This window comes from Nycticebus coucang, chromosome 2 (genome assembly GCF_027406575.1).
Source record: "Nycticebus coucang isolate mNycCou1 chromosome 2, mNycCou1.pri, whole genome shotgun sequence".
NCBI classification, from domain to species: domain Eukaryota; kingdom Metazoa; phylum Chordata; class Mammalia; order Primates; family Lorisidae; genus Nycticebus; species Nycticebus coucang.
This window is the reverse complement of record NC_069781.1, coordinates 126590721-126662809: the sequence shown is the minus strand read 5'-3', so window position 1 is coordinate 126662809 and position 72089 is coordinate 126590721. Positions and strand designations below refer to the sequence as shown.

Genomic DNA, 72089 nt, shown 5'->3' with positions numbered 1-72089 from the left:
ATAGAAAATATATATTTATATTATATTATATTATATATAATACATCATTTCATAGATAATATGTAATATATTATATGATATAATGTATATTATATATAAATAATATATACTTGAAATATTATATTATATATAATACATCATTTCATACATAATATATAATGTATCATATGATGTAATATATATTGCATTTATAAAATAATATATTAACTATATTATATTATATATAAATAATATACATAAAAAAATTCTTTTTTAAAATTAAAATTTTTAAATTTTTCTAAATTACAAGCAAGAGAATTCTGAATTGTTCATCAGAATCCTCTTGACCGAACTCTCACTGCAGTGGGGAAAAAGCACACACACGTCATCTCTTTCTCTTGATTTGTGAAACAGTTCTAGAAGTGGAAATGTGGAGGAAGAATGTGTACGTGTGTGTTGAATGGAGCCAGTATTGCTCTCACTTTCTCTCCTGGACAGTGTCCCATTACACAGCCTCAGTGGTATCATGTTCTCACTCTTCTTTATTCCATCCTGGTTGGTGAGACTTCCCTGTCCTTCCTTGAGTCCCTTCTCTCTGTGGTTCCCAGAGAGGACCATGAGTTGTGAAAGTGTCAGAACAGTGTAAATGCTGATGTATAGACCACAGTTGTTTCTCTCAAAGGGCCTTTGGAGCCCTCCCCTTTCCTCTGTTCCCTTCAAGTTGGGAATGATTCATCAGTTGGCCTTTAGCAAGAAAAGAGGCTGGCCTGAGGTCTCAGGCCTTTGACCTCTGCGAAGAGAAAGGTCACACTGGGAGCAACTGTGCAAGCCCTGGAGAAGGAGCCACAGGCATAGAAACCCGAGGCGGAGGCACCGGGGCAGAGCAGAGGGGGCTGGTGGGAAAGAGTGGGAGTTGAGAAAAGTTAAGAGTATATTTCTAAGAGACTCAGTGATCAGCTGACAACCTGGGTCAAGGGTCCTATTTATGCTTGATTCCCTGAGCATGTTACAGTAACATCTGCTTGTTAAGGGTCTTTAGGGAGCAGGCCTGGGGACCAAGTGCTCCTGACCTCCTTCCACAAAAGGGGACAGGCTAAGAGATTAGGGGTTCCTATTAACATTGTGTTTGACTTAACAATCTCCCCTCCACCCCTGCCACCTTCTCCTGGGCATGATTTGTCAGCTTCACCCCATTTCTTTTTATAATCTTGCTAAATATTTAAATGAGCCCCATGGTTGTCAGTAGAACAGCATATAAAACTGCAGAAAAGAAAGTTGGATTTTGTTTGGGAATAATGTGCCTGCAAAGTATAGAATGGAGAAGATTAAGAGGGGGGAAAAAAACCCAAGAAATTCTCTGTGTGCTAGAATTGAATCATTTCACAGACTTCTCAACTTTTGACATCATAACCAGAATATGAAGTACCTTGTAATTGTGCAATAAGCTTCCTAACAGGAGACTCAATTTCATCATTGAATTGTTAGGAAATTATTACTGTATGTGATATCCTGAGACATTTATGTCCTAAACTCACATGAGGACAGAACGCACCATGGGGAGGAGGCTGAGTGAGCTCTGAACATTGATTACGGTCTTCTATTAACCTTTTTTGTTTAAGTCATTTTTATCTTCTTTACACATACTTTCCTTGAAAAATCTCAGTTTTTTTTCCTCCCGTCCTCAAAGAAGTAGAGTTCTATGTATAAACAGGCCCCCTCTCCAATTTCTTTGGCCAAATTAAAAATCAATAGAGGCTTAAAGTAATTTTTGAAAAACGGGCAAAAGGAAAAAGAACACGCATCAAACTGCTAAATTCTTTTCTCTTTATTTATTGAATGAACACTGGCTGTGCGTTTGCTGGCTTCTGAAGCACACTTTTTGCATTGTTTACATTTACCCCGATGTTCATGTTCCTCTTTCCCATGATTTTTAAATGGAAGTTTCTGGAAGGACTTAGCTCAGTTTTATAAAATCTGCTGGTGTCGCTTCAGGCCTTTATTTCATGAGTGTACATACTTGAGGCTTTAACCACTCACATGACATTTTGCTCTACTTGAAAGCTGCCCATGGAGGAATAAAACGCAGGAGTGGGGGAAGGAGATTAGAGATAGAGGATGTTATTTTTAGCTGGAAAAAAAAAGTTAAAATAAGCAAGTGAGCAGTATCACGTAATACAACCTCCTCTGGGTTCCACACGTAGCAAAGTTCACACAGTCCAACCTTCCATGTAGCTATATGGAAACAACTTGTTTGGTATTTATAGGGAATTGCCTTAGGGAGACTAGCCCCAAGGAGGAGAATAGCTTGTTCCAAGACAAACTGGATGTGAGTGGATGGGCCTCTTCAAAGGTAAGGGCCGTGTATACATGTGTGTGGGAAGGGGGTGCATGGTCGTGCATGGGTGTGTGTGTGCGTGCATGTGCACCCACACCCTAGCACGTGCACATTTGGGGTCAGGGTAGTTGGTGGTGGGTGGGTGATGGAAGCTGTTCCAAACTACTTTGTGATTATAAATAATAAAAAAAATTCAATTGGAAGTGCGTCCTGCCAAACTTACAATAAACCTCCTAGCAGGACATTGAGATTTCCTAAATCAGGGTCAGACCCACAAGCATAAGGGCCAACAAGTTCAGTGGGAAAAAAACGACTCTTCTTCCCAGTTCTTTTTTTTTTTTCTGTCTCTTTTTTCTTTCATTTGGAAGGGACCTCCTCATATACATGCAGAGCAATTTTCCAGTACATTAACCCAGGAGGGTTCCTCTCTCCGTGGACTCAAGAGACAGAAAAGTTGAGAAACAGGGTGAAGGGAAGATGGATGAGCCTGGGATATAAGAGAGGGAAGTTTTTCCACTGTCCTGCCCTGTACACCTAGGACAAAGACTTCATTGACTGCAATGCTTGACATCAGCCTCATAAACTAGTAGTCGGCACAAAAGGTTGACACTTGAAAGTACCCGTCCCTGCCTTCTTCCTATTGCAGCTGTGCACGGGGGTTGGGCCTAACAGTTGTGTCCCTTTGTTAGCCCATAGGAAAGGGGTGAAGATAAATAGTATTGACTTTAATGTAGTCACACAATTTTGCTATTTCCAAAAAGACAACATTTCCTGCCAGGCCTCACCTCAGGGCCCCAGGAGGTAGGACTCTGTTCCTTTTGGGCAGGGAGAGAGGATAGGGTTGGAATGGTGTCCCTGTGAGGGTGCAGACTGGATAAGTGGCTTGAAGGAAGGAGACAGATGAGGGCCAAGTGTGTGAAGTCATTCGTGGGTTTTGGTCCTCGTCCTCTGTGAGGAGGTGGGATGGTTTTCATGCATTCCCGCTTGGTCACAGTGGTTTCTTTCATTCTCTTGAGATCCCTGGAAAATGGCCCCAGAGGGGGAAGAAATGGACACAGGAAGCAAATCTGAAAACATGTGTAATGGTATGAGTTAAAAGATTTTTGTAAACCACCATATCTCTCTGATTATCCCAAGTTCAGGAAGTAAAATGCTTCTTTGAGGACTTTTCAGTAATAAGACTTTTGAAACAAGCATTCCGTACAAGGCAAGAATTCAAGGATCCTATGTGCTCAAGGCAGGGTGGTCTATTGTATTTGGTTGTTATTATAATGAGTTGTTATTTGACTGGGCTTCAGCATAGGTAAATTATTTTGTGTTATTCCCTTTTGCTTCTGGGAAAGAAGAATTTGAACTAGGAAACACAGAACCCAGTGGGTGGTCATAGCCAAGTCAGTTGGGCAGGAGAGGATCAGGTGCCCGTAGGTCATCCCAAGTCCTCTGACTTCAGAGGACCATTTCATATCTGTCTCTACAGTCTCTAGGCTGACTCATTGGAAGATAATGTTTGAGCCATCAGCAGTCATGAGCATCTGTCTCCAGTTAGACTTCTTCCTATTCAGAGCGGAGTCTCAGAGCTGAGAGCGTTCAGGTTCTAAGGAGCCATCCAAATGCATTCTACCTGTAGAGCAAAGTGAGGGAAGTGTGGGGGCTCAAATATCTAAAGGCTCCCTCTCCACGCTGCAGAAAATAAATGCCAGAGGAGAGTTCTATTTAAACACCAACCGTGGAACTCAGATCAATTCACACATTAGCTGGTTTTAACCTTTGGCTGCATCTTTCTTCCCTCATCAAGTTTCCACATTTTGAGCTCCATTCTTCTTATGGCACCTCATTGCACTATCTGAGAAGAACTTTGAAAATTTACAAATCCAGGGTATTTCAGAAACTCCATTCTCTACCACTCTCACAATTTCATTCTAGAGAACTGCTTGAGGCTGAGGCTTAAAGATCCCTCCTTTGATGAGAATGTATTTGAGATTGGATCTTTTCCATGAATCTTTTAAGTAAACTTATCTATTCTAACAATTAATAGTTGCAAGTTAGGAAACAAATTCCTTGAAAATAGAGAAAGTACTGACCAGCTTCTCATTCACAGAGGTTTAACCTTCTCTTTAGGAAAACACCGTAACAGATGCATTTCCTCATGAACTTAGGTATTTTTTTCCTAATTTACTATGGTTTGCTTTTAAATGGTTATGTGGTAGTAATTTTGACTTGCTGGTAAGTGCTTCATGTCAGGAGTTGTCTTTTGTCTTACCTTTGGAATTCCAGAATTTATTATTTGAAGGCTATACTTATGTTTAGTTAGACACAAGGAGAGCCTTGATTATTCCAGAAACCTACTAGTTATCTCAGAATGCCCCACCCTCTACCATTTTCATAGCCCAGGTCTGGTTTCTGGGGAAACAGTGGTGTGAAGCCCATCGTGCCCATTTGCCTCTGCCTGTGTCCACGGCCCCCTTCCTAGTCTCGAGGCCATTGGCTTTTTAGCTCCACTATTCTCTGGACTCTGGAACATAAAGTGTCATTTGAAGCTCTCAGACATGAGAGGAAAAAAGTAGCTGAATATGAACAGACAGAAACCCCAGTCTGGATGGTAGGAAAGAGAAAAGTTAAAGCTTCATCCAACAGATGTTCATGTGATGGGGAGACACCAGCTTGAGAAAATTCTTTGTGCTTCTCTGTGTCCACATATTTCTCTCTGGCCCACTCTCCTCCAGAAGGCACCTGGATCCACAGGCTATTAGTGACAATGAATGTCCAATGTAGAGAGGAGCATTCTGAGCCCCTTTCCTCACAAACTGGAGGTGACTGGAATTGTCTCTCCTCCTTCCCTTTCCCACGCCCTTTACTTCCTGTGCCTTGACTGAAAACATAGGAGGAACTCCCCACTCGGTTTATCCTGCAGGCTCTGGATTTGAATAAGTCTCTTGTTGTTTTCTACAGAGGATCTTGCACCTGAGAAGTAACAAGGTATTGGGAAAATCATGGACTGGGTTTTGGGAAGACTTCGATTCTCGTCTTTGCCTTCTTAATTGAACTGAGGCAAGAATTTCATCTCCCTTATTTTCCTATCTGTAGAATGGGCAAACTGGACTTAAATCTGAATTTTCTCTTTCTCTCTTGCTCCCTAAGTTCTAACAATGACCTGCATTAAGTGGATCACTATGAAAGTTTTGAGACAGAATCTGTTATGATCCACTATTTCACTTCCAAGAAACACAGTCAACAGCATCCTTTCTGATTCACACATGCACGTTTCAACTTGCTCGACTTATTGGTTGTTGCTGTGAGGGCTTTGTTTGGTTCTGTCCATGCAGATTTTACATTTCTTAATTACTATGTATCTCAATACTTTTGTAATGACCCACGATTACAAGTAATCATCGCAAGTAAATGAGACTGAGTTTAAGAAAACAATTGGACATTGAAGAGTATGATCTCATTTTGAATATGAGAAAGGTCAGTGCATTTGTTGTGTGTCCATGAGCAAGCATTTCCTCCACTCTCTATATAGCTCTGTGTCATGGAATTGGAATTGAGTCTTTGGAGTTTTCTTAGTTCTACTTGAGGACACATAGTTTTGTAACCACACCATTAAAAACTGACTTTGCAGGCAGTGGCTTTAGCATGTAGAGGACCCCATGGGATTCAGCAATTGGCCTGATGTCCCTAATCTGAACCAGAGTGTTAAAATTCTTTTAAATAAACATTGGCATGTGGCTAATTTGAACATATTACATTTTGACAAAACTCTAGTTCTAGTTGGATGATATAAAACCTTCACTTCAGATAAAATGTGTATTTCCATCATTTTATGTTTATGTGGATACAGGCTGTGGGCACCATTCTGACTATTCTGAATCCTGGGAGCTGAGTGGACAAGGTCTTCTTTTGTTCCCCACTCACTTTGTCTCTGGGACCTAGACTATTGCTGCAGATAAAAAGAAAAAGTATATTTTTTGACCCAAAGACAGAAGAATTTCCTCTATACCAGGACACTGAGTAGAATCAAGGCTGTGGGTGTGTAATTAGAAAAAGAAAGGCTGGGTTTATTTCATTGCTGTCCTCACTGATGTTGGCACCAAGGAACGTCTGTTACAGGCTCATGATTACTTATGCACCTTGATGTCAACTTTACACAGACAAAGATCCGTTGAATTAGGGAGCTAATTGTTGGTTCCAGGTCTCCAGCTTTGTTTTCTCAGGGTACAACCTCACATGATAATCATTTAGTAAACACGCAAATCTCAAAATCTGATACACCTCAACCTCAATTCCTGTCTCTGCTTAGAGCCCAGTGGCTCTGCTTTTCTTTTCGTTTTCCCTTTTTTTAGTATAATTCTTATTGTCATTGGTGTCCAAGCCCTGCTTCTGAATTTTTCCTGGTCTTTTTCTCTTGTTTCCTACATGCTGACAGTGATCTAATCCTATTGATTCTTTCTTCCTTCTGTGACCTGATTTTATCCTTTCTATTTCTGCTGTCCCATTTAGTAAAGGTTCTCAGATTTTTATTCCTAACATGCTGCAATAGCTGCTGAGTTCCTTTTTATGCACTTACCTAATACAACTCTCTGCTGCGGCAGCCTCTCTTCTTATGCTTCCGTGATTTATCAATTTTGTTTGTCCACCCCAAATGAGATACTTTTTATTCTCTTGTATATTTCAACTCACATTCCTCCGCAAGCCTACCTTGACCCCAGTAAGAACTCTGTGAACATATTTTTTCCTGAATGCTAACACACCATTAGTATTTACTATATATGTCACTATTCCCACTTGAGAAAACATTAAAATAACCAATGCAGTTTTCTAGCAGCTCTTAGAATTACGAATACAATCACATGAAAATTACATATAGGGTCATAAGGTAGGGCTAGACATAGGCATTATTCATAGTAACTTATCGATTATCATTGGTTGAGTGTTTCGTATGTGCCAAGAAATATTTTAAGCATTTTATTGTCATTATCTCATTTAATTCTACAATATCCTTCTAAGGTCGGTACTGAGTATCCCATGTCAGAGATGTGAAAACAGAAGTTCAGATAAGCCTAGTACAATGAGGCACATATTTTAATTAAGCAGAGAAATGCAGATCAAAACCACTTTGAGATATCATCTAACTCCAGTAAGATTAGCCCACATCACAAAGTCCCAAAACTGCAGGTGCTGAGGTGGATATAGAGAGAAGAGAACCCTTCTACACTGCTGGTGGGGTTGCAAACTAATACAACTTTTATGGAAAGAAGTAGGGAGAATCCTCGAAGAACTAAAAGTTGCCCTTCCATTTGATCCTGCAATTCCATTGTGAGATATCTGCACAGAAGAACAAAATCATTTTACCACTTGCACCAAAATGTTTATTGCAGCCTAGTTCATAATTGCCAAGTTGTGGAAGCAACCTAAATGCCCATCAACCCATGAATGGATTAACAAACTGTGGCAGGTGTATACCATGGAATACTATTCAGCCATAAAAAGATGGAGACTTTACATCTTTTATGTTTACCTGGATGGAGTTGGAACACATTCTTCTCAGTAAAGTATCTCAAGAATAGAAAAAAAGGTATCCAATGTACTCAATACTATTACGAAACCAATATATAAACACTTACACACTGATACAAATAATAAAACACAAATATAGTCTAGCTGGAGGGAGTGGGGATGATTGGTGGGAGAAGGGATCTCACCATAAAACACAAATATAGTCTAGCTGGAGGGAGTGGGGATGATTGGTGGGAGAAGGGATCTCACCTAATGTGCACAATACAAGGGTGTATTTCAAAATAACTAAGAGTAAATTTTAAACATCTTACCACAAAAAAACAAGTAAGTGAGGTGATGGCTATCTTAATCAGTTTTATTTAATTATTCCATGTTGTATATCAGATCATCACACTGTACCCCATAAATGTGTACAGTTATGATTTTAATTAAAAATTAATAAAAAAAAATAAAGCTCCAATAGATTATGAAAGGCCAGCAGGAGGGTGACTTCTATCCAATTAGGAGAGGGATTATAAAAGAGGTTATAAAGGTAGAGGAAAGTTATTTGGCATTTTTCATTTGATTAATTAGTATATTAAAATGCTACTTTTAAAGTCCTACTATAGTTCAGTGAGTTCATGTTGTGATTCTAACTGGATGGTAAGCTCTGTGAAGACAGATGGGTTATTTTTTATTTGTTTCTGCTACGTCATCTAATCCAATGCTTTACAAGTGTATATTGATTGAATATTGATTGAGCAAACGTATATTGATTAAATATTAATTAGCTTTTGTCGTCTTCAGTACAGACATGGTTCACTTAAACTTACTGTTATTATTTGATTCTTGTTACTATTCCAGTCATATACTTTGAGTTAGTCTGCTACTTCATTTGTTGGGACTGAGGTTACTTAGGCTAACTATATATACTATGTACATGCCAACATAATTACCATGATTGTATTTTCAGGTTTCAATTTATTGTGAAGTATTTGGGGCCTGTTTTTCTCCTCTGAGTCTGTTCAGAAGTATTTGCTAAGCAGGATTTTATTTGTAGTAGAAAGGATTATGGCTGGTGTAGATGAGCTGATGTGAAATGCTGAAGATTTTCACAGAACCGTTATTGTTCTCTAGAGTTTCTCATCCTGGTACTGTGTTCTTCCTAGGGCATAAAGGACTTTCTCACAGGATTTTTGAGAGTATTAAATAGAGTAATAATAAAAAGTATAGCAATCATTGTCATCTTCCTCACCATCATTTTCATGGTCACCACCACCATCATCACCATCACTATCATCATCACGGTCCACCTCGTCATCCTCACCATCAGGAACATCATCTTGTCACCCTATCCGTTTTTACCATCAGCACCATCCTCACCATCACTGCCATCATCAATATCACCATCAACATCCTCACCATCAGGAACATCATCTTATCACCCTATATGTTTTCACCATCACCACCATCCTCACCATCACTGTCATCATCAATATCACCGTCAACATCCTCACCATCAGGAACATCATCTTATCACCCTATCCATTTTCACCATCACCACCATCACCATCATCACTCCTGACATATATCTATAAATTTCATTGGCTATCAGTAAACAAAATTATAACATGGTTCCCATACTAATATCAATTGGGTGGTCTTAGAGAGGATACAGAATACTAGAACTGGCTAGTCCTCTCAGAACAAGGGCAGATATACTTCATTAATGTACAACTGGCTATCATCCCTTCTTATGCATTATACACGATGTTCTTCAAGGTGAGGAGGGTATGGTGTTTTCTGCTTGGAGAAAGTATCTATGATTACCTGGAAACATCTCCCTCATCTTTGATTTGACCTTCCCTCAGAATCCTTGATACAAAAATGGTTTCCATTTACGTTCAATTCCATAAAAAGTTATTTTAAAGTTAATTTTAAAGCCACTAACAAGTAAAAGCTCTGAAATGCCTGAGAAAAAATTGGAGTTATGGTTGACCAGAAACTTTTTTACAAATCATTTTGTGCCTTCCATTAAATGTAATTAACAACGGAATTATAAGAGAGGCTATTTGTGATTTAAATGCAAAACAAAGTTAGGGTCAACATATTTTGTTGGCAAGTCATTTGTTCTTTCCAAGGATAAGTTACACATATTTAAATAAGGAAAACGAATCATTTGAATAACAACTATTGAGACATTCTTGTTCAGAGAGCTGCATGTTCAGAAATATTGATTTGATACTTTTTCCTCTGAATTCTCCTGAAGTAAAAATAATGTAGAATTTTGGGTACAGGTGCAATTATCAAGTACATGGTTCCTTTCAGTTCAATGTAGAGGGTGGTGCTTGTGGCTCAGGGAGTAGGGCACCAGCTCCACATGCCAAGGGTGGTGGGTTCAAGCCCGGCCCTGGCCAAACTGCAACAACAACGACCACAAATAAATAGAAAAAAAAAAAGAACCTAAACATGATGTTAACAGGTTTTCTTTTTTATTTTCCAAAACTTTCTCCCCAAACCCATTTTAAAGGTATTGTTTAAACATTCTTAAACATACTTTAAAGTTAACAAATAAGTTAACTAAAAATGTAAAGGAAACCACCTGAGTTTTACTAGTTCATCATTTATTTTTTAATTCAAAATCAGAAAGAGGTAGAAGAAATATGTTCTCAAAATAAAGTCTAAAATGATTAAATATACTTTATTTTTTAATTCATTATCTTTCTGTTCTATTGTTGGTAACTGAGCTTTGGGACGACCTGGAGTAAAGAAGCAACCTTCTAGTACAGGGGGTGGCCAAACTTTTGGCATCTCTGTGCCACATTGGGAAAAAAAGCATTCTCTTGGGCTACACATCAAATACACAAACCCTAATGAATGTTGATGAGGTCTGTGCATAATTTTCATGACATCCACCAGCACAGATAGGCAAAAAAGTCCTCATTTAATAATCCTAATTATGCAGCAGCCTGTTGAGAGAGTTTTCTAAAATCATTGAGCAGGTCCCCAAGTTTTCAATCACTAATGTAGGAAATGCACATATCTATGTAATTAAACATCTTTTTAGGGATAGTTTTTATTATGAAGTAAAAGAAACGTGGGCAACATAAAACTAGTGGGATATTTGACATTGTATTTGAGAAAGTAATGCATCAATATCTGGCTTGATGGAAATAGTTGCAATTCTCAGTGAGTTCTCAAGGTGCTCATCAGATATTTAGCTTCTACTTTTCTCTCAATGTGTTTCACTCTTGAAAATAGTTGCTTCCAGATGGAGGTGCTGCCATTCAACTGACGATATGAATAAGGCATGATTGTGAAGTGAGGGATATTTGTCTCTGGGAACATAGGAGATATAAAAGTTCAGTAAAGACACATGATCAAATTTTTCTTCAAGTTGAAAGTCAGATTGGAGCTCTACACATTCCATTTGAAAATTGGCAGGTAACATATTTATGTTGACTGAAAATGGAGTTGCGAATGCACCAAAATAATGATTATTTTCCTGGAAATCTTTTCAAATACTTGTATCAAATCAAAAAGCAAGGTGGCATATTTTTCACTCTATTTAACCCACGTGTTGAAATGCATAAAATTGTTTGCCTTAATTTGAGTTTGCCATAATTTTAGATTCATTTGGAATGAAAACTATTGTGACAGTTTGAAACATTGTATTGTTAAGTTAGTTTTCACCTTGAAGAGGCGTTTATTATTCATTTAAATGAGTGGTTAAATCCTATAAAAATGCAAAATCTGGCAAGCCAGTTTTCATTATCAAGTTCTGGCACAAATTTGGTTTTTGATACCAGAAACGACTTGGTAACATGTCACGAATCATAAAATCTTTTCAGCATTCTGCCTCAACTAAGCCATCTCACTTCTGAAAAGTAAATGATGTCACCATCAATACTTTTAAAGGAATTCTTGAAATAAGTGATAATTCGATCCTTGACCCTCATGAAATTTACAATCTTGATGACAACGTGCATGACATTATCCATTGTTAAAGCTTTTGTGCATAATTTTTTTGATGTACTAAGCAATGATACTTCATCAAACGTGAATTTGGGGCAGCAATTTCATCCTCTTCTATTAATTTTATAACTCCTCTTTTACCTACCATTGCTAGGGCCCATCAGTAACTATACCAGATGGACAAAGAAAATATCTTTGACAATGGACAAAGAAAATATCTTTAATATCTGTGAAAATATCTTTAACATATTTTTTCCTGCATTCTACAAATGTCTTTATTTAGTTGTGTCTTTTAATGTCACTAAAGAAGCCATTTCTTCAGGGACATTATATTTGTCATCAACACATCTTATAAAAATGGCAAGTTGATCCATATTTGTAGCGTCAGTGCTATCATCCCTTGCCAAAACATAAAATGTAAAACTAGCACCTTTACTCTCCAAACTTCTTTTGATAGATTTTCTAATTTTTTCAGTTTTCCTGGCTATAATCTTGTGAGACCATCTGACTTTAAAAACATCCCTTCCCTTTTCTTCAGGGCAAATAATATTTGCCATGGCTTACATACATTGCTTAATGAACACACCACCAGCAAATGGTGTTTATTTATTTATTTATTTTTGCTATTTAAATAATTAGCTTTTACCATGGAACTGAGTTGTAACTTAAAAAAAATTATGTTGAGAAAACAGACTTTTTCTCATTTCTCTATTTACAAAATAGTTTTTGTCTTCATGACATCATCCTTCATGTGCGTCAAATTTGGTAGCATGTTTTTGCATGTAATGCCTTTTCAAATTATAGTCTTTAAAAATTTGCACAAATTCCTTACCAAGTAATCAGAGTACTTTGCTATTTGTCTTGATAAAAAAAAGTAGTCATTTGTCTACTTTTCACTGAACAATCTTCCTTCATTGGTAATTTTTCTTTCTGGGGGAAAGGGGGTTCTGTTTTCTTTTGGGACATTTTAGAAGCCACATTGTGCGCCTGTGGCTTAAGGAGTAGGGCGCCGGTCCCATATGCCGGAGGTGGCAGGTTCAAAGCCAGCCCTGGCCAAAAACCACAAAAAAAAAAAAAAGATTACCTAGAAGCCACGTTGGGATTAAAAAATAATAATAGCTAATGGAGTATGTTTATTTCATTATGAAAATTAATTTGCAGGAAAATAGAGAGGAAGGATTGGGACTTCCCACACCTGTGTCTATGCAGGACTAGGTGGAGGCCAATTTTAAAGCATGGGAGTCCATGTGTGAGATACCACTGCGATGTGGAACTACATTAATGATCAGATAAGGATGTTTTACCCGATTTCTAAAAAACGTAAAACTCCTAACGTTGCAATGGTAGGTTAAAATATTATTGATAATCTCTGCCTCACCAAGTCCCCATGAACACATGTAAGGTCCCATGTGTCAAGTTGACCGTCTAAGCTGGGAAGATGACACCCTGAAGCTACACACTGGGTAAAACTAAAGCCATGGACAGCATACGGACGGTTGTTTTACATGACATTGTGACACAATCTTGCCGTCTACAAGGCTCATGCTTGAGAATCCTGCAATTGAGGTCCACCAAAAAGTCACACAAAAATCAGATAATGTTTTAAGTAAGTTAATAATTTTGTGTTGGCTGACATTCATGGCCATCTGGGCCACATGTGTCCCAAGAGCCATAGGTTGGACACCCCTGCTTCAAGAGTGCCTTTGAAACATGTAACAATGTTCCAGAGATTTTGAGGAGAATTTCTGATTGTATGCTTTCTTCCTTAAAAAAGTGATAATTTGTATAAATTTGAATAACCAATGAATTTGAATCAATCTGTGACCAAGAAAAACCATAAACATTTATTATATGTCCATAAACAATGTATACATTTATAAGGTTATATATTATCTATAATGCATATAAAACTTTATACATTTTGAATATAATAGTTATAGTTTTTGTATTTAGACTATTCCAACTATTCTTTATTTCTGATTAATCTGTGGAAAGAAAATTTTTGCTAGAGAGTAACTTTGTAAACTACTTAATAAAGCACCTTCTACGGCAGCACCTGTGGCTCAGAGGAGTAGGGCACCGGCCCCATATACCAGAGGTGGTGGGTTCAAAGCCGGCCCTGGCCAAAAACTATAAAAAAAATAAAAAAATAAAGCACCTTCTATACCACCTAGAACCAAGTATCATAAAAACACAAACTACTTAATAGCACCTTAAAAAATCCTGTTTATTACCATTGTCTATGTGAAGTACAAATAGTTCCTAGCAAGACCACAGGGAAGCTGAGAGAAGAACTTTTGCAAGACAATATTTCCTTATCATCAAAGGGTGACAGCATGGCTATTTTAGGTATTTGTTGGCTCTCTTCGCCAATCAATTTAGCACTACGCCTAAGCAGTTCACCTTAAGAAGTAAATATTTTACTTAATTAAAATTTTATTTTGCAATCTAACTTCATTGCTCAAAAGCAAACTGAGTGTACACAGGATGAATTTAACAAACTTTTTCTTTATGAGGCAAAACTGCATTCTGGAAACATTACGATTTTGTCAGTACTAAATGACAGTGGCCATTTTATAGATTCCCAGTGAAGTGTTAGGTTCACTTTGAAGCTTGCAAATGAAGATATTCACCCCCACATGTGTCTGGAAATCCTCAAAGGAAGCTTGAAGTCTTATTTAGAAATTAGGAAAAAAGGAAGTAATTTCACTTTTTTGCTTGTATTTTCCTAAAGAGTTAGTCTTGAGAAATTAGAATACGTGCCTATAAGAAATAATGGTTCATGCCATGAGTTGCCGCTTTAATATTGCAGTGATCAGTGTGCTCACCTTATTCTGAAGGAGGATTTCTTTGTTATAGCTTATCTATTTACACTGCCTGGTTATTAGAAAGGTACACTTATGTGAGCCATCATTGAAATTCCTAAACTTAATTTAAAAAAAAATCAACTGATTAGGTTTCAACACACACATGCATTTTATCACACGTGGTTAGCAGATCACAGAGTACAATACAGAATAGCTTTGCCTCTCCTTTGATGGGAAGGTGTTATGAGATCACACACTTTTACTTTTATTTATACCCCAAAACGTCCTATAACAGGAAATTCACTCCATCAAAGAAGAGCGATTTCTACCCTCATTTGTGTTTGAAACATGAAAACAACATAACAGCTGCATGCTGCATTGAAAAAAGAAGATACACATGCATTTAAATCACTTATATCTTACTTTTTTATGATGCAATTGTGAATTATGTTCTTTTTGCATCTGTAATTAGAGGGCAGAACAGATGGCGAAGGCTTCGTTTAAAGTGATGTGTCCATTAGAATAACCTATGCTGCCAAATGATTGTTCACTATAACAGGGTATTCATTCACTATGGCAGGCACTTTGCTGTGCTGAAATATGTTGCGAAGAACCCTGGACTATACATGACGCTTATTATTTTTAAGGGCTTTCCAATAAAAGGGTTCACTGTAGCACAGCTAGCTTTGTACCTCATTTATCTTCTGAGCATATGTTTTACTATATTGTTCTAATTAAAAAGTGACCTTGTGTATAATGATCAGAATTCAGTGCTGAATATGATTCATACAGGAGCTGGGGACATGAGAAGCCGTATTAAACTGGGCAGTGAGAAGGAATGAGAGCGGTGGGTAGTGGGGAAGAAAATCTTTTCCTAAAACCCTAAGTTCAAAGAGTTCAGAAAAATCAGCTCATCACTGGGATGTGCTGGCCCTTACTGTACATTGTTTGGACAAGGGTTTTTCAGAAACATAAAACCACAAACAACAAATACAGAAGGGTAAAGGTCACCATAAGATTTGGTTCAAAGAAGCTCACATAAATTTAGTTATTTTATATTTGGCCAAACCATATTGACTTCTATGTTGTTAGAAGCTATTATAGGTGTGTTTTGCTTTGCTTTGCTTGGTTTTGGAACCAAGCTTTGCTTGGAATTATTTTTGGCCTGTCACATTTTGTTGGCTATAATTTATTGTTGAACTTCCATTTTTATCACCTTCCAAGGACAAAGAGCTTCCAGTTGTCATTTCATAGAATGCTCAGAAGTCTGCAGAATAGTTCTAATTTCCCTAGTACGAAGGAGAAAATAGCTTGTGAGAAATTATGAGGGTGGTCTACTTATCTAGTTGTTAAAGGCACTTAAGAAAATCACAGAAGTGGTAGAAGAAAACATAAATGACTTCCTTCTTTGTGTAATTTCTGGGAAAAGATTTTCTAAGTCAAAACTGAGGGGAAAAAAATCAAAATCACATGTTAAAAATTCCACAAACAAAATTAAAAGGAAAACATATAAGAAGAAGAAAATATTTGTAACTGATAAGAAAGAAAATCTATTATCCTCAGTATGTGAAGAACTGATACAAATCAATAAGAAAAGTACTGATTTGGGCTGGGCGGTGCCTGTGACTCAGTGAGTCGGGCGCTGGCCCCATATACTGAGGATGGCGGGTTTGAACTTGGCCCCAGCCAAACTGCAACAACAACAACAAAAATAACTGGGCATTTTAGTGGGTGCCTGTAGTCTCAGCTACTTGGGAGACTGAGGCAAGAAAATCACCCAAGCCCAGGAGCTGGAGGTTGCTGTGAGCTGTGTGACACCCTGGCACTCTATCAAGGGACAAAAAAAAAAGAAAAAAGAAAAAGAAAAAGAAAAGAAAGGTACTGAGAACACCAACAAAAAAGTGAGGGCATAATAATTAAAATAACGACATATTTAATTTTATTTGTAATTAGATCAATCACAAGAAGTAAATATTCAAGTAAAACTTCAACAATAATTTTCAAAATGATCATACTCACTTCAGGTGAAGACTCAGTAAGAAGATCTTGTGGTAAAGAGATTGTATGTTGGGACTCTGAAAAACATTTGATCAATTTATATCAAGAATATTAAAAAATCATATGGCTTTTATGATAAGTTCTACTGTTACTAGTTCCTCCTACAGAATTAAACAGAAATGGAGACAAAACTGTGCATAAGGATGTTAATAATAGTGTTATTTATTAAATAAAAAAAAAAAACTTAGAAACTACCTAAATTTCAACACTTGGGTAATAGTTTGGCAAATTTTAATGTTAATATTTGCATATAATGCCCAAATATTTCAGCATTAAAAATAATGTTGTTAAAATTTGTGTTCTATATGCCTGCAAGGAAAAAAAATCTTATGGAAGGATGATTTGTGTACAATTTTGCAGTTCAAAATTCATTATGATAATTTATTTCTGGCAAACTGAATTCCATCTCTTGGGCATTCTTCTCTTAAATTTTGGTTAATCAAGGGGAGATTCTCGTACTTTGCCAGTTTTTCTGCACCAGCCTTTTTGTGAGTAGTTAATGATCTGTAAACAACCATTTAAAGGCACCAGGGGAATTCACCATTTAGTAGAATTCTGTAGGGAACTCTTTTGTAGGAGGAAAAGTCTTTGGATAATACAAATATTCATCCCTAAACAATTTTTTATTTGCTTTAAATTTTGTTTTAAAGTCCTCTAGGTAGAGCTACCAGTCATAAGAGTACTTTTATTTCTGGATAAAATAAAAACAAAAACAAAAAAATACTCCCATGTTACCAAGTAAAATGCTTTCCTACCTCTTTCAGTAAACTTGCATTTAGCATTGTAATGAAAGGGTGACTGCAGATGGGAGAAATTCTGAATGACAGTGACTTGGACATCAGGTGCTTTGAATTTCTATTTTTGAAAGTCCATAAATATTCTTCCATCCTTTTAATGGGCACTGCTGACCTGCGGCGGAGCTTAGAGGCGAAGTAGCAAGCACAGTTAAATTAAGGAGGCTTGCCTGTGCCTTGCAATCTTTGGGGAGGAATTTACAAATAACCTACGGGCCTTACATTCTTGTTCTGACATTGTGGAAAATCACTACTCTCCCTGATGTTGGATTCTAGGACTAGAGATACTGGAATTCCATATGTAGGCTTCTTGCCCAACTCCCTGATAATCTCCCAATGTCCCAAAATGTCCCACTGGGGACTGAGATTATAAATAACTCCAGGTTCAAAGGAAAATCACAAGGAGTAGGAGATAGTAGCATCAAAATAATTTTTATGTCTGTGCAGGATAATTAAATACTCACTATCTTATGTATTTTGACTGTTTTCTTTTTGACGCCATCATAGCTCGCAAAATTCTAAAGAGCAGGTGCAAGGCCATGACCAGGCACTTTTTCTTTTCAGTGTCTGGGATTTCTTCAGACACTGGCTAAGAGTCTACATTTTCTTGTTTTCTAAACAGGCATTTTCTTCTCTTTCACTGGACTGCACATAAAGTATCTGCCTATAGTTTCCGAGTGGAGTGTTATTAAATTTTAAGCTCTTTGGAGGATGCCCATATATTCCAAGAATCAATAGTTCTGCCAGTGTTTATGTTATTTTTATTTATCAGCATCCCTCCATCATCATTAACTACCTCACACAAGGCCCTGGACAGAACTTAAAGATGCTTCACCTGTCCATGAGGATCTTAGCAGCTAGGTCCTCCATGACACAATGTGATTAATCAGTAATGAAGAAATTAAATTAAGTATTTGACATTCAAGGTTCAGTCTTTTTGCAAACGTCAAATTATTCTAGACATATTCTTTATCGATTTAAAATAGAACCAGCACATAAAAAGAGTACAGGACTCATGCGGAATGAAGAACAGCTGAATATGCCTGAAATGTGCTTCCTAAATACACCAGGAGAAAATGGTTCCTTTGTGTTTTTTATTATGAAAACTCAATTTTAAAATATCAATATTTTACGCTTTAATTTTTGATCTCTGACCAAGCTATTTGTCAATGTTGGAATGGTGTTCCGCAACCCCCCTTGCATGATTGCACATTGTGAAATGGGTCCTTGGCGATCATTCTTTTTCACTGAGTGTATCTACCCTCCCAGGTTAAGACTTTCTGTTTTTACCTCCCAAAAGGTTACATCTATAATAATTGTGTTATTCTACCTGCCAGTGGCCATTTCTCAAGTATTCTAACTCCAGAATTTGCGGTTTCCAGAAGAAATACGCTTCCTATCTCTTCCTATACGTAGAAATTTGCTTAACGAATGCCTGTGGTTTGTTTCCTCTGCCCCAGAAAATTAAGAGGCCATAGATCAGAGAAGAAAAAATGCTAATTCAAAGGCTGAGCGTGGCAGAGTTTGAAGCTTTTGTCAGCCTGGAGAGATGGTTTAGAATGCTCTGGTTGGTTCAAGGGACACGTCTGCTTATGCAGGTTTTAATCCTTTAAGATCAGCCCAAGAAGCTTTGGAGCTTTACAAATCTGGCCACTCAGGTAAGCCAAGTAAGTGTGTATGTGTGTGTGTGTGTGCGCGCACACATATGCAGACGTGCCCTGAGACCCTGAGTATTAATTCCAGTTGTGAGTGAAGGTGATGACTGACATGTTTTCACAGAGGACAGTTTTTAGGTCTTGACGAGACCTGTTGGGATAAACACATTCAAGATAATAGCGCTGGGGCAGGACAAAAGCCACATCACTGTGAAAATGCCTTCAGCCTGAAACATTCTGATGGAACTATGCATGAACAATGGCCACGAACTGCCTAATGTGGTCTGTAAAGATAGCAATAACCCTTAATGGCAATTGTAAAATGAAGCATTATGTTAGCCAGCAGAAAGGAAAATGCAAATTGATTCTCTTTTTGTTTAGATGTAAGTGCTTATCAAGGTTAGTAGGTACTCAAGGTCTGTGACACTAGAATAATTTGTTTTATTATAATACATGTAGAAGAAGAGGCTTGGGGCTTTCTGAGTGGCTCAGATGGCCAGATAAAATCACACAGGCTGGGCTTTAACAATCTCCTTCAACATGTCTCATCCTCCATCTGATGGAGGCGAAGGAGATTCTGAACTGAAACCCTTTTACAAGTGAGATGGTGGAATGAATCATTATAACGGGTGATGGCTCATAATATATGGTTCCTCAGTCAGATTACAGAGTCGAAACTTGCATTTTGACTTGAACTATTTTCCAGCTGCCTACTAGGCAAAAGCTTTCCAAGCTCCTTATTACGGGCACATGGACATTGGCATGATGTTCACTGTTGATTCTCCCTAGTCGTGGAGGCTCATTGGCTAGCAGAGATTAAGGTGCATGTGGATTTGTGTTGCTGGAACATAAACCATACATAGCTCAAGCACCAGGTCTCTATCTCCAGCCTATAGAACCCTTTATTTGGGCCCTGTTGGCACCCTGAAGTAACAGCTTCATCTGTGGATGCTGTCACAGAGTGACACCTATTGTTGGATGAAGCAGTTTTTGGCAATGCCTTAGTCCGTCTCTATCCAGATGGTGCCTCAGGAAGAGGAATGCTGGGAGGGCAGAAGGAATCACACTGATGGGCAAACCTCTTCATTTGGAAAACTGAACCACCATGAGAGGTACCGAACATCTTTGAAGACAACTTGTCTCTCATGACAAGACTAATTTTTGAAGATGTTAGCAATGCTCGGAATTTTCCTCGAGCTGTTAGGTAGTTGCAAAATGCAACTATTCATTCTTAAGCACATTAATGGAGCATAAAGCCAGCTCCATACCTGTGACCTTTAACACAGAAAGGGATACATCTGTCTAATTCTTAAGATTTTGGCAGTAGGATCTTCTTTTGGGTAGAATACTAAGTGATGTTATCTTCATGAAAAGTTGGGCCTTTTATTTGGTGAATAGGTTAATGATGGAATTAGCTAGATACTTGAAACTCTGGGATCAGGGGATAGGTATGATAACAAAAATATGCCTGATATAGTCACTTTCCCCAGGGAACTTAAAATTGAATTTTTGGCTGGATGTGTGTTGTCCTTCCATGCAATTGCTCTGAAAATAAATAATAAATAAATAAGGCATCCCTGCCCCCTCCCCAGGGAATGAACTGTTATCTGCCACAGGAAAATCACCATGAAGGTTTATACTAATTAAGAAAATAAAATACACAGTACAGAAATAAAACAGACTGTATTACTAGTGTTTTTGGTTTGCAATCAGCATTAAAGAACTTGAACTAGCTTAGTCAAAAAGGATATTGCTTGGGAGGATACTGAGGTGTTATGCAATGATTGAATCAAATGACCCCAGGAAGAATAGAGACATATGAGTTCTGGGGCTTCAAAGAGCTCCCAGTGATTTCACTGTTAAAGTAAAGAAGCACCTTTAAAAGAACCTGGTTGGCCCAACTTGGGTGAAGGGTCAGAAAGTGTCACACACTGTGCCCCGGGAAGCAGGATTATAAAATTCACGCACAGCCTCTGCGAGGTCTTTCTTGGGGTGAGGGGAAGTTGACAGGGAAGGGGAAAGCTAGGTAGACAACCCCAAATATGTTATATACAATGGTGGAACCAGAAAGGTTCTCATTTTTTCCAAATACCGATCCCATTTAAGAGGGACAAATGCTGGCCCCGTGACAGTTTCAAACAGGGCTGAGTTTGCTTTTATAGAAATTAAATATTTGGAGTGATGTGGCCGAGTTTGCACCATGATTGCATATCTTCCTTTTCATCACTGTTGCCTCTCTTAACATTTTGTTTGTCACTTTGATGGTCAGATTGCTAATTCATTTGTGGTCCAAATGAGTCAACAAGAGTCCCATGACCAAGTGACACTGTGGTTTCTGAAGAGGAAGTGATCTTGATTCTAGAATAAACTCCAACTACCACAGCATGGCACCTGGGGCCTTTCAAAGTCTGACTTTCTACTTTTTACAGTCTGACTCCCCTTTTCAGCCCTCCTCCCGCTCTTGGTATGTAGTGTAAACAAATTTCCAGAGGCATGTAGAACTTCTGTGTTTTCTTGAACACATAGCATATTTTCCACCTGGTTACCCTTTTGCTTATGACATTTTTCTTGACAGGAAATGCAATCGCTCTCCTTCACCCAGACAGTGCCTCCTGGGCCTTCGGAGCTCAAATATCACCTCCCCCTGGATGGCCTCTTTGTCCCCAGCATGTATCGAGGGCCTAGGTCCCAGCTGTATTCTCTGGTCCTCAGCATAAGTGCTCCCAAAGTGGAAGACTATGCTCTTCTTCACCTTGGCGTTCTGCACAACTTCTAGCCCAATGAGGGCCTGAGAAATATTTTTTGAGAAAACTGAGGCTGTGGAAATGTGACTACAAACTGGAGACCCCCAGAACATTTCTTTCTGCTGCTTCTAACGGCTTTGCAGCTGTCACCTGGACCTTCCATCTGCAGCCTATAGGTGGCAATGAGAGGTTTCTCTTTGATGCCTTTTCTTTCCTTCAGGTCTGATGGTAATGACAGATCATTCAGAAGCATGCTGTGTTTGGAATGAAACCAACACAGCCACTGTGTTACATACACTTCAGTCCCCATCAATCTTGGCAGGATTTTTATATGGGGATTTTATGACGAAAGGCTTCATATCCCATCACACCTTCCCTGAGCCATCCACTCCCAGGGGAATGTACATCTACAATTGCAAAGAAAAAAAAAACCCCAAAGCCAAGAAAACCTGCAACATATTGTTGTTTCCCGATGTAGGCAGACTCCCATTGTTCCTGTCCTGGGCTACACAGACCAGTAGGCCGTTTGGTGTTTGACGTATCTGCAATGTATGTATTCCATATATTCACATATTCGTTTGCACAAATTACACAAGTATATGCATGCATAGAGCACCCTGTCCTGGATACAGGGTGATAAATCATGTATACACAGAAATAAAGGAAAAGAAAAGAGAGAAAAAAATGACCACTATTTCCACGGCTTTATGGATAAGTATCATTTGTCTGTCAACAGTGTGGGCAGAAGCAGAGAATTTTAAATGAGGTGAGATATGGGCCTTTCTAAATCTTTTGCCTTTTTCGCGTGTGTCCATTTTGTGAAATCTGCCTTCTGACAATCAAGGCCAGTGTGCTAATTTGCCTAATTTGGAATTGGAAGAGAAATGTGAAATGATTTTGAACTTCTCTTGGAATACAGGAGAAAGGGCCATCTGTTAGAATTAACTGGGTGTGCAAATCCCTTTTGACTCATCTTCTCTGACACCAGGGTGGAAGAGTAACTGGTTGACCATAGCGTTGTCTCTATTCACTGTAAGAAATATGCTTTCCCTCTGAGAAGTCCATCAGTTAATACAAACAAGGAGAAAGAGAAGGAATAACTTGGCAGGAAGCTCTGACTCTCCCCCTGCCTTGATTGAAGAGATCATCAAGGCAGGAGCCTGGCTGTAAGGTATACCTCTCTTCCTCTGATGAGAGTGACAACCGAGGTGCCTGGAATCAGAGGGCAGCCTGCTCTCCTTTGGCAAACAAACACCCACTCTGGTAAGTGCCTTTTAATGTGCATCAAGTCTTTGTCTAGGAAAAGGATGCACAGTTGGCAAGTACAGAGCTGTAAGGGGATAGCTTTGACATGCTGATAAAGCTTCTCCGTTTACTTTGGACTTGACTTTATCATTTACTGAAGGATATTATTAGTGTGGAGATGATAGCCATTCTCTGACTTCTCGTACGAAAGCCAGTGAAATGTATATGAACAAAAGGTCTGTTATGGAGAACCTTACCCTGTTTGTTCAGTGACTTTGGGCTCCTAATCATACAACTTAAGAGAGATAAGGCCCGGAGCAGAGGAAAAGAGCCCACCCAGTGTGAGGCCCCCAGGAAGACCAGTGAAAGTCAGTCGTGTTAAAAATGGAAGCTCCTCCAACTCCGAGCATGTGTGTCGTTTTCCCTTATTGTAAATTTGATATTATAAAAATAGATTTGCTCTTTGGAGCCAGATGGCATGCAGTACTTCTGAAGTTAAATGCAGCCTTGCGATGACAATGTCCACTGCCAACAAGGAACCACTTGGGACTGTGATGCCAAACTCTTCAGCTCTTGGTGAGTCCTTTTCATCAAGTAAGCACTTCTGAACCTGTTTGAGTGCAAATAGGCTTACATTCCCCTTGACAACAATTTTAATCTTGCTAGAAACATATCCTCATTTATTAGTCTTGATGGAATTTATGGATTTTACTTATGTTTTTGTTTTTCATCTGTCTCATTCTTGTCTGAAACAAATAATTAAGAACACATAAATAATAACCTTGGCACTGATCATCAATTAGCTGCTGGTTGTACAACATGAGCTTACTGCTCATTTTCTGATGGTCTCATTGATTGACTGATTGATTGATGTGTCCATTCATTCAGCAAAGTCTGCGATGGAATCGTGGGATCTGGTGTGGAAAGACATGACTTGGACTCAGTAAGACGTGGAATTTAACAGCTTTGTCATCTTTACAGCTTTCTAGTTTCTCTTTCTTATATGAAATATAATAATAATAGTTATGATACCTAAAATACCCTTTGTAAAATTGATTTATAAACTTGGAGGCACCAAGCAAATGCTTTTACTCTCATAGGCTGGAACTATTACTGGAATATTGTGTAAGTGAATAAGCATATTTTAAGCATCTATTCTAAGTTGAAGACAAAGTGATGAGTTTTGTAGATAAAAAGATTAATCTTATGGAGATCCTATGCTTAAGAAGGTTAAAGTTTAGAAGAAAATCATTTAGTCTTCAAGAAGACAAGAACCTAGTCATAGACTAATTTTTAAATATTTATTCAATTTTTTGCCAGACAAGGGTATTGATATTGTGATTTTCCATGATCCTCAGCTCTGATGGGTAATAACTCATATTTGAAGACAACACCAATTATATCAAGATGTGCTACAAGCCCCTCTAAACATAATATTACCCCTCTAAGCATAATAAAATATTGCTCTTATTTGACAAGCAGTATTTTACTTGCTAAATAATTTCTTAATTTTGTGGCAGTTAGGAAACTTGATGGTCATTGCTTCTAGGTGACTCTCCTCTGTTTTTTTTTTTTTTTTTTTCCAGAAACAAAAATGGCTCTTAGTAATAATTGGAAAAATATATATTTCTATCATTAAAAAATCTTTATTTTTTATTGTTAAGGCCAAATATTCAATTGTTTTACCAAAATTTCATTTGCCTAAAATGTGTGTCCAAAAAGAAAGTGTTTAAATTTTTGACTATTCTAGTTATTATTTATATGATTTAAGAAAGTAACTTAACCTTTGGCGTTTCAGTTTCCTTACACGTAGCATGCAATAATACTGCCCCATTAAAAAAGATGAAATACAAAAATATGTGTAGAACATCTGTATTAATTAGAAGCAGACTTCTAGGTGGCAGGAACAAAGAGATTTTAACATACAGTGGCTTGAACAAATATAAGTTTCTTCCTTCTTCATGTCGCAGCCTGGGTGGTGACCCCTGGGTACCTAAGGCTGGGAGGACCAACAAGGCCCCGTCAGAACCGGCGCCCACCATGGATACCACCACAGACTACAAAGATAAGGGACACTACTTGGTGACCAGAGGGTCTGGAGAAGGGCATCAGGGGCCCGCAGGACCCGCAGGACCCGCAGGGACCTCTGTCTGCCCTGCAGCCACCAGGGTCCTCAGAGAAGTGATGGCTTCAGTCCTGGCATCGTCTCCTGGGCTTGTGGACTCCCGGCTGCTCTGCCCGGGTCATCTCTCATCTCAGAGCACCAGTTGCCCTTTTTTGTAGCAACCATTATAATTTGAATAAGTATTTGTTCACGTTTTTCCTTCCATAAGGGTGCAGTCTGTGCCTCCTTATGGAAGGAAGGGGACTTTCGATATTGTGAAAATCACATTTGAGGTTGTACTGGCGGCGCCCGGTGTGTGCGCATGCGCCAGCACACACTGGGAGGGGTGTGCGCATGTGCGTAAGAATCGCTAAGCGAGCCTGTGCGGGAAATGATTCATTCAGCCAGGCCGAAGGGTGCCGGCTCTGGGAATTAGGTTGCTGGAAGATTCTCGAAGGGTGTCTTTGGCCTGATGGGATTTATTAATAATGACTCGGGGTTGCCACTGCTGTCTCAGAACAGGCATCTGTCAACTCGGAGTGTGTGGGTTTGCAGGGTAAGGCTTCCATTTCCCCCAGAGGCTGTGGGACTTCCCGGCTCTAAGGAGGTGTTACAGATGGTGCTGCAGGTAAGTGTCAGATGGGAAACCAGCATGCATCCTTGTCACCTCCCCTTCCTCAGAAGCCACTTCCCTGAGTCTCTCCACGCTGCCAGCAGAGGCTCAGGTGCCTGGCTGGGCGCCCTGCTCCTGGAGTGCTCTGTGACATTGCCGCTTGTGCACCCTGCCCTGTGGAGTGTGAGAAATCACAGGCAGCAGAGGCCTGTGGGGGAGCCACCAAACCGCCATTCTGGCCCTGACTCTCATTTACATCTCTCCTCTCTTCTTATTTCCTTGCAGCTGAAGAGTCGTGAAGTGTCACACCGGTTACCTTGGGCCAGGACTAGACCCAAAGATGGTGGAACCACAGGGGTCACCTAAGTTCCTACTGCAGTGAAGGGAAGATAAACCCATTTCAGGGGAGCTGGTTTGACTTATTTTGCTTTTGAGGTGATGCTGAAGTGACAATGTCCTTGCAGCATGACCTGCAATAATAGAATCTGAGAATCAGGTCTAGGGGTGTGGACAGAGCCTCTCTGAGGTTCAGAGAGTTCAGGACCACTGCCAATTCCATTGAGCTGATTGGCATATCAAAAAATAAAAAATTGTAAAAACAGGCTTATAAATTGTAGCTTTTTAAGAACATTTTTACATTTATCAAGAAAACTTATTTAGAACACACAAACAATTCACCTATTTTTTATCAAGTTTATTATAAAGTTTCTAAAACATATTTCAGCATAGAGGATTAAGTTGTACAGTTCTGGAGTGGGGTATCCATAGAGTGATCATTTGTCTCTCTCTGCCCGGGACAGTCCTGGTTGTCACCTATTATCCCAGCATAATTATTATTAACACTCAAAATGTGTCCCAGTTTGGATGATAAATGTGTCCTAGGGTATCCTAGGAAACATGTTTAAACCTGTATGCTGAATGCTTTTCCTACACTCTCCAAAGTGGCTCTGTAACCCTACAGAGAGCCTAGTTAGAGAATCCTCAGAAGTGTCGATTGCAGGCCTAGTGGGAGTGGGCCTTGGGATTGAACACAACAGTCATCCACATGGAATGCCACCAACCCAAATCTGTTACAATGGAATCCAGAGTTTCCCTGCCTCAGTGCGTGAACCGACTTCATCCAATACTTAACTTGTTTAACTTGTTGAAGCTTTGTAAACATTGGGATTCATAGTGCCTGTGTGACACATGGCATTCCCAGTGACAGCCTTAACTGCAGGGCCCTGTTAAGCCAGGTTCCCCACCCAGATTCTGCCATTTCCTGTGATCACCAGGGACTTGTGTTATCTCTCTACCCCTTTCTTTATCACTTGCATCTTGTGGAAGAGTAGTAATTCTTACTTCACTGGTCTGGTTGCATTAAATGAGGTTTGTGCAATGTGCCTCAGGCATATTATGCAGGAGGCACCAACAGTCCATTTCTTCTTTACAATGTGTGTGAAATACTTATGTTTTTAGTGTATCCCATTGCGATTTGTAGGACAGAGAGAGAAGACACTGGGGCTATTTCACATTTTTGAGTGTGAAGTCCTTCGAAGCTTAGGGACCCAGTTAAACCAGAAGCTGCATTTGCCAGCAAATGATAACGCCTGGGGTCCATCTCTGCTCCTTATAAACGCTGCATAAATCTGAAAATCTCCACCACTGGAAAGAGATTTAATATTTAAAGGTAATTTGACCTGTACATGTGTGTATCATGAATATTTAATGAAACCTATAGCAAATGTATTTATATAGCATTAATCTGAGGATATTTATTTTTTATTCATATTCCAGGATATTATTTCTTTGGCAAATGGAAAGTTGCCCTCTGTAAAAACGCTCAACTCTGAAGGTGCACTTACAAATTGTAGTGTGCAGCTGTCCTTTCTCTAACTGTTGACACTGCCTTTGCCTCCTAAAAATAACGAATTCTGAAGGGTTAGCATGAATCCCAAAGACATTATGGCCACAGGGTTAGATCATCACATTTCCACAAGTATAAACTTTGACTCATTCCTGTATATATAATGTTCAAAAATATTAACAGCAAAGTCTGCCTTTTTCACTTTCCTATCAGTACCTTCACTCCGTTATGATATTTTAACTGTTAGCACTTTAAGTTAAAAGACATGCATGATTGAATTTAGTTGATGGTTTATATACTAATTCAGAATGTTTTGAGTTTTTTTTTTTTTTTTTCTGAGACATAGTATCAGTCTGTGACTTTGGTAGAGTGTCGTGGCGTCATAGCTCATAGCTCACAGCAACCTCAAACTCCTGGGCTCAAGAGGTCCTTTTGCCTCAGCCTCCCAAGTAGCTAGAACTACAGGCATGTGCCACCACACTTGGCTAGTTTTTTTTTTTCCCCCCTTTTTGGTAGAGATGGGATCTCGCTCTTGCTTAGGCTAGTTTCAAACTCCAACCTTAAGTAATCCACCTGTCTTGGCCTCCCAGAGTGCTAGTATTACAGGCTAGTCACCACGTCTGGCCCTCAGAAAATGTTTTGAATTAATTTTTTGGATAGGTTGGTATGCACACCAAGGATGAAAGTGTTTTTCTTTGATGTAGCTTTTTTTTTTTTTAGACAAAGTCTCAAGCTGTTGCCCTGGGCAGAGTGCCATGACGTCACAGCTCACAGCAACATCAAACTCTTGGGCTTAAGCAATTCTCTTGCCTCAGTCTCCCAAGTAGCTGGGACTACAGGCACCCGCCACAATGCCTGTCTATTTTATGGTTATAGTTGTCATTGTTGTTTGGCAGGCCCGGGCTGGATTTGAACCCACCGGCTCCAGTGTATATGGCTGGTGCCCTAGCCTCTGAGTAACAGGCACCGAATAGCTTTAGTGTTGGAATTTTTTTCTTTCTTTCTATTTTTTTTTTTTTACAAAAAGGAAAACCAAATATCTACAACAAAAATAATAACACAAAAGGCTCCATGTCCAGGTGTAATTTAGTATTGTCTTGCTTGTTCTCACCAGATCAGATGTGTTATATTTTGAGAAGAAAAAGAAATGAGTTGTTGTCTAATCATTTTCTGTAACTAAAAGCCCCCAACATACCTGAGAGGGAAGAAATTTTCAGAAAAAGGAATGTCCAGTCCTTTCCTCTCCTGGCCAGTAACTGTGTAAGCTAGAAAGAGTTGTCCGTCTCACTGTGTAAGCCGGGTATGACCAGAAACTTTTTCCTGTCTTGAATTGTTTCCATTTTATAAATAATCTTTCTTTAAAATGTTACTCTAGCAGGGAAAAAAAAAACCCCAATATTTATATCCAGTGTACTTAAAAAAAATACTATTAGCAAGATTTTATGTTTTGCTGTCCAATGGAAAGAAACTAAAACTTAAGTTGGGAGCTTCAACTGTTGACCTATTTTCACAAAATTGATTTCTAGTTTAATCCTACCACAGTCAGAGGTGTGCTCTGAATTATTTTAAGCCATCAACATTTTTAAAAATTTTCTTTGTAGCCTACCTACCATATGGGTAATTTTAGTAAAAGTTCAAAATACACTTGGAAATAAGGTGAAAAAGAAATCATTGTACATATAATTCTATCTATATCAATTAGGTCAGATTGCCTAATCACAATCAAATTTTCTATATCTTCGCTGAATTTTTGTCATATTGTCCTATTAGAACTTGAGAGAGAGGTGTTAAAATTAATTTCTCCTCTTAGTGTTGTTATTTTTGGGTTCTATACTGAGGGGCACAGTATTAGTGCATATATATTTTTAATTTTTGTATCATTTTGGTAGATTTACAATCTTGACATCATAAAATATTCTTATTTATCTTTAGTTGCATTTTATGCCTTATAATCTACTTCCTCTAACATGAGTTACATCAAATTTTCTTTTGTCTTCTTATGTAGTCTTATATTTAATGTGTGTTTTTGGTAAATAGCATATATAAATTTTCCTTTTATATAGTTTTATAAACATCTTTTATTTTAACATTTATTATACTTACAATAGTGTACCTATTATGCTTTGCTATATATTTTTCTTTTTCTTTCTTTCTCTCTTTCTTTCTTTTTTTTTTCTTTGAGACAGAGTCTCAAGTTGTGGCTCTGGGTAGAGTGCTATGGCATCACAGTTCACAGCAACCTCAAACTTTTGGGCTTAAGGGATTCTCTTGCCTTGGCCTCCCAAGTAGCTGGGACTACAGGCGCCTGCCACAAGGCCCGGCTATTTTCTTGTTGTAGAGTCATTGTCATTTGGCAGGCCAGGGCTGGATTCGAACCCGCCAGATCCAGTGTAAGTGGCTGGCGCCCTAGCCTCTGAGCAACAGGCATCAAGCCTGTATATTTTTCATATTCGTTTCCTGTCTCTTCAGTTTTTCTCTTTTTCCTCTATTTTTGCCTTCTTTTATGTTGTTTTTTAATAATTCCATGTTCTTTCTGGTAAGAAATATGTTATATATCATTTATCTTTTTTGTGGTTATCTAGACATGTCAACATACGTTCTTAATAAAAGTAATACTTTTAACAACTTTTGGACCATTCAAGAAACTTAGATGGGTGGCGCCTGTGGCTCAGTGAGCAGGGCGCCGGCCCCATATGCCGAGGGTGGCGGGTTCAAACCCAGCCCCAGCCAAACTGCAACAAAAAAAATAGCCGGGCGTTGTGGTGGGCGCCTGTAATCCCAGCTACTTGGGAGGCTGAGGCAGGAGAATCACCTAAGCCCAGGAGTTGGAGGTTGCGTGAGCTGTGTGATGCCACGGCACTCTACCGAGGGCAATAAAGTGAGACTCTGTCTCTACAAAAAAAGTAAATAAATAAAAAAAATAAAAAGAAAGAAACTTAGATTACTTCAACTTAATGAACATACTATTTGTGTAATAGGTGACATGTATTTAAATTAGGTCTGTATTTTAAATCCAATAAGACATTGTTATAATTATTTTATATAGCTCATAATCATTTCTGTTTGCCCACATACTATTCTTATTGAGTCTCTGCCTTTTCCCCTGTATTTCAGTGCTCCTATCTGGGCTCATTTTTCTTCTGTCTGAAGAACTTCCTTTTATACTTCCTTTAGAGCAGACAGGCTGGCAATGAGTTTCCTGGTTTTGTTTGAGACTTTCTTTATTTCATTTTCAGCGGGAAAGTATAGTTCACCGGGTGTCAAATTTTATGTTACAGGCATTTGGAAGCTTGCTTCCATTGCTTTGTAGATATCATTGTTTCTGTGGAGAAGTCTGTTCTCAGTATTTTTGTTGCTTCTTTAAAAATGTACATCCTCTACTTGGGTGGCTGAGGCAAGAGAATCGCTTAAGCCCAAGCATTTGAGGTGACCGTGAGCTGTGATGCTATGTCACCCGGGTGACATAGTGAGACTCTGTCTCAAAAAAAAAAAAAAAGTGTCCTTTCTCTTAAGATTATTTATTTGCTCTGAATTTTGTAAAAATTTTGATCTGACATACCCAAGTATCTTGGTTTGATTTATTTAATCACCTATGAAAAATTCTTGGGCTTTGTCTCTTCAGTGATGGCCTCTGCCCCTGTCCTGCATCTCATTCTGACACTTCAATCACACATGTGTTAAACATATTTATTGTACTCCAAATCTTTCTCACAATATTTTTCTTTTTGGTTTTGTATTTTTTATTCTATTTCTTTCTTTGTGCTCTGAATTTTGTGATCTGAATTATTTTAAAAATATCTGAATATTTCCTTCTAATCTTGTTCACTGATCTTCTTTGCAGCTGTATTCAATTTGTTGATAAATTGATCATTTGGCTTCTTAATTCTAGTTGTTTTTTCCTGTGCTTATAGAATTTATGCTGATTCTTTTTTCATCTGATTTTCATTTAGCTTTTTTACCTAATAACTTGACCATTATTAATATTGAATGTATTAATAGTTACAAATAGTTATTTTTAATATTCATGACTCATAGTTTCATTATCTGAATCTCCTAGGGTCTGGTTTTTCTTTCTTTTTTTTTTCCCCCTTGTTGGGTTTTGGTAAGTTCTTCTCTCTTCGTGCACCTAATACATTTTTTTAATTGACTGCTTAACATCGTGTATAAAAAATTTAGAAACAATCTGAAGCTTTGGAAGGTGTCATCTTCTTTCTGTGAAGTGTTCTCATCTTTCTTTTGGTTTAGTAAGCAGTTTGGGAAATGGAATATTACTTTCGTTTAATCCAATCATCAGTTCTACAGGTTGGACCAGGCGTCTTCAAACTTTTTAAACAGGGGGCCAGTTTACTGTCCCTCAGACCATTGGAGGGCCGGACTATAGTTTAAAAAAAATCTATGAACAAATTCCTATGCACACTGCACATATCTTATTTTAAAGTAAAAAAAACAAAATGAGAACAAATACAATCACCCCGCCGCATGTGGCCCGCGGGCCGCAGTTTGAGGACCCCTGCCTTAAGTCTTTGTAAAAAATAGCTTATTTTCATTTCCCCTCTAATAATATGGTTTATATTTTTTTGAGGTCTTAATTGAGAACCCCATTTGTTAATCGGGGCCCCTGTACCTGATGGTCTCTACACTCCAGTAATGTTGCTCCAGTTACTAAGGACTGTGGACAGTTTTGCTTAGCTTCTCAGGTTCTCAGCCTCTAAGTTGTCACTTTCTTGGGAATCAGAAATTGCCAGAGGAGAAAAGTTATGTCAGATAGGAGGCTAGTTTCTCTGGGCTTCCTTGCCTCTGGAATTTTAACCTCTTTTTCTTTGCTGCCTAAGTATGTTCTGGACGTTTGGTTTATGTGTTTATGTGTGTGAAATTCACCCTCCAGTAGTTTGGTTTTGGGACAGAAGTTCACCCTTATTATGTAGTCATTGCTTTTCAGAGCATCACCAGATGAAAGAAGTCTTTGACTAGGTATATGAACATCTATTTGTCTAGTTTTTGAATGACTTCATTTAAAAATTTCAATTTGAATATCATCTGATAGCCAACTGGGTTGAAATATGACTATTCCAACTTTCAATAATTATCTGTAGTTTTAAATACTGCCTCAAAAGAATACTCTACCATTATTTCTTTTAAAAGTGTGATTCCAAAAGTTAGAAATCTTAGAATTTTTAAAAATTTGAAAAAATAATTTATTTTTAGAAATAATTATATAATTTATACTGAAGGTTAATTAATTATATATTCTATTAACACTTTAACTGCCATGTGAGTTGTATTTAACTATGTTAGTTTTGAGCCCACCTAAGAAAACATTGTGGTCTCAAGGGAAAAAAAATGTCTAGTGTTGCAGTTAATTTTAAGGTAGAAAATACACGTAACTAAATATTACTTATGTAATTTGGTGGTATATTTATAAAATTATCAGTTGCAGCTATATTAAATAGCATTTGTCAATTAAATCTCAACTTTTTTTTTCATATTTTAAAGAGATTTTCCCAAACCATGAGGTTATTACTAGTACTTAGGTTAGCTAAGAAACTTTTTTTTTGAGACACAGTCTCGCTATGTCACCCTCAGTAGAGTGCTGTGGTGTCACAGCTCACAGCAACCTCAACTTCTTGGGTTTAAGTGATTCTCTTGCCTCAGCCTTCCAAGTAGCTGGGACTATAGGCACTCACCACAATGCCTATTTTTTTGTTACAGTTGTCATTGTTGTTAGCAGGCCCAGGCCAAGTTCAAACCCATTAGCTTTGGTGTATTTGGCCAGTGCTCTAAACATTGAGCTATAGTCACCGAGCCTGCTAAGTGGTTTTTCTAAGTCAAAGTAAGTTATTGAAATATCTATGGAGTCCTACCCTAAATTTATTATCCCTTTTTTGGCTACAAGATTTTTAATTTTTCAGAGTTTGTAAGAAAACAAAATTATATCTGGACTTGATTAAATTAGTTTAATACTTTTTTACAGAAGTAATTTTAAATAAATTAAAAGTAAAAATTAAAGTCACATAGAATGCAGTTGGCTTTCTAAAGAATGCATTCACTATTTCCTACAATGCAGTTTTGTCATTGGTGATAGTGGTTATTTTTTGATTTTGTCACTAAACTTGAATAGCAGGAAATGTAAATGAGTAGATAATTCTTCCTGAAAAATAAAGTGTTTTAGCTATTGGCAGATGTCAAGACAGCCTGAGACTTAATGAATACTAAGCCGCATACCTGACATCCTTATCTGTCTCCAGCAAGGTTGACAAAACAAGGTAGTCTTGATGTCAAAACAGGTTGGGGAGGAAGAAAGAAAGACAAAAACTTGGGCAAGAGTTAAGAAGTCTACCTTTTCCATTTCAAGCCTTTTAAAAATTCTAATTATCTCTTAAACTAACACATAGGGTCATTTATGAGAAATATTTAAGAATTAAAATTCATGGGAATTGGGGATAGACTGGCCATGGGGACTTTTGTTTATATTCTATCCTCTAGAAATACCAAACTGCCTGTGAGCGGTTAACACTGTGTGCCCCTTCCCACCTTTCTCTCCATGTGTCTAATTCTGGGGTTCCGCAGGAGTGGATTCTGCCTCATCAACTATCTGGTGTAAACCTGATGGCCCTTAGAGACGCAGAGGGAGCCTCCTCTCCCCTTACAAGCCTTCCTCTACCCACCTCACCTGAGGTGTGTCCCCACTGCATTTCCTGCACATTGCTATGTTAGCATTTATAGTACACCTTTGTTTACGTGTCTATCATCCTCCTCCCATCAAATACCTGGCACTTGGGTCATCACTTCCATGACAGCACCCCTGCCAGGCAGGACTAGTTAATCACAGGTCTCTGCTGAGCACCCCTGCCAGGCAGGACTAGTTGATCACAGGTCTCTTGATGAGTAGAGTGGATACCACAAGTATCCAGGATACCTCTCAAAATAGTGCCACGTGCATGTGGCTCTTCTCTGTATGTAGGTATTGATACATCTGTAACGTCTATTTGCCATATCTTCTCTAGACTACGATGTCATTGATAATAGATACATCTTGTCTATGTGTCCCCTGCCCTAGGTACATAAAATGGATACGACAAATGGGTAAAACCCTTTCTAGGAAGATGGCTACATGCATATCTGTACTTGGCATGCAAAACGATTTATTCCTACCGATCATATTTCTTTCATGGGAAAGAAATTTTGATTTCTACCCTTAGGTAACAAGAAATTTGCTGAATATTATCCTAGCTGCTTGCGATTTTTTTCTTCCTAAATCTTGTGTTTTTTTAAGCATAGGCACAGTCCACAGTCTTCCATCAAAAACTACCAAACTACTGTCCATACTGGGACTTAGGGTTTACACAATAGTCTTTATATTTTAGACATTAGGCCTTTGAGATCTAAAGCTTCCTAAGTCAGGCATCAAGATAATGATTTAGCTATTTATTCCTTTGAACCAGCTACTTTGGTGACTCATTTTTCTCCCTAACCCATGCTATTATACACTAATCCATACATAACTTCCCTTCAATACAGATGACACAGACTGTTTACTTAGGATGATTTTGCAATACGCACATTAACAAAGACTTTGTGAGCAGGAAGAATACCAGTTATTCAACCAACTTTAAGAAAACAGCTGAGTGGTAGAGCAGCTTAGCAGGGTGTTAAACATCCATTAATAATGGCACAGGGACAAACCTGAAGGTTTGGATTTTAGTGCAGATAAGCTCTCCAAATTCAAAGCTCAGCCAAGTATATTTTTGGGTTTCTGTTAGAGAAAACTTGGCCTGAATATGGATGTATGTTCAGCTGTATGGGTATCAGAAGGCAGATATTTTCATAGTGGTTTATGTAATAATGACTACGATGTAATACCTATTACAATTATGAATGTTGAAGGAGAGTTCAAATCTCAAATATGTGACCCTGCTTTTTCCTCCATGACTCCTTTTCTCAGAGTGTGTGTATTGACTTTTGTTTCGGAGAATATCATCATTATAGTCTAAACCTTTTATTCCACTTAGAAACTTTTGCCAGTTTCTGGTTCCATTCTCATTGTCACATTCACTATTTCCTTTCAATTTTCATCAATCCCCACATTATGAATGTACCCGTGTGTCTCCTGAACTCATCTGTAAGTTCCTTCAAAAGAAGGACCATGCTGTTTATTTTATATTCCATCAGCACCTCTCCATTTTAAATGCTTGACTAGTGTTGAACTAAAAATTCTACTATGGAAAACAAAGTTATGTGTTAATACTAGGGTCATTTCTTCCTGGTTTATGGGAAATTTCATCACTGTCAAAATGGTTAATTTTTTCTGGTTTCACATAAAATCAGTTTGTTTTTCTGATCTATGCTGAGTGATGGTCACTCTACATGGATTTCCTAGTATTTTTATTATCACCACAGTTAAGGAAAAGAAAATTGAACACTGTAAAATAACTTCCATGGTCATGCAGGCCACTGAATATGAGGAAAAGTTCAGTTTCCAAACATTCCAAAATAGCTGGAAGAGAATACTGTAAAGAAAAAAGGTAAACATTTAAGATGACAGATATCCCAGTCACTTTGGCCAGATTATATGATTGTATTAAATTATTGGATGTACTCCCCAAATGTCTACATCTAATATGTATCACTAAAAAAAAAAAAAAAAAGAGATAAATAAAACAGCTCCAAAGCCTAAAGCCCAGAACTTCCCTTTTATTTTATTTCTTGCTTCACTTTTCAAGAAGAGAAAATAAAAATTTTCTTTTATTGTGGTTTGGTTTCTTTCTTTCTTTTCTTATTGTTGGGGGTCTTTGAGGGTACAAAGAACCAGGTTACACTGATTGCATTTGTTAGGTAAAGTCTCTCTTGTAATCATGTCCTGTCCCCAAGAGGTGTGTCATACTCCGTGACCCCCCACTCCCTCCTTTCCTCTCCCTTCACTCCCTTCCCCCACACCATGCACTAGGTCATCACTTATCCCCATATCAGAATTGAGTACATAGAATCCTTGCTTCTCCATTCTTGTGATGCTTTACTAAGAATAATGTGTTCTACTTCCATCCAGTTTAATACAAATATGGAAAGTCTTCATTGTTTTAATGGCTGAATAGTATTCCATCATATACATGTACCACAGCTCGTTAATCCATGCCTAGGTTTGTGGGCATTTAGGCTGTTTCCATATTTTGGCGATTGTAAATTAAGCCGAGATAAATGGTCTAGTGCAAATGTCCTTATGATAAAAGGACTTCTGAGTAGATGCCCAGTAATGGGAGTGCAGGATCAAATGGGAGGTCTAGTTTGAGTTCTTTGAGGATTCTTTATACTTCTTTCCAAAAAGATTGTATTGGTTTGCAGTCCCACCAGCAGTGTAGAAGTGTTCCCTTCTCTCCACAACCATCAGCATCTGCAGCTTTGAGATTTTGTGGGTCATTCTCTCTGAGGTTAGGTGATATCTCAGGGTGGTTTTGATTTGCATTTCTCTGATAATTAGGGATCATGAGCATTTTTTCATATACTTGTTAATCATTCATCTGTCTTCTTTAGAAAAGGTTCTATTCATTTCTCTTGCCCAGCGATATAGGGGATTGTTGGTTCTTTTTATGCTGTGGTTTGGTTTCTTATGCATCACCTTCTTTTTCCCAAGAAAAATAGACACATTGACTGGTTGCTGAGCTCAAAATTTCATTTTTTTTTTTTTTTTGAGACAGAATCTCATTTTATCACTCTCGGTAGAGTGCTCTGGCATCACAGCTTACGGCAACCTTCAGCTCTTGGGCTTAGGCGATTCTCTTGCCTCAGCCTCCCAAGTAGCTGGGACTACAGGTGCCTGACACAATGCCTGTGTATTTTTTGGTTGCAGTTTGGCCGGGGCTGGGTTTGAACCCACCATCCTCAGTATATGGGGCCAGCGCCCTACTCACTGAGCCACAGGTGCCGCCCTGAGCTCAAAATTTCAGTGTTTTCTGTGTCTTTAATTTTGTTGATATCACTAATCTAGTCCATCAGCAAATCCTGTCCTCTCTACCTTCAAAATCTACCCAGAACTTACCAATTTTTGTGACTTCGACTGTGACTACCCTGATCCCATCTACCACCAACTCCCACCTGATTATTGCAGTACCCCTTCTCCTCAGCGCCCCCATTCTCTCTCTTGCAAATCCACAGACAATTCTCAAAACAGCAGTCAAGAGTGCGTTCTCAAAAAAAAAACAAATCAGGTCATGTCAGTAATCACGTCTGATCCACATGACTTCCCATCTTGTTCACAGTAATAGAGAAAGTCCTTCTGATGGCTGTATACAATTTGCCACCCCTGTCTACACTCCCCTCTCTGAGTCCATCCCTTACTACGCTGCCAAGCACACACTCTAGCTCAGCCGTGCCATCTTCTCTCTGCCCCTCCAGCTCATGATGTGTTCCTACCCCAGGGTCTTTGCACTTGACATAGCTTCTGACTAGAATGATCATCACCAGGACAACTAAATGGCTTTCTTCCTCACTTCCCATTATCTCTCCTTTTCAATGAATATGCCTCAGACTGTGGCATATTTGAAATTATTGTCTCCCGGGGCAACCAGAGGAGGCCACCGGTGACACGGCTCACAAACCCGGAAGCCTCCAGGGCGGGGCCGACCCAGAGAGGTGTTCAGACGCAATTCTCCAGCAGCAAAGACGTTTGAACTCAAAACAGCCCGTCTCCTGTAGGCGACGACAGGAACAGAGACAGAACCTCACAAAGTTGTCTGTTCTGTTCTGTTCTGTTAGCAGCATCCATCAGGGACGGGGCTAAGCCTGAGTGAACACCTCCTTCCCATCACCTGCATCAAACACTCAAAGATGTCAGGCCCCACCTCCTCCTGCTAGATAGCGGCAGTCTGCGGGGGCCTGGCAGACTTCCTTGCGATTCAGGCAGGTGCAAACCCCTGGAGTGTCTGTTCACTGCAGGCAACTGGGTTAGCCATCTGCAGAGATACCAGTGACTGGGTCCGACGGAGGGGCAAAGTGGGGAAGGAGACGTCAACCTTCCCAGACTGCTCTGTTTGCGGGGTGGCTCCTCCTGACTCCACGCTGCACTGGGGTGAGCTGTCTCAGAGGAGTCACCAGGCCCCTGTGATCCAGTTCCCAGAGACCTCTTGAACCCTTCCACCTGAGACAAGTGCCGATTGAGACAGTTGATTCGGACCTTTTGAACTGGGCTAATAGACTGAGGACTTTTCAGGTGGTGCCCTGGGTGTGCGATTGTAGAAAGGTTTGATTCTCCTTTTCCAACTGGGGCCAGAGGTGGGCAGGCGGGGTGACTTAATTGCTGATTTTTCCACACAGCTGAGACTTCAAGCCAGAGTAGAAGTTGCAATAGGATCGAACAGAAACCAGCTGAAAACAAGACAGAACCACTTTGCTCCACCACACCAGACAGGGCCCCAGTTTCTCAGGCCACAACACTGTACGGGCCCTTGATAAAACCCCAGGGGAAAAACCAAAGGGAGTAAACCATGGGGCGGAATCAGCGGAAAAACTCTGGTAACATGAGTAACCAGAATAGATCAACCCCCCCAAGAAAAGATACGGCAGATGTGATTGAAGATCCCATTCATAAACAACTGGCTGAGATGTCAGAAGTCGAATTCAGAATTTGGTTTGCAGACAAGATTAATAAAATGGAATTAGGAATTCGTGGAGAAATTCAAAAACTGTCTCAAGAATTTAACGAATTTAAAGACAAAACCACCAAAGACTTAGACACACTGAAACAAGAACTTACAGCCCTCAAAGATATGAAAAATACAGTAGAATCCCTCAGTAACAGAATGGAGCAAGCAGAAGAAAGGATTTCTGACATTGAAGATAAAGTCTTCGAACGCTCCCAATCTCTCAAAGAGGAAGAGAAATGGAGAGCAAAAACGGATCACTCACTCAGAGAGCTCTCAGATAATTCGAAAAAAAATAACATAAGGGTTATAGGAATTTCGGAGACTGATGAAGTGGCAGCCAAGGGCACAGAGGCCCTTCTACATGAAATTATGAAAGAAAATTTTCCAGACATGCCTAGAGAATCTGAAATTCAGATAGCAGACAGCTTCAGAACCCCAGCACGATTCAACCCCAATAAGCCATCTCCCAGACATATCATAATTAGCTTCACTAAAGTTAACATGAAAGAGAAGATTCTCAAAGCAGCCCGGCGAAAGAAAACTATAACGTACAAAGGTAAGAATATTAGAATAACTGCAGATCTCTCTGCTGAAACTTTTCAAGCAAGAAGAGGCTGGTCATCAACTTTTAATCTCCTAAAGCAAAAAAACTTTCAACCCAGGATCTTGTATCCAGCTAAACTGAGTTTCATCTATGATGGAGAAATTAAATACTTCAATGACATTCATATGTTGAAAAAATTTGCCATAAGTAAACCAGCTCTTCAGGATGTTCTCAGACCTATCCTCCACAATGACCAACCCAATCCTATACCACAAAAGTAAACTCACTCAGAAACTTCGGATCAAACTCCAACTTCCACACTGGCGAAAGGATTAAAAATGTCCACTGGACCTTTGAAAAACTCGATACCCAAAATTCCACCAGACTTATCAATACTCTCCATCAATGTGAATGGCTTAAACTGTCCTCTAAAGAGGCATAGGTTAGCTGACTGGATACAAAAACTTAAGCCAGATATTTGTTGCATACAAGAGTCACATCTCAACTTAAAAGACAAATACAGACTCAGGGTGAAAGGATGGTCATCCATATTTCAGGCAAATGGTAATCAGAAAAAAGCAGGTGTTGCAATTTTATTTGCAGATACAGTAGGCTTTAAACCATCAAAAGTAAGGAAGGACAAGAATGGTCACTTCATATTTGTTAAGGGTAATACTCAATATGATGAGATCTCAATTATTAATATCTATGCACCCAACCAGAATGCACCTCAATTTATAAGAGAAACTCTAACAGACATGAGTAACTTGATTTCCTCCAGCTCCATAATTGTTGGAGATTTCAACACTCCCTTGGCAGTGTTGGATCGATCCTCCAGAAAGAAGCTGAGCAAAGAAATCTTAGATTTAAACCTAACCATCCAATATTTAGATTTAGCAGACATCTACAGAACATTTCATCCCAACAAAACTGAATACACATACTTCTTATCAGCCCACGGAACTTACTCCAAAATTGATCACATTTTAGGTCACAAGTCTAACCTCAGTAAATTTAAAGGAATAGAAATTATTCCATGCATCTTCTCGGACCATCATGGAATAAAACTTGAATTGAGTAACAACAGGAATCTGCATACCCATACAAAAACATGGAAGTTAAATAACCTTAGGCTGAATGATAGCTGGGTCAGAGATGAGATTAAGAAAGAAATCGCCAATTTTTTGGAACAAAATGACAATGAAGACACAAGCTATCAGTACCTCTGGGACACTGCAAAGGCAGTTCTAAGAGGGAAATTTATAGCACTGCAAGCCTTCCTCAAGAGAACGGAAAGAGAGGAAGTTAACAACTTAATGGGACATCTCACGCAACTGGAAAAGGAAGAACATTCCAACCCTAAACCCAGTAGAAGAAAAGAAATAACCAAAATTAGAGCAGAATTAAATGAAATTGAAAACAAAAGAATAATACAACAGATCAATAAATCAAAAAGCTGGTTTTTTGAAAAGGTGAATAAAATAGATAAACCTCTGGCCAACCTAATCAGGAAAAAAAGAGTAAAATCTCTAATATCATCAATCAGAAACAACAAAGACGAAATAACCACAGACTCATCAGAAATCCAAAAAATCCTTAATGAATATTACAAGAAACTTTATTCTCAGAAATATGAAAATCTGAAGGAAATAGACCGATACTTGGAAGCACGCCACCTTCCAAGACTTAACCAGAATCAAGTGGAAATGTTGAACAGACCCATATCAAGTTCAGAAATAGCATCAACTATACAAAACCTCCCTAAAAAGAAAAGCCCGGGACCAGATGGTTTCACGTCAGAATTCTACCAAACCTTTAAAGAGGAACTAGTACCTATATTACTCAACCTGTTCCAAAATGTAGAAAAAGAAGGAAGACTACCCAACACGTTCTATGAAGCAAATATCACCCTGGTCCCCAAACCAGGAAAAGACCCAACAAGAAAAGAAAATTATAGACCAATATCACTAATGAATATAGATGCAAAAATATTCAACAAGATCCTAACAAACAGAATCCAGCAACACATCAAAGAAATTATACATCATGACCAAGTTGGTTTTATCCCAGGGTCTCAAGGCTGGTTCAATATACGTAAATCTATAAATGTAATTCAGCACATAAACAAATTAAAAAACAAAGACCATATGATTCTCTCAATTGATGCAGAAAAAGCTTTTGATAATATCCAGCATCCCTTCATGATCAGAACACTCAAGAAAATTGGTCTAGAAGGGACTTTTCTTAAACTGATAGAGGCTATCTACAGCAAACCCACAGCCAATATCATATTGAATGGAGTTAAATTGGAATCATTTCCACTCAGATCAGGAACCAGACAAGGCTGCCCATTGTCTCCATTGCTTTTCAACATTGTAATGGAAGTTTTAGCCACCGCAATTAGGGAAGAAAAGGCGATCAAGGGTATCCATATAGGGTCAGAAGAGATCAAACTCTCGCTCTTCGCAGATGATATGATTGTGTATCTGGAAAACACTAGGGACTCTACTACAAAACTCCTAGAAGTGATCAAGGAATACAGCAGCGTCTCAGGTTACAAAATCAACATTCATAAATCGGTAGCCTTTATATACACCAACAACAGTCAAATTGAAAAAGCAGTTAAGGACTCTATCCCATTCACAGTAGTGCCAAAGAAGATGAAATATTTGGGAATTTACCTAACAAAAGACGTGAAAGATCTCTATAAAGAGAACTATGAAACTCTAAGAAAAGAAATAGCTGAAAATGTTAACAAATGGAAAAACATACCATGCTCATGGCTAGGAAGAATCAACATTATCAAAATGTCCATACTACCCAAAGCAATATATAATTTCAACGCACTCCCTATTAAAGCTCCACTGTCATATTTTAAAGATCTTGAAAAAACATTACTTCGTTTTATATGGAATCAGAAAAAACCTCGAATAGCCAAGACATTACTCAGAAATAAAAACAAAACAGGAGGAATCACACTACCAGACCTCAGACTTTACTACAAATCGATAGTGATCAAAACAGCATGGTATTGGCACAAAAACAGAGAAGTAGATATCTGGAATAGAATAGAGAACCAAGAGATGAATCCAGCTACTTACCGCTATTTGATTTTTGACAAGCCAATTAAAAACATTCAGTGGGGAAAAGATTCCCTATTTAACAAATGGTGCTGGGTGAACTGGCTGGCAACCTGCAGAAGACTGAAATTGGACCCACACCTTTCACCATTAACTAAGATAGACTCTCATTGGATTAAAGATTTAAACTTAAGACATGAAACTATAAAAATACTAGAGGAGAATGCAGGGAAAACCCTTGAAGAAATTGGTCTGGGTGAGTATTTCATGAGGAGAACCCCCCGGGCAATTGAAGCAGCTTCAAAAATACACTACTGGGACTTGATCAAACTAAAAAGCTTCTGCACAGCTAAGAACACAGTAAGCAGAGCAAGCAGACAGCCCTCAGAATGGGAGAAGATATTTGCAGGGTATAACTCTGACAAAGGTTTAATAACCAGAATCCACAGAGAACTCAAACGCATCAGCAAGAAAAAAACAAGGGATCCCATCGCAGGCTGGGCAAGGGATTTGAAGAGAAACTTCTCTGAAGAAGACAGGCGCACGGCCTTCAGACATATGAAAAAATGCTCATCATCTTTAATCATCAGAGAAATGCAAATCAAAACTACTTTGAGATATCATCTAACTCCAATGAGACTAGCCTATATCACAAAATCTCAAGACCAGAGATGTTGGCGTGGATGCGGAGAAAAGGGAACACTTCTGCACTGCTGGTGGGAATGCAAATTAATACATTCCTTTTGGAAAGATATATGGAGAACACTCAGAGATCTAAAAATAGATCTGCCGTTCAATCCTGCAATTCCTCTGCTGGGCATATACCCAGAAGACCAAAAATCACAACATAACAAAGATATTTGTACCAGAATGTTTATTGCAGCCCAATTCATAATAGCTAAGTCATGGAAAAAGCCCAAGTGCCCATCGATCCACGAATGGATTAATAAATTGTGGTATATGTATACCATGGAATACTATGCAGCCTTAAAGAAAGATGGAGACTTTACCTCTTTCATGTTTACATGGATGGAGCTGGAACATATTCTTCTTAGTAAAGTATCCCAAGAATGGAAGAAAAAATACCCAATGTACACAGCCCTACTATGAAACTAATTTGGGACTCTCACATGAAAGCTATAACCCAGCTACAACTTAACAATAGGGGGAAGTGGGAAAGGGGGTGGGTGGGTAGAGGGAGTGGAATCGGTGGGATCACACCTGTGGTGCATATTACAGGGGTATTTGTGAAACTTGGTAAATGTAGAATGTAAATGTTTTGGCACAGTAACTGAGATAACGCCGGAAAGGCTATGTTAACCACTGTGATAAAAATGTGTCAAATGGTTTATGAAGTGAGTGTATAATGCCCCATAATCATTTCAATGTATACAGTTATGATTTAATAAAAAAATTAAAAAAAAAAAAGAAATTATTAAATTATTATACGCTGCAGCTTTGTTTTTCTTCATAGCACGTATCCCCATCTAATGTGCTACAGATTTTGATCATTTATTTGTTTGATGTCTGTTGCTACTCCATAGAGTGTGAACTCCATCAGGGCTGAAATTTGTATCTGTTCTATTGAAAGAAGCATCTTTGGGACGTGTATCATTGCTTTGCACTTAGCAGGCAATTCATATGCAATCAGTAATTCTTACATGTATATCTCCATGCCAACAGTTTTATAGCTATGTCATTCAAACTACATGAAAAGGAAATTTTGAAATGTGTTGGGATTGTTATTACAACTTAAAGTAGTGAAAATGTACAGATCATTTCCCCTGTTTGGTTGGTTTATCATCTGCTGATGTTCGAGTAACTTGGATTTTCTTATAACCCACCCATCAGTCACTTCACAAGACACATAAAGAGCTCTCCCTCCACCAATTACTTTCAACCTTCTGAGATACAATTTTGAGCTGAAACAAATCCTACTTTAACCTTAGACTCTAATTATGGCTTTCTCAGAGACATTTATACTTAGTGTCATGCAGACTCAATTTTACTATTGTAGAAATAAACTACACAATAAGGAGAAAACCAATTTCAGTTTTCCTTTAGTTTCTACCAAACGAAGGATGTAAATTTTTTAAAGAAATTAACAAAGTGATGTTTACATTTTTACTGTATATTACATTGTAATAATTCAGATGCTGGATTAGTTCTTTGTGAATTTCGTATGAAATTTTTCAAACTTGCAACTTTTTATTAGTTTCCAACTTATTTGCATTTTTAAATGAGTGATGATTTAGAATACTTTATTAAATATGAAATAATTAAGCCAAATGCTAAAGAAATGCCAACATATAAATCTATGTGCATGTTCCTCTAGCTAAAGCTGTTGTCAGATCAGTAAAGATTAATTTTTTTGTTACTTTAAAATTCGCTTATTGATTTGTGCATTCACTCAAGCACAAATCCATTCCACATATTATATTCAGCACATAATTTGCTCTCCTAGTCTATAAAGCATAAAATGATGCCAAATATCAATGGTTTTACAAACTAGAAAGAAAGATAAGTCACTTGCATTATTATTTCTCATGTTTCTGAAGGAGACATGAAGTATGAAAAAAATTACTGGGGTAAACTGTTTGCAAAGGCAAGGGAAGGAATGAGGTGATGCCTTTAAAAAAGACGTCTCAATGACCAAAACAAAAGTGAAGATAGGACACTCAAATGGTTTAAGCTTCACTCAGAACACTGACTTATCCTCAGCGATACTGTATAAATGAGGTTACAGGTAGATCCATTGGAACTCGGAAACACTTACTCTATCTTCCTTTCTTCATATCTTTCAGAATTCTTCCTGCCCTTTCCCCATCACGCATAGCTGCCCAGGCTGCCCAGAGATGCTCTGTTCTTCCTCTGAAACACATTGTAAACACTGCAACCCTTTCGCTTAAGCAGAGGCATCATTTCCTTCCGGAATCCTTGCCTTGCCTCGGAGATGGATCTCTACAAGTACTATTGAGACTCTTCTTCCACACGTCTGTCTTTCTCCTATTATGGCACGTGTACATCTTAAATTATTGAAATGGCTTACTTGTCCAGCGTCCCCCATAAAATTGTAAACCTAGAAAAGGCTGGCATCATGGCCACCTTTCCTCCTCCAAGCAAACACCTGGAGCACAGTGCTTGCATTTAAGTAGCTGTTTCATAAATATTAATTGAATAAATAAGTTGCTTTATATCAAATCGAACCTTAAATATTTGACTTAGAGTATTCATCTGCAATGATTAAGGACGTAGTTAAGGCAGTCGTTAATTTTTAATAATTCACCAATGCTTAGGTGGACAGGTTTAGACAGTTTCAAAATAGTTGAGTAGGGGGGTGGGGGCAAGCTAATGGCCACTCAAGACACATAAGGCTTCCTAAGGACTTTGCAGAAATAAGTAATTAATTTCATAATTATTGCTTATATTGTTGCTCTCCCTATCTCCAAAAGATGGGCTATGAGACCTTGAGGAAAGTTCAGATAGAGAAGAAGTAAACGTTGTGAACCCAGAAAGATGGAAGAAGGGAAGTCGGTAAAAATGTACTTGCTCAGTCTTGCTACTACTTCCTGAAGTCAATCTTGGTTTAAAACATAATAAGCAGACCTCAGCTAGTCATGCTTACTTTCTCCCAGGGGTTTGAAACTGTAATGAAAGCATTTTAACTCGGTGGTAACTGGATTAGAGTAATGCAAGAACCTCCTGCCACCTCAGGACCTCCTGCTTGTGCTTCAGCCTGAATAAATGTGCATGGAAATTGTTTTAAACTGATGGCTGTGCAAGATCACAAGTTAGAGTAATGTTGACAGTCTCAGCTTGGAACCTGGCAAAACAGAAAAAAATGTGGGAAAGGGATTGAAAACAGCTCATTTGTTGACATGAAAGCAGTGTGCAAAGGTTTAGATGTACAACCTTTGCAGGTCAATGGTGACAATATTTGCAAAGTGCCCCCAGCATCTCTACTGCACATTGAAGCAACTTAATACAAATCCTTGCTGCAAATCTAAAGCAACTTGATTTCTTTTCCAGCCTCCAGTATTCATAAGAAGCCATCAGGAGAAGTTTCTCAGACTTGAAGTGTATGAAAGGATAGTAAATCTTCCATCTCCTGGAGGCCAGATAGGAAATGAAAAGGTATAGTTGTCACATTCTGTTGCAGCCGAATGTCTCGAAAATAATCCAATCAGTTTGTTCCCTTCAAAAGTAGACGGTGTTTCACTGTGAGTTTGCCTTCGTTATTTCACGGGTTTACTATACTTTGTCACAGAGGCGAAACATCTGTTGCTGGAGACAAGAGAATGGAAGGAGATTCTCCATCTTCCTTATGAACATTCACAAAGAACTTCTGGTGACTTTACTGCCGGGGAAAAGTGGCAGCTTGTCAGTTTCCAAGATCCCTGCTTTGGAGAGACACCAAATGGTCCCTGACTAAGAGCAAACAAAGTGTGCCTTTTCTACACTGTGTAGTGGCACTTTGGTGTCAAATTTGGCAAAGTGGAGAGAGTAGGGATGATTCAGGGCCCTAAAATTACTTTTCGTTCCCCATAACTCAGTCCAACCACACAAGACCAGCCTGCTTCCTGTAAAGCAAATAGTTTTCTCAAGGAGATTCAATGGGAATCTACCTTTTTATAGAATGTTATTTGGGTAAAGGACCAACAAAATGGCTTGTGTCGGAAAGCTGTCTATTTCAGCAGGAACTCTAAGAATACCACGTGGTTCTGTTTTCTTCCTATAAGAAGCATAGGTGGTAGGATCTCCATTTGACAGATTAGGTAAGTGATGTTCTGAGGTCAGATGAGTTTTGCATATGACAAATGTGAATGATTCTAAATTGTAGATCAGGACTGTATCTGACTCACTCATCTTTCCATGAACCACTACTCAGGAGGGGGTCGAGTGCATAGGAGATTCTTCAATTCATAACTGCTTGCTGGAATGGAACTTACTAGATCAAACAGCTAGGCTTGTAAAACTCCCCTTCCCTCAAAAAGGAGTTTCATTGTCTGCAGATACTTACAGCAGCCATCTATTTGTTTGGGAGTTGGTACTTCACCTCCTTGCACGAGGACTGTGAGGCTTTCAGAATCCACACCACACACAACATCAGGTAGTTTGGACTTTCAAGTAGCTTTTTTATATATTGATAGAATCTGATTTTGAATTTTCCTTAATTTTCAAATTGGATTAAAATAAGTAAAGTACTCAATGTCAAATTGGGAATGCATAGCAAAAACTATCGCTGTTATTCTTTGATTTTGAAAATGAAAAGAAGCAAGAAAGCAACCTTTAGAGACATCACTTCTGTGTTCTTTTGACTTCTGTGTTGGCATTTGCACTCGCACATGCGTGTGTGTGTGTACACTGTTTTTTCTTCCATTTTTACACCTTGTACACCATATCTGTCTTCTGTTTTAAGAAGAAATCATAGGCTATGATACTAAACCTCTAAACTGGATACACGGAACTAACCCCTAAAGCTTCTCAAATATGCTGAGAACAGGCAACTATTTGAAAATCATATAATGGACGCAGGCAGCTGGTATATTTAGTATCTAAGGAGCAGCTTTTCCTTTTCTTTCTATTTTTTTTTCCTTTTCCCTCAGTAGAAGCTAAAACTTTATTATAAAACCACAGATAAGTATATCAACTGCTAGGAGGCTGGCACAGCAAAATACGAAGAAATAAGAGATAAGGGAATTTGGTCAAATACAAAAAGTACTGTGGAATTTAAACCAAATGACAGCAGATAAGGCTTTCTCTGAGTTTCCATTAAAAAATGTAATAAATAGAAATCCAAAAAATTTCTTTCCAGCCCTAGCATTTTTGTTCCTACGTTGCTCATCATAAATGTATAGAATCGTCATCAGCACAGCAATTCTATGCACACTTGCAAAAATACACTTTGCTGGGGTCATGTTAAAGATATGACAGCTTCAGATGGATGCCCTGTGAGTCTTTCAGGAAAGTTCATCATTTGAATAAATAGACTTTATTTACACAGTTAAGGATAATTCTCCAAGGATCCCACGTACTGTGAGTAATGGGTCTTACTGATATTTCACGTGCTGCTGTGGAATTTAAATCAACCTCAATCAGATAGGTCTTAATAAAGTGAACTATCTCCCCCCAAATAAATTTGCATAGATTTATGTAGATCATCTCAGTGCCTTTGGCCCTTCTGACCTCAGGGAAGGGACAGAGATTGAGGTCTGGACAAAAGGGGACTCTAGTTATTCCCTGGGCTGACAGTACCTCTGGGGCCTGCAACTAGAGGGTGATCTGTGGCCTCAGGTGAAGTGGTCCATGGTGTCTGCTCCATCTCCAGAGGGCAATAGCCCTAAGTCATAAAATGTCTCCCTGAATAATCCGAAGCATCTGTCAGCCTCAGCATCCCTCAAACTCCGTTTATATCTGTCTTGGGATGGTCTACGGAAGGAAAAGATCACCCCATTTGCAGAATAGGTATTCAAACTGTTTCATTTTATTCTATCTTTATTCTATTCATATCTTATGTGATATGCATATATATATATACCTTTCATCTAGTTGAATTTATGTTTTAAAGCATTTATTTATAAGCATTTTCACAGCATCCTATCTATGTATCTCAATAGACTGAAAAAGCATAAACCAAATTGTATATCATTCTTTATACTAGGGTTTCTGCTAGGGTGGAGGGGGGTGTAAAATATTAGAACAGTATTATCAACTTACAGGAATGATTTTTATCCAATGTGGCAACAGATTCTTCCTGGGCATAGCAAATTCAGTGCCATAAATAGGTCACATTTTACTAATAGCTCTGGGTATCAAACACTGAGGGGGTATAACTATTAACAAGCAAAACAGGAGTACATCAGGAATGAATAGATTACGTGGGTAGTTGACACTTAAAATGTCATAATACAACACATTTAAAAAGAAGTTCATTGAATATTCTACTATTTTATATTATTACATCATAAGTTTTCTGAGCCTGAGAAGATATTGGTGTTCAGAAGGTATTGAAGAATCCAGGTTTATGTGGAAGATGGACAATGAGAGTCAAATATCCTGAAATTAACTATGAAGATGCTTAGAAAATCATCACTAAGGTAAAAAAGCTAGAAAATTTAATTCTGGTCACTTAAAAAAAATTAACCGCTTTTTATACTGTCAAGTTTTCTTACTGAAGATAATCTGAGATTTGGTATCAATAGAACACTTCCACTGATTTATAAATAGGATTCTCATAAATCTTTGTGGCTTCTGTGCTATGACCCAGAACAAGAAATGAATGTGAGTTTGGGTAAAGGCTGAACACCTCTCTGAAGGTGAAACAGGCTCTCCATGTGTTCTACTATTTATGTAAAAAATCTGAAATCACCTTCAGCATTATCTCTGAATAGTCCCATAAAATTCCTTCTACCTCATACAAAAATATTTGATTAATAAGTAACTACAATTAAACTACTGTGTGCAAGGAGTTTAGGATAGTATCTGGCACACAGTACTCTATAAACGACAATTATCATAATTGTGGATGTATTGGTTTTATTTGTCAATTCTGATTTCTAGATTAGAGCACAATTATTAGGTATCATTTCAAAAAAGGTCTAACAAACACGAGGTCATTGGCAGAATATGGACATGAGTCCTTACTCTTTCTTTACTTAGGATTAAAATTTGACCATTAGTGTTAAGTTTAAAAAAATTATTTGTATGTTTTATATATGTATGACTTTGTATTATGTGAGAATTATTTTTTCTCTAAAGAAAATCCCATTATTATGAGAATGAATTTTTAAAAATTTCATTTGATGTATGATTTCATGAAACTGTGCTGTAACTTAATGACATCTTAAGTTTCACTTATAGCTATCAACCTCATTTGTGGGTGAGTTTATAGGGGTGCATATGGGTGTAATTATCTGGTCAGTTTCTACATTTGTGAATCTAGAATCTAGAACAGGAAGCTCTTCCTTCCTGTTTCACAAATTCTGAGTAAGTACTACTCACATCCATGTGCTTCCCTGAAAAATAAATAAATAAATAAGAGAGATAGAATTTTTTTTTTAATTTTTAGTTAATGAAAGGTAAGTGGTCTAGATACCTTTTCATATCTATACATATGAAAATATCATGTGCTGATCTGTTTAATCTTATTCTGTGGTTATTTAAAGAGCATTTTGAGACCCGGTTTAGTTGTGTTAACTATAACAAAAAGCAGGTTTTATACTCCTTCAAAATGGAAGTGCTTTGTCAAATATTTTTAGACTTCAGTATCCTTTTAACTAATTACTCAGGATAATGATATCTCTGAAAATAATGGTATAGATTTTTGTTTTTTTTTGATGAAAATAGCATGAATAACCACAGCCTACTTTAACTTTTAGATTTATCTGCAAGGATGTCCAAGCCAAAATAGTTCAAAATCTACCATGTAATAAAATAATAATTAGGTAATATATGAACAGGGATGCAATTGATTTTAAAAACTAATTAATTAGTAACTAAAATATTAAATACTTCTTTTCCTTTTTACTAGCAACCTTTTTGGTTTCATGTGCAAATCATACTTAAAGTCATGGTCATAATCTCATTAGACATAATAGATCATTTTTTGGTAACTGGCCTTTTACAATAGCTTTAAAAAATTACATAATTACCTAAAACAAATCAATTAACCAAATTTTTGTTTGCTTTTATGTTATTAAATTATCTTAATGACATAGTGGAAAGGTCAGCATTTATCAAACACTTGATCTATTATAAAATTGTTAAGAAATATTTCACAGAATTAGTTACATCTAACTCTTGCTTTTTTTTTTATCTTAATAGCTTCCATATTTAAGTAAATCTGCATTTACTTAACCAAGTTTATGTTTTAATTATAGAAGGATGTATGTATTTTATATTGTTCCCTAAGAAGTCAGCTTAGCAGCAACTTACAATAGGCTGCTGAACGGCTGTCATTTCATCAGCGCTAAAGACACACGCCCAGATGCTCACTTCACTAGGCTGTTAGATTGTCTATGGATGTGTCTGTGTCTTTGTATGTTACACCCTCTAAATTCAGGTGGCCTCAAGCTGTGCCATATAATTCCAGCCTCAATTAAACTTTCCAAGGTCAGCGGTGCTGTACCAGGTCAGACATAAATAAGGCAGAGGAGAGTCCTAGGGTCCAGGAAAGCCATATTTATTCTTTATCCACAGTTCAAGGCTATCAAATGAAGCCTAGCAGAGAGAAAAGACAGGGAAAGAAAGGAGGACTCTCAGAAGGTACTTTCCACCTAATTGTAACCTTTATTAAAAAAAAAAAAATCAGTATATGTATAATTCAAGATCTAGCGTATTAGTGGGGTGTGCATGTATCTCCCCACCATGAATACAACTTAAGCCAGAGCTTAGTGGATACTATGTCGGTATGATTCCAAATCATTCATCCAGAAATCGAAGTTCAATTGCTAATGTTTTTTTGTGACACTAACCAGTAAAGTAAATTTATATATATAAATATATATATAAAAATAATCATTCTTATTTCCTGTTCATAATATCAGAAGTTTAAAGTAGATAAGTCTATTGAGTTTTCAATTTCTAAATTCAAACTAAGTCTCAATTCCATTTAAATGGCATTAGTAAAGAAAGACCAAATAAACTAAGTTAAAGACAAGAAATAGCCTGAGGAATACTTTTGATCATATAAAGAAGTATGGGGATTCATTTTTAGAAAATGTAAAAACTCCCATAATAAGAAAAAGACAAGCTTTAAAAAATGGGCAAATAAAAGTAACACTGATGAAGAAATCAGGTTGACCAATAATTACTTGAAAACATGTTCAACTTCTTTAATAATTTGGGAAATGCAAACTAAACTAAAATGTTATACTATTTTACACCCGCTGGTTTGGCAAATTTTAAAAGTCTCAACATGTTGAAGATGTGTGAAGAGTGAGAATCCAAAATTGCACACAAAGATCTGCCAGAGCACTGCAGAAAAATCTCAAGGGCTGCACTGGATATTTAAAAAATTCGAGGAAACACCACGAAATCTACAGAGCAGTGCGTGATCTATGGGATTGAGGGAGCTCATAGTTTTGTCTTTAGATTGTACCATATTCCCTTTGATGATGTCAGATCTTTGTGAAACTCTTCATAGCTTACTGTAATAAAAAGAAAGAACTATGTGACCAACACCCAGTTACGGACATCGTTGTGAAGAAATCTAGTTTGCTGCTCTCTACTAGAATCTAAGTGGAATAATCTCTCAGTTGGGTGAAGCAGAGTCTGATCCTTAATGTCAGCACAGGGCAGGGGACTCCTTTGTAGCTTCCGCCAGCACATGACTTCGGTTATTACCTACAAGCTAAATAATACACACTAAATGGAGTTAAATACACTAGCTGAGAGAGAAAGGGGAGGGACAAGAGAGAAAGCAGGCATGTGAAAAATGGATGGAGAAAAGGTGGTAGAATTCTGGGTGGATGGGTACAGATGTCCACCAGAGTAAGACTGACAGATTTAGATAAAACAAAAACAAAAAGGCAATAAAAAAGAACATATTTAATCTACAAAATTGCTCATTATTTATCTAAAATTCATTCATATTTTATTTTCAAGGTCTCCATGGAAATGATCAATGGGAAAAGCAGAGAGACAGCAACAAAACTAGGGAACTAGAGTCCTGTTTCTATCTTCAAAACAGGACTTTGGAAGAATTTCTGTAGGTAAAGGGCAAATAATACCAGAACGGAGCACTTAGGAGAGTCAAAGAGCTGACTCACAATTCTTCTCCCTTGAGAAAAGAAGACACCACAGAGGGCAAAGCTGCGGTCCCTGTGGTACAACAAAGAAACTAACACACATTTTTGATTCTGACAGGTGCATCTGAGAGGCAGAGAGCGATAACAAGGGGAACACTGTGTGTGAGGGGTAGGCAAGCAGTCAAAAAAAGTCTCAATTCATAAACTCAAAATGCAAGTGGAGGAAGGGCATTGCCATGAGGAAATCAGGCAATTAATTTGGTGGAGGAAAAGATTAATTTGAAAGGTAGATGAGCTGACCCAGAGGTGAATAAAAATATAAAGATTCCCACAATGGAAATTTTGAGATATGAATAAGATTTCCATTGAGTGAACATCCATGCCAAAAACGTTTTGAAAACATGAAGTATGTAAGTCATGTGAATATATGGCTTCCTAATTATTAGTTGGATAAAAGTGAAGATGATGTGAATCAAAAGGGACAACTGGGAGGAGAATGGGAAGAGCATCCTGATTTGTGACTAGGTGCTCCAGGACATGCAGAATTAGAGAGAAAAATGTTCAGGTAGATGTGGGGTAATCATAATGGTAACCACGAAAAATAACAGGACATCATTTTGAACCAGGTAATTATGGAGACATGAAAAAGAAAAAAGACACAGAAAATGGAGCATATTTAGGAAAAGGATAAAAAAGTGAAGTTTTCCCAACCATAAAATGTAGTGTTTGATAATTTGAAAGGTATTCATAAAAAAATGATAGCCCTTCACATTAAATTTTCTGGGAAAAGAAGGATAACTTGCTGATATTGACAATCACCCTATAGAAAATCATGTAATGACATAGATTATTGTTTCTGACATATTAAATGAAAATAGCCACATATAAAAGAGAACGTATAGTAAGTACTTTTGATCAGTACTTTAATACTAGATTTAAATCTTATATACCTGAAAGACAGTTAAAGAGTATGTAAGGTAATTAAAATGATGTTTCTTAAAGTCGTTATTATATACTTTTCTTCTGATCTACGATATTTTTAAATTTATCAAAATGTGCAGGTATGTTTATAACCCACATTTTTAAGGTGGGTAGATGAAAGTATAAAGGAGAAAACTTATGAAACTTGGTAATCACCTACCGTGCTCCAGGCACTTTCCTGTGTAAATCAGCCCACTCCATACCACAGTCCAAGGTATAAGCCAATTGCTAATGAGATGCTTTTGAAGAATCAGGAAGAGGCTTGTGTGTCTAGAAAGAGCTCCAACATGTACAATAGAATGGTTTACTCCACACCTTTGAGTCTTTTCTTAGCACACATTTCTTTGGACTGCCAATCAACACAATGGAGGACATAGTTGTGACTGGACACAAATGAACTATTCTTTTTTTTTTTATTTTTGGCCGGGGCTGGGTTTGAACCCGCCACCTCCGGCATATGGGACCGACGCCCTACTCCTTGAGCCACAGGCGCCGCCCACAAATGAACTCTTCTGAAGAGAAGGCCAGGGCTTAGCTACAGAGTTCCAGATCACACCATAGGGCCCAGGTGTTTGTTGTTGTTTTCTTGTTTTGTTTCATAGGTTTCCCTGTTGGGGCTTCAGTTTGTATTTCGTTTTGTTTTTTTTTTGCCGGGGCTGGGTTTGAACCCACCACCTCTGGTATATGGGGCCGGTACCCTATTCCTTGAGCCACAGGCGCTGCCCCAGTTTGTCATTTCTAACCTGAAAATAACGATGCCTATTTCATGGGTTTCTTTTTAATTTTATACTAGAAATGATTAATAAAATCTTTTAGCTAATGATAGGCACTCAGTAAAAGATAATTTGATGCTCCAAACATGCCTTTTAAAAGGAGGAAATTTTCTCTTAAAATACAAATACACAGTTTAATCTTCATTAACTGGCACATTTGTTTTTATCCTTTTCTCAAACACAGTCAAATCAGGCCTATTTAAAGGAATTTGCATCAAGCTGTTTTTTTCCCCCCGTGTTTCTCAAACAAGTTTAGCAACATGCTTTGTAGGTCTAAGTGACACCATAAAATCCACCTGTAAGCCCAGGGGATATAACTTATCCTCTCCTAAACATTCAGCCTTTAATATTGGAAGGTTAGTATGACATTAGAAAAAAAAATTTGAATATCTTGAGACTGAGATTGAGGTTGCTGTGAGCTATGGTGCCACAGCACTCTTCTCAGGGTGACAGAGTAAGACTCTTTCTCAAAAAAATCAGATAAAATAAAAAATTCAAAACAAAACAAAAACCCATTTCACTGGTCCCTGTTTCTTGTTAAAGTCATTGTGCTTGCAATCACCTCAAAGGCAGTAAAAATATTGATAAGGAATAAAAACATAGTGGTTTCCTATTAGTAGTAATAACAAGCCTAATTGCAGTAAGTAGTAAGTAAGTAGTAACAAGCCTAATTAGTTACATTTGTTGAGTTATGAATTGTCCAATAAAGAAAAGAAGATGTGTTCTTCACTCTGTTTTGTGAAGTGGTTCCAGTCTGTTGGAATAGATATATAATCCAGAACTTAGATTCTATCTATCTGTGAGAGAACTCAACAGGACTGTGGCAGGGCCACTGTCCCCAGGGTTGACCCTGGGGCACTCTGCAAAACAAAGGGCCTACTTTCTTATTTATTTATTTATTTATTTTTATTAAACCATAGCTGTGTACATTAGTATGATCGTGGGGCACCATACACTTGGTTCATAGACCGTTTGACACATTTTCATCACATTAGTTAACATAGCTTTCGTAGCATTTTCTTAGTGATTTTGCTAAGACCTTTACATTCCACATTTACTAGGATTCACATATACCCTTGTAAGATGCACCGCAGTTACAACCTAAGAATAGGGAGAAAGAGGAAAGGGAGGGCCGACTTTCTTATTGGCAAATTCACTTCCAGCATGAAGAACGCGAGGATTGCATGAAGGGTGCAGAAGTGCAAGGAAGCAAGTAGCAGAGGGGGTGACTTCCAATAATGGTAAAGATATTGTCCGTAACGATCAGTTTTTCAGTGGACAAAATTCTTTCATGTCCTTCATTTCGTCTAGTTATTATAACGTGATGAATTCAGGGATAGGATGGCTGCAATTTATTATGGATGAGCCATAGCCAGATAGACTGCGGGGCATGCCACATGCATTCATCCATTTAAAACTGTGCATGGAAGAATTCTTGCTTTGGAGGAGAAGAGACTGATACCTGTGTGGGAGAGGTGATGTGACAAAGATCACAAAGCCACAGAGTGGCTGAACCAGGACCTGGAGAAATGATTGTTAACTATTTCAAGAGCTCGCACAGAAACGCTTTCTGGGGAGAGAATGGGTGCAAGGGCGTTTTGCTAAATAGTTGATGCTATAGGTTTTCATTATACCAGAGAAGGTTTAGAGTTCCTGATGCCAGGGGGCAGGTGGAATAGTTGGTAATGTTGTGAGGGGGAAGAGACAATGAATATGCCACTTCAAGAGCTGCTCCATGTGGAAGGGACTCCTCACCCTGAGCCACGATGGCCTATTAGACTGGGAAACATGGGCGTTTTTTTGTTATTGCTGTTGTTTCCTCAATTGTTTTTGGAGTGGATATTAAGCACCAAGTTTTATGTTGGCATAAAGGTAGGAAGAACAGAGAACAGTGTGCTCAGGAAGGTGGTGGGAACTTAGGATGGGGAATTATCATTCTAAAGCCACAATGATGTGAAATAAATTATAATGTGAATTCCATTTGGTGAATAAAGAACATAAATCACAAAGAGAACTATCCTAAGCCAAAAAAACAATTAGAATTTCAGCCAGGGTTTGAAGCCATGGAGTCTGGGTCTAAAGTTTTAGTTATAAAATTCAAGATGATGGGATCCTTATTGCCTTTAAGAACTTAGAGCATTTTAGTGCATAAATGAAAAAATGTGGACACAAGAATGGAAGTCCTGATCCTATGTCGAAAAGATTGTTTTCCCTGTGACAAAGAGAATTGTAAAATTCGGGACGTTAGAATCTAGATTTAATATGGGGAAATAAGTAATAACTCCAAGAGGTGCATTTGTGGACAGCTCTCCTGTTGCATGGTGGCGGAGGCTGGACTTTCTGTGGTCACCCTGCCTGACTAGTACGTGAAGTGCCCATTGAGTATTTTATCATCCCATTCTCCTCCCCCACACTTCCAAGCCTCCAAAGCCTGTTATCCCACCCTCTCTGGCCACATGTTCCCATTATTTAGCACTTGCTTATAAGTGAGAACAAACATGAGGTATTTGGCTTTCTTAGTTATATCACTTAAGATACAGGCCTTCAGGTCCATTGATCTTGCTGCAAAAGACATGATTTCATTCTTTTTTATGGCCTAGTAGTGCTCGACAGTGTATATATACACACCCTATTATCTTTTTTTAACATACAAAATTATATATATACATATATATGTACTAACATGATATCTATGTTCAACATGGCTGGGACAGTTGAGGAATGTATACAATGACGTTTGGCATTTCCTCTTCCCACACGGACCTCAGATTAAGGATGGCAGCATGAGAAAATGGAGCAAGCAAGACAAGAAGTATATACAATTACAAGTGACAGTCAAGGAGTTTGGGGCTAGGAGGTCCAAGAATCCAGCTCTCCCCATTCCTTCCTTGCCAACTTTTTCCTATCCAATCTGCAAGACAGCCTGAAAATTGGATGACCAGTCAGAAGTGCACACACACCTCATCCCCCGCAGATGCACGTCAGCAAATGCATCAGTCATTCTCATTGGCCCGAATGTTTGGTATATCAGAATTTGTGTGATGAGAGGGCAAGAGAGGATTACAGAATTTTGCTCTTCAGAATAGTCAGTTCTCACCCAGGCCCTCTTTCAGGCCACGTTGGTGCTAACCAGATTGAAGGTGCTGGTCACCTGCAACCCTTTTCCTCTACTTGCTCCTGAATCACCACTGGCACCGCTCCTCCTGCAGGGCTGGGTTACCAAGCTGTAGGAAGGGAGAGATTTCTTTGTCTCCCTCTTCTGTTTCCCTAACCACTTTCCCCAGCTGCCTCCACAGTGAATCATCTCTTGAGAACCCCTTACTCCAGCAGTACTGAGAAACAGAGGCTCAGTACAGTTTACCCCTTTTCTCTGCTTTCCCTAACAATACATTGGGCATTTGATTACATCTGAATCTTGGGTCAACACATGTGCATGACTGAGCGTATTTCCTCAGGCCCACAGCCCTGACAGCGTTTTAGCAGCTAAGGCCCAAATGTAGGCTGGGAAAGTGGGTGGGGTCAGAGGTAAGAAGCTTCTGCCACTAACTTCTTAGGTTTTTCCTTAACCTTTGTGGTCTCATGAGGTCTCTCTGAGGTTCTCTTACCAGCATTTATAACCATCAAAACTCAACCACTTCTCTTCCCATGTCGCCCTCGGATCGTTTCCCGGTATCAGAGAGCAGAGGCTCACCACCCCTGGGCCTTCCTCGCTATTAGTTTTATAATGAATAGTGCAGTGTTTTTTCTGCTGGCAATTATAGGATTTTAGAATCAGAATCAATTTTATATATTGCTAACTGTATTTTACAGGTGAGGAAATAGAAATCCAGAGAGGCTAAATGAATTGACCATCATCATTTCTGCTGAGACTGAGTGGAACTTGAACCAGATGCCTTGACTGCCAAACCAGTGCTCTTTCCACTATCCCAAGAAGCTTTCACAAGCAACATACAGGGAGGGAGAGAGGAGGTGCTCCTTTTCTGTGAATAGTGGTCACCAATCTTCACGTCATTTGGGAGCCAGGGCAAACTGTAAGAGACACTGGGTAAGGAAGTTAAGTGGGCATTGCAGTTTTAGGCTAGTGAGGTGGGTTTTCCTTTTGAGAATTCTCTAAACCTGTCAGAATGGAAACAGGAAGCAACTGCGGCCTAAGGACAAAACACTTCAAGCACAATAAGTGTCCCCTTCAGTCTGCCGTCCCCACCATGTCAGGTTAGCCTTGGGATGTTAACCTGCCAAATTATTCCTGAGGCTCAACCTAACCAACTCAGGGACATTCTCTTCCAGAAGGAGAAATCGCATCTCTCCTGTTTCTCACATAAGAAAATGTGTTTTCAGGATGATCCAATCCTAGTCTTTCCTATCCTAGGCCCCTTCAGGGACTACCATGTGGGTGTGGGAGTCTCAGTGTGACCAGAGAAGTGAATTCAGAGACCCTCTTCAACCCACCTTACCTTCTCAGCAGCCCCCAGCAAAATCACTTTCACTAACAAGCTGAGAAGTTCTGACTGGGTGCTGGTTCCATCCCTGCCTGTGATATATAAATGCTCAGTGGGTGGGTGGGGGGGACCGAGGGGCCCAGATTTCCCTGCAAGCTGGCTGGTGACAAGTGAGGACTTTCTCTGGGGCAGGTCTGTCGGGGTGGGAATGAGGTCACAAGTCATGAGAAGCTGCTTATTTTTCATCTTGGCTTTGGCCGTGTTGTGGTGGCCTGAGTCGAAGTATTTTTGCACTTTCTGGAGCCTGTTTAGGAGGAAGTCAGAGCCTCGGGATTTTTGTCCTTGTGTGTCTATTTGGCCCTCAGCATTGTCCTTTCGGCTCTTTCTGGGAGAACGACTTCTTTCCCTTCCGAGCTTCTGAGACACAGTGAGACTGGGACTACTGGGACTGGGACTGCAGAGTGTCACAGGCAGAGGGAGAAGGGAAGGGAGGGAGAAATGGGGATAACCTTCACGCTGCTTCAGCGGCTGTCACCAGGGTTGCTCAGGGAAAGTGGCCCATATTTTCTTTATTTAATCATTGGTTAATGAGTCCTTGGGTTGATTCCAAATCTTTGCTACTGTGAATAGTACTGTGATAAATATAAGAGTCCAAGTATCTTTTTGATATAATAATTTCTTTTCCTCCTAATAGATACCCAGTAGTGGAATTGCTAGATAGAGTGATAGATCCACTATTAGTTCTTTGATATGTTTCCATACTGTTTTCCATAGAGGTTGGACCAATTTACATTCCATTTACAGTGGTGTATAAATGTTCCCTTTTAAATGTATCCTTGCTAACACCTAAGGTTTTTTTTGACTGTTTCGTCATGGACATTCGGAACCGTGTAAGATGGTATCTCATTGCAGTTTTAATTTGCATTTCCAAGAAAATAAAGTTCATAAACCTACATTGAAACAATTATGGCATTAAAAAATTACCTAGCATGAGATCTATAAAAAAATTCTTGAGTGAAGTCTGTATCTAAGCAGCTGGCCACACATGTTGACTAGATTAGATGCAGCAGAAGAGAGACAGAGGGGGAAGTAGAATCCTGTGGCAGAGAATTCCTTGCTTCTTACAATCTTGGCTTGAAAGGCACTCAACTGTCTAGGACAAAGGGGTAGGATTGGGTGACTAACCCCATTTTGGAAGATGAGCTCAGTATCCTTTGTGAGGAGAATGCTTCATAATGACATTTGGTGTCTAGAATATTGATACAATAATCAAAGGCTACAAGTACTTGCAATAGATATTAAACACTACAAAATAAACACAGCATCTCGAAAAATGTCAGAATGGAACTACTCATAGTCTGCATGTGGCAAGACATATTCCTCTAGTGAAGTAGGAAACACTTGCATGTTTCACATCTTTCAAAAGTTTCCTTGATGAGGGCTGGTTGCTCTATCCCAGAGGTGTGCCATCACAGGAACTTTATGCCTCTCTAATCACAATTTAACCCCCTTTATCTATGTTCTATTATAAAATAAAACAATAAAATAGAAACTTCCATTCTTACGATAATTCCGCACATTCCTTAAGAATATTCTAAAACTACCCCTCAGTTGTTGGTTTTCTTTTCTGAAGAACAAATAATCTCGTGTTCTTTTATCTTTCCTCAGAGGTTGCATTTTCCCATGCTTTAATCATTTTTATTGTTTCCATCTGTACCTACTTTTATTTTTTCTTTGCCGTTAAACATGTGTATCTGTAATTAGATACAGTACTCTTAAGATTAGAATAGATCTAAAATATCTATCAATCTCTTGTTGGAATTTCTGTCTCTACTGGCATAAGGCAACATACAGAAAATGGTGGTACCAGCAAGAGGGGAAAATGGCGGAAAATGCTACTGTATGAGGATATTTTCAGATCTGGAAGGTAGCTCTGAGTAGCAAAACTTGCCCTATGGAGAAAAGGGAAAAGGCAGAACAACATGAGAAAATGTCTATAAACGAAGAATACAAAAATGTTACCTATAAAATGATTACAATTGCAAAACCATGCCTGCATGTAAATGGGCAAGCACAAAAACAAGAATTTATTTGGGGGATACTTTCTTCTGAGACTAACCTAAGTTTCTGCATGTTTTTTTCAATTTTAATTTCTCTGATTTTATTAGTGTTATATGTGCAATAACTAAAACTTACACATAATTTTAAAAGAGCTATCTGGAGAATAAGAAAGGGAAGCTTAGGACACTAATAATGTAATACTACTTAAGAACAGTTAAAAAAAAGAAAACTTTCCAGGTCTACATAAATCTGGACTACTCTAACACATTTGGTAAGTTCTACAGGGGTCATCCATTATACTTTGGCTATTCATTCTTGCAACGGATAGAAAGTGTAAAAATAATATTACTTTAAGTTCTCTGAAATTCCTTGCTCAATCCTCCATATTAAAATGGCAAAATAAAACAAAAGGAAAAAAAATCAGATAAACAAAGAAACAGTGGGCTCAGAATAACAGAATTTTAGGTCAAGAGATGTCCTAATTCATCAAGTAGTCTAACACCATAATTTTACAGAGGAGACACTGAAGTCCCAAGAGGAGGACTGAATTTTTCTTGGTAATATAAAACTAAAGAATATAGTAATAAAGAACCACAGAATACAGATACGTTTTATCATAAGGCTCGTCTGGTTATCTGCATGTTGTATTCTACACCACACATGACCCGAGAGTCTTAGAATCCCATTAAATGGCACCGTTAGGACTTTTTCGTGATTTCTGTCTTGGTAGAAACCATGTTTCAGATCATTTGATATCCTTTACAAGTGCAGTCAGTGCAGTGAGTTATCAGTGTTTTATCATGTTCAGACTCACAATGAAAAAAAATTATCATAAATCATGATTTTAAGAAATTTCATAAAAATTTAAGATAATTAAGATGTTATGGTTTATCAGGTTTGTTTTCTTTGTGTTTCTGTTTACACATATTATATACACATATATGCATATAATATCACATACACAAATACACACACATATATTTTTACCCAGTTAATTTTAATAAACTGTGTTTTTATTTAATATTCTGTTTATGGCTCAAAATCACATCTTGAAACTTTCCTGACACATTAGCGCCCAGTTTCTCATCTTCCATCTTGGCTACAGAAAAGATTTCCTCTTTTAACTTTTCATCTCAGTCCTAAACACAAATATTATTTTTATGAGCATGTCTGAATTAATAAGACCAACCCAGTATCAGAAGATGAGAAAATATGGGAGCAAGGAGAAGGGGAAAAGAATGAAAATGCCGTGAAGGCTATGTTAACCAGTTTGATGAAAATAGTTCAAATTGTATATAAAACCAGCACATTGTACCCCATGATTGCATTAATGTACACAGCTATGATTTAATAAAAAAATTGAAAAAAGTAAACATTAGTACAAACACTAACAAATTGAGAATGTCTTCCAACTATTTTTACATACTTTCTATGTTATCTCTTTATACCTTTCTCTATCTGTGAGCAGAGGCTAGTTATGCTGCAGTAATGAATAACCTCAGAATAGGAGTAGTTTTCACACAACAAGAGATTGTTTTTCACTCGAAATTGACTATGAGCCTAGGCAAAATGTCACACAGTGTCCTCCCTGAGCTGTCTCTGCAATCCAGGCTGATTTGTTCGATGGCATCACCATATCACCACTTGTTTCCTCAATCGCTGTGGCAGGACAAATGGAGGCACCATCAGGAATCAGAAAGCAAGTCCCAGAGCTCCTGCTACACCTTGAATGTGTAGCCTCTAACATTCACATATTGCCAAGGCCAGGCGTTTAAGAAGTGATTAGGCCATGAGGGCTCTTCCTTCATGAATGGGATTAGGTGTTCTTATAAAAGTGCTTCACAGAGGAAGTTTGGTCCCCTCTTGGCCTTCTGTCTTCATTTACACGAGGACATAGCAAACAGGTCCTCCCAAGATGCTGGTGCCTTGATCTTGAACTTCCCAGCACCTAGAACTGTAAGAAATAAATTTCTGTTCTTTATGAATTACCCAGTCTCAGGTGTTCTGTTAAAGGAGCGCAAATGAAAAAGCTCCCAAGTGATGCACATTACTTTTATTGTTTGGGAGTGATCACAGAAACTTGCCTAACTTCTAGTGATCAGGGGTATACAATCCCTCTGAGTGTCTGCATTGGAGAAGAATTGAGTATTGGAAAACGATAGTGAATTTGACCATATGTAGATGTAAAGACTCATATAATTAAGAAATAATATCATTTTTTCTTATTAAATTATTTGAAGGCTGACTCTTTACAGCTGCAAAAACTAAAGCCCATTAATTCTATTAGGACTGCTGCAGTTTACCTATCCATCTGAGAGGAAGAGAAAAATTATTCAGGCTGTGAATTCTTTCTAGTATAGGATTAGTTGGTTAAGAAAAAGCTAAGGACAGATGAGAAATCTATCAAAAGTTTCTGAACATTAATTTTTTTCTAAAGTGATCATAATAATAAACAGTTATTTATCAAATTTGGGGGGAACATACATTTATTTACAGACTGAAAAATATTGTTTGTCTCCTCTTAAAATATGTTCATTAACAATAATAATAGTAATTGCACCTAGAAAGTAACAGTACTAATCTCAAATACAATTATATTTTTACTGTGATTTTTCAAGCAAGAAAAAAAAAAAAAAGGCCACGTTTTTTGAAAACAATGTTATGCAAATCAAACCTTATTTAAGCTAAAAGTTAAATTCATTGAGTAGATTTCCGGTGTTGGGTGACAAATCTGTTGTAATTGTGCATTGATTTGGACATAATATGGCTGACATCATTCACATTTCCTCTGTGTTGATGGAAACAAAAATGTTGTTCCACACATTTGTAACAGCAGCAAAGAAGAACCAGAGCCATACAGTTCGCATTGTTTGAGAAGGGTAGGCTTGCTTCAAGGGATATGGGAATTTCCAAGATTCTTTAAATGCATTAGCAGTTTCTTTCACTTGCAGTTATGAAATTCATTTTTGGTCAATTATATATCTTTACCCATTGGATAATTATCATAAATCCATGTTCCACTGATATTTGTATAGATGTAAACTTCAGGTGGACTCCGCAGAATTCTGCTGTAAGAATAATTGAAAAGAGCCCATCCCTGGGCCTGGTCCAGAGTAGGATCTCACTAAAAAAATTGATAAGTCAATGTAAAGCATTGATGCTCATTTCTGCTTAGCAGAAATTGATGTCCCATGCAGCGTAACATGGTGTAGTTGTTTTTCCATCCACTCCTAGAGTGGAAGCCACTAAGTAAGACTGTGGAAGACGTGTTTTCCAAATAAATATTTAACCATATTGAAGTTATTTATGTCCTTTTAAGTTTTCAAAAGGGACTCAAAATAAGAATGCTCCTTTGAAGTCACCAGAATACTCATCACAGATGGAAACCTACAGCTTGCTATTAAGAGGTAGCAACTATTTCATTTCATTGAGTTCTAAATGGAAATATCTTAGTTGCCAAATCCTCCACGTTTGGGTGAAAATGTAAGAAGAAATGTCATCAGTTCAGGGATGGTAGATGTGCGACTTGAACATTTGGTGTTCCAGGCCACACAAAGTTCAGCCGTATACTACCTTCATGGCTTCCCAATCTCCTTCAGTAAAATGGACAACAATTTTGTAGAATACTTCAGAAAAAGACTTTTGTATGGAAGAAAACTTTGCCTTCTTTCTCTGTTCTCATTTTCACTCTTTCACAGAACACTATATACAAAGATTCAAACCATTTACTATCTTTTCGGGAAGAACAGATGTCAACTCTGAAATTACATTATTAAAAATAAAACAACACAAAAACACTGTGTTTTTTTTCCCCTCCTACTGCAAGAAAATAAGTCTCTATCAAACTCCTTTTCATATCAAAGAGCCTAAGGTAAGCCCCATATAAACCAATATTCTTATAGTATAAATTTATTTTATATGTAAGTATATGAAGTGTAACATAAATCTATGATTTTTAGATCTGGGCTTATTTCTTTTAATTCCAGTCAGTGGTATTTGCTGGAATATGATGGTGGGGGTTCATAGTTTGGTGTTAGAAAGTAGCTTTCTGGCCATGTTTGGTGGCTCATGACTGTAATCCTAGACCGCAGGGAGGCCAATTGCTTGATGCTAGGAGTTTGAGACCAGCCTGAACAAGAGTAAGACTCCCGTCTCTACTTTAAAAAAAAAAAAAAAATAGAAAAACTACCCTGGCATGGTTGTGTTTGCCTACAGTCCCAGCTATTTAGGAGGCCGAGACAAGAGGATCACTTGAGCCCAAGAGTTTGAGGCTGCTGTGAGCTATGATGATGCCACAGCACTCTATCCAAGGTGACAGATTGAGATGCAGTCTCAATACGCACGCGCACGCGTGCGTGCGCACGCGCGCGAGAGAGAGACAGAGAGAGAGAGAGAGAGAGAGAGAGGAAGGAGGAGGAAGAGGAGGAAGGGAGGGAAAGAGGGAGGGAGGGAAGGAAAGGAAGGAAGGAAGGAAGGAGGGAAGGAAGGAAGGAAAACTTTTATATGAATAACAACTTGTCTGGAGAAAAATAATATTTAAAACATAATCAAAATATTACAAAGGATTTTTATTTGTACTTGTTCACTGTCCTGTTAGGGTCCACAAGTTAAAAACGCTACTAAAAATATCATCTCTCAAAATGTAGTTTGCTCATGTTTGAATTTAATGATTCTATTAAAGAAGTAGCTCAGCAAACTTGCAGAACTGCAGCCTTCTTCCTAGCCCAGGCTACAACTTTCCCTCCTGGAGGGCACATTCTCAGTGGTATAGCCATAATCCAAATGCAGCAGAAACATTGAACTGATTGGGATTTTGATGGGAGAAAGAGGTTCTTCTTAGACGCTCAGATACAAAGAGCAAAAGTTAAACCTATGATTTGAAAAATGAAGTTTTTTTTTTTTTTTTCATTTTAGTTGAGCTGTTTTTAAATCCCATTGGAGCAAATTTTCTAGTGTTGACAGCAAAGAATTTTGGAAAGAAGATTTTTAGTCCAAAGATTTCAACAAAATTTTAAATCTTGAAATTACCTTTGTTCTGCAGTAACAGAGTCCAATAGTAACTTGGGCCATGATATGAGCATGTTTGGAAAAGAATATGAGAATAATGTGGGGAGGTTTTCTTCTTTCCTGTGTGAATATGGATCTTTTCAGGTAGCCTCCTGGTAATGAATCATCCTTTCTAAATGATTACTTGTGGTTTGAATGGACTTTTCTGAGAGTATTTGAAAAAACATCATCTTTTAAACCAGGAAACATGCATTTTGGAGCAAATGAGAGCTTATGTCTTGGTATCTCTTCTTCTCAGGTATGATAGTTTATGGTACAGCAACAGAATACGAAAATGAGTTTATTAAGTTTACTTAGAAATGATTCAAAGATATCTCTGTGAGCTCCTCGAGCTGTGTCAACATTTTCTTGAAGGATACCTGAGATTATTTGATGTTTACTTTTTTAAGTATAGTATTTGTAAGTTAAAGTGCACAGGAACATTTTATTACATTTTAAATGTAATTCCTGATCCCCAGATGCTGTCCATATAAATCTGAGCAAACCCAAGACATCGCTATCTATATTAGATCAACAAATCCTCTCAGTCCCTGAGTGCTAAGAATAAGCAGCAAAAGTGAAATTCCTTGGTAATAAAACTTCTGTTTCTTGACAAGTGCGATGTAAGGACATTTTTTGCTATGCTGCCTACACCTATCAAAGTAGGTTACACTATATCGTACGATTATGTCTTCCTGTAACCTCTATTTCCAAAGTGCATGGCGTGTAAATAATACACTTTTCTAACAACTGTTTTAATAGTCACTGTTTTTAAGGTCATCTTCATGGGAAATTCAAAACTGCAAAATGCTGAAAATCCAATTTTGTTTCCAAGGAAGGGATGTTTTCTTTTTCTTTTCTTTTCCTTTTGGGTTTTCGTTTCTATTTCTAAAAATGGCAATCTCAATGGGAATTGGCATACTCATACATCAAACTTCATTTGTGCCAACATCAGGTTAAATAATTTCTCTAAGCTTTAAGTACACCATGAAATTGAGTATACCTATGTGGGCTATTGCTACTGACTCCTCAAATTATTACATTATACTTTTTCTCCTTAAAACCAGACAAATATGATATTTTCAGGGCTAGAAGACACAAATTTATCTCTTCCTATCGCACCCCAAAGACATTATAAGATGCTGTGTCTTCTGGTTCATGTGGGAAAAAACCACCCAATTACTGCCAGACAGAATGCCCCTGAAATTATATCTAAGCTCAAGTCTCCTATAACTTCAGGTCTGTATAGATGCTCCTACCTAATGTTCATTATTTTTTCTCATTATTACATGTTATTGTAGAAATTTGGAAAATTATATAAAATTACATTGGGAGGAACAAAAATCACTTGTAATTCTGCCCAGATAATCGTGACTTATATTTTGAGGTAAAGTAATCCCTTGCCAACCTCAGCTTGGCCAAATGAAGTATTGAGATGACACTGTTTTGAATCATGATGCCAAAAATTAAAATTCCGCAACCTATTTACATATACGGGATTCAGTTCAATCTCCTTAAACGAGTGCAGAATGATGAAATTTCTTTAAATTCTACCACTTTGATAAAATAACGGAAATGCAAAATTTTGCCTTTGCATAAAGACCTGGGGAGGGGCATTGAAATTGCTGAAACCTGTTAAAAGGAAACAAAGTGGAAACACAGGGTAAACAATTAACAAACCACTGATAGAGGTTTAAAAAGACACACCGGAGTAGCATGTACATAACATAAAGTCAGTGGAAGGCATGGGCTTTCACAGACAGTGGACACTAAAAATAGTATCTCACTGGAAGATTGAAGAAGGCAGATCAGTCATGTGATTAACTACCAAAGCAGGTGTTTTTTTAGCTCCATAGATCTCTTTCATTTTGCAGTAGATTACTTTCTATATTTTAAATGTAATGCATGTTATTGTTTTTCAGGAAAAAAATGATTTTTGATTGTTGATGACCAGATATTTTAAGCACTCTTTCTTATTTATTTTCCTTTATTTTTCTTTTGTGATTGGCCCTTTTTCATGTTTTCACATAGTTTTCAATAGAGGCATTCTTTGCTAAGATATTCTTACATATAATGGTTATTAATTCTTTGTTTTACTTTTTTCTGGAGGTGATTATTTGACTCTTAGTTAATTTCAGAGTTTTAATTAAAATAGAGAAGTTTGCCTTTATCTTCAGACTAATCCAGCAATCTTTTCTTCAGGGTTTTTGTCTTCATTCTTTTGTAATCCAAGTATTTCTTGTCTTACTAGCACCTGAATAGAAAAAGCACATTCACAGTAATATTTTTATTGGCCTATATCTCTCTAAGTTTCCTGTGAGTTTCTTTAGAGATTTTCCCTACATGTACTCATAAAAAAAACCTCAAGACTCAGAGTCATCTTTCCCCAGTAAACATCAAGGGAATCAACTCTCCTATTGGCTAATGTTTGATTTTAGTTTTTGTTTTCCTTCCAGGTAAATTATTTCCTGCCACCCAGAAGTTGGGTGCTCTCACATGCCAGAGGGATTCTTACATGCCTGGAGAGTGAGCAATTACCCTGATGTCTGAGATAACAGTTCTGAATGATGGTGAGACAGAGTGTTTCTTTCTGAATTTTCATATGGAAATGTAAAGAAAAAGTAGCAGCCCACATTGTCCTTTTACATCCCCAAACTCGGATGTTTTCCCCAAGAGGAATTTTAATATTTCTTAGCTGAAATTAAATCTCGTATAAAATAACACTATAACGTATGCTTAAATAGGCTCTTTTAGCCAAAGGAAAATTATGGCAGATGGAACTTGGGATCCACTGAAGAAAGGATTAAAGAATATCAGAAAAGGTAAGTATCTTAGAAAACATAAAAGAACTACTTTTGTAAAACCTTCAATTTTTTGATACATGTATTTTAAAAGACTAATGAATATTTGAAGCAATAATAATAAATGTATAGAGGGATCTATAACAATAAAACATAAAACAAAACAAAAAGTGGAGAAAGGATTAATTGAATTACATAACTGTGAGATTCTTACCTTGTCTTTAAAATAATATAATTTTATTTGAATATTCACAATGCTTACTTAAAGGAAGAATAATGTAATCACTAATCAACAAAAATTGCACAAAACTGTAGCCACACAAGAAAAATGGAAAACAAAAAATACACACAATTTACCCAACAGAAAGCAGAAAAGAAACTAAACATATAATAAATTTCAAGATGGAAGAGCTAAACTGAACTATATTAAGACTGACATTAACTATAAGTTGACTAAACAACCCATTAAAAGGCATGTATTTTTAGACTAGATTAAAAGAAAGAAGCCCCAACTATATTTTCACAAGATACACTTAAAATATAAATAAGCATACAATTGGAATGTGATAGTGTGGGAAAATGACACCATAATGTGGTTATAACAATATTACACAAAGTAAACTTTGAAGAAAAATTACTAACGTTAAAAAATAATTTACAGTGTTGGAAGAATCATCAAGATATAATAAATGACCAGGAAACACAAGAGGAGGTGCTTAATATATTTCATGACTAGGCAAATATAAATTAAAAACCCACCAAAATATCACGTTTACTCACTAGAATGGCTAAAAATAAAAGCTAATAGCACAAAATGATGGACAAAGATATGGATCAAGTATAATTTTCCTACCTTGCTGGTCGGATTGTCCAGTTGTGCAGCCACTGTGGAGAACTATGGGGCTATTTCTTATGTGGTTAAACATTGATCTAACCTACAAATAATTCATTCCAGTCAAATCCTTGGTATTTACCTAAGAAGTAAAACTTGCACCTTCACACAGACTTGTGTAAGTCTTATGCATAATAGCTAGAACCTGGGAGAAAAACAATAGTTCATCAGAAATAGAAAAGGCATAAAATCTGTGGCATATTCATACAGAAGAATACTAAAAGGTAAAATAGAATGAAGTAGTGACACACCAACAACATGGACACAACTCATAAATATATGCATGTGGAGGAAGAGCTAAAAATGAGTACATGCTATGTAGTACTATTTGTATGACGTTCTAGAAGAGATAATATTATACTCTGATAACAGAATTCCAAACAACTGTTACGTAGGAAATATGAGAATTGAGTGGAATATGGCTCCAGTAGCCTTCAGAGGTGGTAAAAATGTTCTTTATCATGTTTTGGGTGGTGATTACTGGGCTGTTTACCATTGGAAGAACGTATTGAACTAAACACTTAAGCAGTGCACATTTGATTGAATGTTAATTTTATCTCAATTAAAAGTAAATGTATTTTCAAGGAACAAAAGTATACTTAAAAAGCATGACCAAAAAACTCAAAGGACAATCGAGAAAGTGTCAGAGAGAACTAGAAAGAAAAAACTTATATAGGTGAAATAAATCCAAATTCATTAGTAACTGCAACAAATATGAATGAACTAGAATTTCAAATTGATATGGGAGATAGCTAAATCAGATTACAAAATTAAAATTGGCCTCTGTGCTTTCTTATAGGGGGTACCCACTACACAAAGAGTATAGACAAGTAGAAAGTGGAAAGATTAAGGTAGGTGTGTGTGCGTGTGTGTGTGTAGCAGGCTGATACCAAGAAAGCTGTTTTACTTTATCAACATCAAATGAAGGAAGCAAACTCATTACCAGAGGTAAAAAGAGTCATTAAAAGTAGAAATAACAACTTTTCAGGTAGAGACAATTCTGAATTTGCATGCACCAATGCAGATCAGCAATGCATAAAGCAATGATGTATGTGAATGTATTATATATCAGTATGTATATGAAGTAGGTGTATCTATCACTATTTCTATATATAAAATTGTGGAGAGAATAAGACCTGGTCTGAGTCCTAGAGGGAGACACCAAATGGCTTATTAGGGACATACCACGAGCTGTGCTTGCTGCTGTTGGTGTTGAAAGAGTAAATCTTTTCAGACACCACATCACCTGGGAGTCACTCGAAACCATAGTCTCCCCTAACTGCCCTGTGTAAGATGCAGTAAATAGAGTTTTCATTAGGGATTTTTTAAACAGGATGAGAATTTTGTCCCAACGATATGTAACTCTATGTGCATGTAACTCTACACACACAGAAGTAGGCGTATACAAAGGCTGGACAATTAAATTTGTGAACTTATCCTAGA

The 72089-nt window shown here is 37.9% G+C and overlaps 1 long non-coding RNA gene across 3 annotated transcripts; it reads left to right on the top strand.

Annotated features, from left to right (window-relative positions):
- The first annotated feature begins 21783 nt into the window (after positions 1–21783).
- LOC128579718 (uncharacterized) lies at positions 21784–45954 on the top strand. 3 transcript variants are annotated; one of them, XR_008378252.1, is made up of 4 exons: positions 21784–23661; positions 23974–24028; positions 25056–27471; positions 45710–45954. It is a non-coding gene; the product is annotated as an uncharacterized LOC128579718 (long non-coding RNA). The 3 variants fall into 3 exon arrangements; XR_008378251.1 differs by having other exon boundaries at positions 23974–27471; XR_008378250.1 differs by having other exon boundaries at positions 21784–25817; positions 26088–27471.
- The last annotated feature ends 26135 nt before the right edge of the window (positions 45955–72089 follow it).